Source organism: Ostrinia furnacalis, unplaced genomic scaffold (genome assembly GCF_004193835.3).
Source record: "Ostrinia furnacalis isolate ACB-3 unplaced genomic scaffold, ASM419383v2 OfSCF6932, whole genome shotgun sequence".
NCBI classification, from domain to species: domain Eukaryota; kingdom Metazoa; phylum Arthropoda; class Insecta; order Lepidoptera; family Crambidae; genus Ostrinia; species Ostrinia furnacalis.
Genome location: NW_021137171.1, coordinates 435,489 through 496,436, shown reverse-complemented (window position 1 = coordinate 496,436; position 60,948 = coordinate 435,489). Strand labels below are relative to the sequence as shown.

Below are 60,948 nucleotides of genomic sequence, written 5' to 3'. Positions count from 1 at the left end.
TTGCTCAGCAAGTTATGGACAAAAATAACCACAACTCATTGGCCATACAAGCGAGTAGACAGCATCATCAAACTTACTTTCTTATGTCTCTACTCTATTTTCTTATTAGGTCTATTCTTGCTTTCGCCCTGCAAGCAAGAATGTTGAGGCCACCATTTTTATTATAGACCACTCTAGTAGTATTCATAGAAGTCTTTGTTTTAACCCAATGAAACCATCTTTAGAAATGACAATTTATTACAAATTGTTTATTTGTTTCCTTGCCATTTGTTGCTTAGCCATCTTCCTCGCGTAGTTCACCCTTTTGAGCTTATCCATATAGTAATCCAGATTCGGTAGAACTGCAGAGTACTTCTTGGCTTTCCTTTCCTTGTGGTCCTGGCAGTACTGATACCACCAGGGTAGGACTAAGTAGAGCCGGCCTGGGTCTAGATTCAGTTGGGCACAGAGTTCGCTGTTCGGGATCCTGAATTTGGGGACGTCTCGGGATCTCAAATTGGGGGGGAGGCGAAGATCTGCTAAGTTTCGGCCTTCTCTAGCTGGGGTCAGGGAGCGCCTCATCGAGCCGTAGGTTGGTAAACTCGTCACCAGAACGATAGATAGAACCTGAAATTAATACATTGAGTTAATGGGAATTCTGACATAAATAGGACACAATGAAATAGAGCTTAAATTATTGCAAAATTATACATATTACTATTCCTCAAATCAAAATAATTCTTACGAACAAAAACTTCATATCTTCAAACTGAGAATGCAAAGTAACACTAATAGCTAGTATTTGATAAGAATGTTTAATGTCCCAGAAATATAAAGTGCAAATTAATATTTTTTATGGTTATAACAATTTATAGCTTCTAATAATTGAAACAATACAAATGCTTACACCTATAATTATTATGCATTCGCATTATTTTTGTTTTACATTTTTTCACAGTGGCATTTTATTACTTCTACTACTTTTACGCCAAAATGAGCAAACTGTTTTTTTTTGTTTACAAAATTCTCTTGCTTGACATCGAAATCGAGTTATCTACATTGTAGTTGTACCCATACAGTGCCGGACAATGTAACTGTCATTTAACCAACAATGTAAACAACGATAGCTCTACCAATGTGGCCACTGCATCGCTTACTTTTTACAACCAAATTGCTTTAGTTAAATTAGTCAACTTTCCGGGCCCCAGGCGTTACACTTGGCTTGAAAAAGTGTCGTCCCTTATTTAACATGTCTAGACATTTTTTACTTAAGGAAAGCACTTAGCAGTAATTTCCGTTAAATTAACCTTAATAAGACACGCCTTCGAATGACGGTTTTGAAGCAAATCAAAAAAACCTTGTAAGAACCATTCGCTTAGACATTTTATCCCTCGTTTTTGCATTCTCATTCTAATGCAATTTTTTTGTAATTGAAACATGAAATTATGCGCCATATTCGACGAATAGTAATTCTATTTCAATTCAATATTATCAGTTTACCAATTTTTAGGTACCTAAGTATAAAACATTTTGAGTTATGAGATTTTAAAGAACTTTCTCTACTGAAAAACAGGCACTAAATTCCATTTTCATTAAAAAAAAACAATTCGTTTTCATTCTCTACTGGAAAACGCTTTTGCATTGTAGTTGTAGTGGGTTATTTTTTTGCTCGCAAGTGTTACTATCTAGGCTAGGAAATAACTTACTTGCGGTTCGCTGACGCCCCTTTACCCGACTGCGCATCAATGTGGGTTATGTCTTTTGTTCTCATTAGCATCCATTATTATAATGAGAGACCATTGATACAGCTCTATGACTCACTCTGAATAAATAGTCGCATTGTTGTAAAGCCTAGGAAAGCGTGAAGCACTGGTTGCACGAGATCTGGACTTTTTGTGTCGGATATTGGATTAAAAATATGCAAAATTCCAGAAAACAAAGTTTATCTTATTTAAAAAAAATACCAAAAGTCGATCTAGTGTACGTGCTAGCCCCTGAAAAAGTACCTACTCTACAGATTTTTATTTTTTTATGAAAGGGACTGAAATCTCTTCTACGATCTTAGAAAGAAAGAAATGTTTATTTGGCACCAAATCATGTGATACTCATTTAATATCTCAATAATTTATCTGTGGAATATGATAAGGCTATTACTGTTTTTATTTTTTAACTTCACATGTGCTTTTCTTTCCTTAAAAAAACAACAGATATAACTTACACCTAACTCTAAAACTTAATAATAAAAGCTGTTGGCACCGAATTGGTTTCTACTCAATAAAGGCACAATTTAAGCACAATGTAACTTAAAATAGATCCTTTATTGTCAACCAAAAACATAAACTGGATAGTAATAATAGTACAAAGGATAAATGAGCGGGTATGCGTACACGGGTGGTGGTACACAGCAAGGTTTTTCGGTTTTCTCTTCGCTACTGCTGCTGTCTTTCTTAGTTGTCTTGTCATCATCTGTATCTGACTCACCAAAGGCTTTCCAGCACAATATCATCAATAGCAAACACCGTGTTACATCTGGAAATTACAAAATGTCTATGAAAAGCATACATTTATATTATTAGATTTTTTTGCCACCTATAAACAAAATTCGTAAAATACCACATTATTTAGCTTGATTGGTTATATGCCATTGTCTGCACAATGAACATAATGTTTATAAATAAAAAAAATATTTAGGTATTTACTTTTTAAACCCATTTTCCCCAGATTTTTGATGTATTTAATGTTATTGGACTCAATGCATTATTACAATAAAACACTTAAATAAAATAGCCACGTAAATATCGTCTGTTCAACAGAATAATAACATTACATTTTTACGTTCTTATCAAATTTCTTGGGCGTCCATTAAACAATAAATTACCTGTTGAGTAATGGGCTTTTAACATCAATTCATTACCAATACTAAGCCCCTATTTTCCTAGCGTTAAATGAAAAAGAAATTGATTTTCCGATCAATCTTTGAGTGAAAATACTTAGGTACCTATTTTAATTAAGTCAGTAAATATTTGCATCATCGTACGGGACTATTCCCACCTCTCTTTCCCACCGCTACAACTCCTGTGTTGCCAGTATCTACAGCTTGACCGCCAATAAAAACCCAATCAGTGAAGGTCAAGTTTGTCCCGGGAGAAAGTTAGGCTGTCATTGAACCTGCAACGAAATTCATCAGAAGAACATAGGAGGAGCTGGAAGTTAAGGTTGCATCATGATACTTATAATTTTTTAAATTATATGTATAGAACTCGGCGCAGTGCGAAAATCATGGTTCAATAAAAATAACACTTTCGTGGCACACTGTGCCTTCGCAATAGGTTATTATAGGCACCTACATTGTAGGTACCAAACGTGGAACTATTAGTTAATTAACTTTTAAATGAATTAATTTGTACATTTTGTAATGTATTGTATCAAATAAACCTTTATTCATTTGAAAAGCTGCGTAGGTAGAGTATGACTAGTCTTGCCATTTCTTAACAAAAACCAAGAACCGAACGATGAATGAGTGAATGAAAGTTAAATCCAATTTTAAATTATAACTTTATTTTTTTAGCAATTCATTAAGTAACATGTAAAGTGATATTTATCATAATGGATTAATAAAAATACATTATTATTCATACTAAGATATAGAGCATAATGTTAAATTAAAATTCACACTTGATTATTAAAATTTGCATAGACTCCTTACATCATAACTCAACGACTTACTTTCGGCATCTACTTATCATGGAAAATAATATTCCATGATAGGTAGATGCATACACTTGATTTTTTTCGAAAGAATGTAACATTTGCTGAATAAAAACTACCTTACCACTGACTTCCCTAACAACCGATCTCATAAACAGCTATCAATACGTTCTCCTACGTCACGTCATATTGCTTCATAAATACAGAATCATATGATTTTGTATTAACCCAAAGAATAATCAGAATACCAATCGTCATTCTGCGCATTCATAATGGCAGTCCTATTAAAGAGGTTACAACACATTTGTAATGCATAAACCATGATATTTCCGCGAAATTAATGCATACAGAGCAGAAAATTGCTCACGATCATTGATATTACTCTCGTAAGGCTGTACGGGCGGTCGATCTTTGCTTCGAAAAAAAATACGATCATTGTTGGCACGACGCGCATGCTCCGCGCGCGTCTTCCCGCGCTTTTTGGCGCCATTAAATTAAAAAAGTTTGCGTAACTTTTTAACGATAAAAAGTATCACCAAAAAGTTTCGTAGCTGAATTTTAATTATGACAAAATAAAGTGACGGTTGAGTACTTGGTGGATAAATGGTTTTGCCTAATGATGGGTGACAGTGATAGTGTAAGTGCAGTCAGGAGTCGCAGGACATTGAGCCTGGTTTACGGCGTGTATGCGGGCCTGATTGCGTGTTTTGTGCCATTAGTTATATGTAATCCAGGTAACGACGTTTTTATTACAAAATAGATAAGTTTTGTTTTGTACTTTTTTCTATAGGGAGAATGATCTCTTTTTTCTGCTTGTTATACTGGGTGGCGCAAAAGTAAAGACCCTATTTGGTTCAGCTATAACACTTTTTCTAAATTAGAAAACTNACTGGGTGGCGCAAAAGTAAAGACCCTATTTGGTTCAGCTATAACATTTTTTCTAAATTAGAAAACTAGATTTAGGTTTTTTTAAATGTATATTTGTGCCATTAAATTTCGTACCATTAGGATTTAAAGATGATGTCTTTTAAATGGTGACCTCCAGAGTTGATACACATTTGAGCCCTATTTATGACATTTTGCATAACTTGCCGTAACACTTCCTGCGATATGTTCGTTATTTCTTGACGAATGTTTTCTTTTAGAGCTGCGAGAGTCTGTGGCTTGTTCACATACACCCGAGATTTCAAAAAACCCCAAAGAAAGAAGTCTGGGCTGGTCAGATCGGGTGATCTTGCAGGCCAAGGCAAATCGCCAAAACGAGAGATAACTCGACCTGGAAAAGCGTCCGTAAGAACATTGACACAATTATTCCACGTTCTTGGGGAGTAAAACGGTCCATGTTTATTTTCAGTGTATTTTACATTTGTTCACTACACAATTTTCAACAAAAAAATGACAGAAAATGTCATATAAAAAAAAAAAGTATTTTCTTTAGTGCCAGTACTTTTGCGCCACCCAGTATAATCTACACTAATATTATAAAGAGGAAAACTTTGTTTGTTTGTTTGGTTGTAATGAATAGGCTCAAAAACTACCGGACCGTTTTTAAAAATTCTTTTACCATTCGGAAGCTACATTATCCACGAGTAACATAGGCTAAATTTTATTTTGGAAAAAAATAGGGTTCCGTAAAATATGTAGATAATGTAGTTCACGCGCGAGAAGCCGCGGGTAGAAAGCTAGTGTATAATAATGAAAGTCAAACGACCAGCTAATTTCCCCGATTTGCATTAATTTGTTGAATTTTTAACCGACTTCAAAAAAGGAGGAGGTTCTCAATTCGAGACATTCGAGTGTTAAGTTTTTTGTTACTAACAATGATAATACCTATTTTACCATATAATAGTCCCCATTGTAATATCTAGCTAGTTGCACTAAAAGGTTTACAAGTCTGTTGTACCTTCCGTACCTTCATAAAAAGTTTGTTCTTTCAGTAAGTTTTTTTGCATACGTGCAATATTACCTAGCCATCTCTACATTTTCATTGTGCTCGTTTCTAGTCTACCTAGAAACCAAAATATCTATAATTTTAGTAAGGCGTGGGAAAATTTATCATTGAGACGGAGTGTAAAAGGAATCTGCTTGGGCCCGCAACGGAACGCTGTGCCCAATAATCAGACTATCGAATGCACAATGCATTTCCGAGGCGATCATTCGATTGTCTTTGTTTCTGTTGGCTATGTAACTATTAAGTAATCTCTAATAATGTTACTTTTAGCATTTTTAATTTGAGTAAAGTAAAATTAGAAAAATCGATTACTCACCTCAGCTAGGAGTTGAACTCACTACTCTCATTTGCCTATTTGCCTGAGAGCTCTGTCCACTAAGCTACGAAGAATAAACCTGGTTCTGATCTATTTTTATAAGTAGGCATTCATGAAACTTAATATTATTAACAAACTAAAAAAGTATTATTTTATAATTCCCCTTATCATAGTGGACGGCCTACTATACAGGTCCGTATCCTGAATCCGTATCGTAGTATGAATCCTCGAATTAACAAAACCTTCTGTGAGGTCACCTTCGTAATGAGACCTCATAATAATGTTTGTGAATACGGGCGATAGTTGGCATAATTTGTTCCCTTCCATTACAATATTATTCAATGAAACAAATGTGTAACTTCCTATCAATAAAATAAGACAAATGGGTATCAATAATGACACGTTCTCAACATAGAGAATGCAGAATTTCCATCACTTTATGCAAATGGCCATAAGTGTTATAATAACCCATATATGTATGCACTGCGCATTATTCACGGCCTTATTGACCCTGTTCTATCTCAGTAAGTGGTTCCTGGTCCTATGTTTGCATTTTAAAAACAAGCATAAATACTACTTTATAGTTAATAGTTTTTATGGTCATCAATGTCTTTCTGGTACATGCCATAAAACTAGCTGTGCCCGTGACTTCATTTTCATTAACTTTAACCTTTCCTGAAAAAGTCGCAGGATAAAAATACACCCTTGATTTTAAGCCTAGCCCCCCAGACCACAGACTTTTAATTGGCTGATAGTTGTGCCCGATTCTAATTTGTATGAATATAATGTGTGTAAAGTATGGAGCCTACAAGTTTGCTCGTAGGTATACATTGGCGAAAAGCTACCAGCACTCTCTAAATATGTACATAAATTTTGTCTGCACATTTAAAATACTTACCTTGCAAAAACCGAACTCTGGTAATTTCGGCTGGAGATAAAAAAAAATGTATGAAGAATCGGCCGATACCAAATCGGTGTAAATGTGCGCACTTTCATACTCGTCCAAACTGATTTACAGGCCGACCAAAAGTCTGTGGTCTGCGCTTAGGCTAAGTATGTCTATCAAAAGGTCACATTATTAATAACAATACTCGTCAACTTCATTCATCCAAAAATCCTTTCATTGACGAAATATGTATGGAAGCAACATCGTAATAATGGTCAAAACGTATGTCACCTTTTCATACAATCATTCCACCTCGATGATAAGGTATGGATGTTCTGTTTTTGTCTAGTCAATTTATCCCTTTATCTGATGTTGCGTTAACCCTACAAGGCTCAATTTTTTTTTAGTGCGCGACAAAAATATATTGGTTGTAATTAGTGATGAGAAGATAGGAAAAACTTATAAAAATAAAAATAAAATCATATTTTACTGAAAAATCAACTTTTTATTTTAGTTCCACATACGGTACCCTGAGCCTTAACTATAATTTTTGGTATTAATAATTAAAATTATTATTCTTAATAAAATGAAATAACTATTATCTATTTAACTTTTTTATATATTACAATTTATAATAAACATAATCATATGAATAATATCATAAATTTGTTATTTTTTATTGATGAAAAGATCTAAAACAATAATTAGTTATAATATTTATTTAGGAAAAGTTCTACGTGACATTTGAGATAAGAGCGTTTTACTTTGCAACCGGGATATTTGCATCGTTGTCTTTTTTCACCCCAAATAGGAAATGCTCAAACCAATCACGTCTGACATCACGAGGAGGTAGTATTGATGTACTTGGCTCCATGTCACCCAAAGGGCGATGGACCGTGCTATACTCGGAGTTTCCCTGCGTGATCGAATCAGAAATGAGGAGATCCGTAGGAGAACCAGAGTGACTGACATAGCCCGCAGAATCGCTAAATTCAAGTGGCAGTGCGCGGGGCACATAGCTCGTAGAGCTGATGGCCACTGGGGCAGGAAAGTTCTTGAGTGGCGACCATGAGCCGGTAGACGAAGCGTGGGTAGCCTCCCACTAGGTGGACCGACGATCTGGTGAAATAAATAAATAAATAAATAAATCTTTGGACAATTTCACACAGCGCCAGCTAGCCCCAAAGTAAGCAACTTAATGCTTGTGTTATGGGTGCTAGCTTAACGGATATACTACTTATATACTTTTTTTTTAAATACATAAATATTATACATATTGATGTGAAGGTCGCGGGAGGTACCTGGATACGAGCGGCACAGGACCGGTCTTCGTGGAAATTCTTGGGGGAGGTCTTTGTCCAGTAGTGTAGTCCAGAGTGTAAAAAGTTTTGGATGGACTGATTTTTTTCGATGTCATCATCACTTCCACATCACTCCCAGAATGAATATTTAAGAAACCCTCAATTTCTCAATTACGCAATCTTCTTAGCGACATTATCTGCAATAAAATCAAAATATTCATATGGTAAGTTTTCGTAAGTACGTAAGTAAAAACGGATACTAAAGCTCAACGTACCGTATGTGGAACTACAATAAAAATGTGATTTACTAATACGTTTACTATTGTAATAAAAAATACAACTTACCTCTGCAAAATATACACTTCTTTATAACACAGAGTATTTTTTTTGTAATCAAAACTGTTCAATAACTATTTTTTATTTATTTTTGAATTCAGTCAAACGACTAACTTGTCACTTTCATTCAAATTTCACACTTAGTGCACTACAACCAAAACACGAACGACATCTTTAGGTAAAACTTCGTATTACTACACTGCTAAATGTCATTAGCTTCTAATAAGATGCAAAAGATGTCGCTACTAATAGTTTTATAGCTATAGGAACGATTAAAGTCGGTGTTCCACAAATGGAACTGGGTGCCTTGTAGGGTTAAACCATGTCCCTATTTTGAACTTTATGCAAATGACAGAAAGTTCCATATCTCTAGATTACATTTTGCTATTCAATGCTAAGGTCAAAGGGTATTTTGTTTTTTGGAAAATATTGGTCCTAATTCACTAAAACGATACTTGTTTGCTTACAAGTTGCCAAAATTCCATAATACTTCTGATAGGTCGCTATCGTGGTCCACTACGTGTCAATATAAATGACGTCACTAACCTTGACCCTTGATGTTACTTATGTATGTACAGCACCTTAGACTATACATTTCTGTTGGTACAGGTGCTTTATTCCAAACAAATAAAGCGTCAAAGATTGCTGTCATTTGTAGATACTTCAATAATCACCAATCCACTGAATACTCAGTGCCCACTTATCGAACAGGTGTCTTATTGTTTTCCAAACTAATATTACATACATATAAACAAAAGTAGCTCAGTCTGTCTGTTTATTGAGTTCTAAGTACTGAACTAATTTTGATACGTTTTAGCATAAAGACGAGTCCCGAACATGTTTCAGAAAACTATTTTACCATTGGAGTTAACATAGAAACGTTTAAATCAGTTGAAGTCATAAAAAATTTAATTCTATCCATCATTTCTCATGATAATACAAAAACAAATTAATAGAAATCAAAGTGTAAGATGATGTTCTACGTGACAGGTGATCATTTAAAAAAATTGTGCAAAGCTGCGGTCAAAAGCTAGTTTCAAAAATTCTTGACTCTACAACTCGAGGTACCGGTGTAAAGGTCACGCTATCCATCAACAGTGAATCATCGCCACGAGAATTCTGCCTCTTGTGTTAAAGATCCAGTTTCTTGCCCTTTTCATTACCGATGGGTTTAATCTTGACCCCAATATCGGAAAGCGCAGATTTTGACAGGTTCTGTTAAAGCTGTTTACCTATTCATTAGGCAATAATAAATTAAGGCGCAACTACACTGTTCAAAACTTTTTTAGGTTTAGTACCGAGAGATTTTCAAATGCGTTGGTAAAATAGTTATTGTCATCAGCTTATTATTGTCCTAGGTACAAAATTGTTTTACACGCCTATGAAGAAAATCCCATTTTTTCAGCTCATAAAAAGTACGTAATCGGTGGTATCAAATGCCCTATTGTGTTTTGTTTTTAAAAGGCTAAAGTGTAAACAGATCATGGTTTTTATTAAATCAACGTTTTTCACTTGTTCAACGGCACTTTCACTGGGCACACCAAACTATTCAAATATTATGATCGAGATTGATTCAGGGCTAATGCGCTGTTATTGATAGAAATTGCCGAATCATTGGGCTTCACTTTCTATCGACAGAGTTTGAAATGCGCTAGCGCAAGCAAACGTAGTACTTACAAGTACGTACATACCTAATATCTAAGTATACTGATCTTATAAGAAGGTAAAGCTTCCTTGTCTTGGCTCATATTAATGTAAACATTAACTATAGAACTCGAGAATTTTAACATGTTTTATTATGTCATTTTGATTGCATCAAATAGGACTAGAACCCAAAACTTTGTCGAGAGGCTGCTCTGATCCAAAAACGAATCTTAATAAAAAGTAGGGTGATTTAAAAATAACTCCTATTACGAAAAGGGCTTCAATGAACGATTATCACAGCAGCACGTAACCCACAAAATACTTTCACTGACGCAAGCCGAAACCAAACCCGAAAGGTAAGAGTAAACCGAGGTCAAGTTGACCAGAACACTTCAAAATAACGAACTTAACACTTACTTCGCATTTACAAACTTCCCTAGATCTTCCTGAGCTCATAGTTACTATAATAGTTAGACTTCAAGGACCACCTAGGAGTCTAACATAGCTCTATAGCGGTCGGCAACCTTTTGGCAGGCAATGGCCACAAGGTAGCAAAATAAACTGAAGGCACTTGTGATATTAGTACATAAGAAGCGTGCGTACTTTTTAATTAATTTTTTTATTTGCTCATTCACAGGCCGCAAGTAAGACACCCGCATGCGGGTTTAATTCAAATAAAGAAAAAAAAATCATTTTATTTGCTCAGTATAAACTGCAAAGGAAAGTAGTACGAGATGATCCCCTTAAGCGGGAATCGCTGTAAAATACATATTTTTCAAGGTAAACCAAAAATAAAGACGATTACTACTAGTATATTTATCTATCCAACTTTCCTTATACTCAAAACCAGAAATTAATTAAGGTTTCATTAAAATATTTCATTTTTTGCAAAACCTTACAAAGTGATCATCTTGTACACCCCTGTAGGTAAGATGATCCCCCAGGTAGGGGTAAGATGATCCCTATGATTCTGTTCTATGATCTATTCTTTTCTGGTTATATTCCTTTCGGAGTACCTAATTATGCGAATAAATCGTTAAAAAGTTAGAAAAGAAAAACATTTACGAATTAAATAACGAAAATAACTGATTCTTTCTTAGTACCTGCTAAAAAGTGTTTAAATAATTAAAACGCTTTTTGGCTGGAGCTGTGTTGAATATATCACAAATAAAATCACCTGCTTCATCACCCTCTACCCCAGCACATGCTTTATGGCCCCATTTTCCACATGCATAACATTTTATCCATCCTTCACCCTTGGTATCGCTTGAAAACTTTTCTGTTCAGTACAGCCACTCAGTATCATCTCCTTCAGACTCAGGTGAGTTATATGAAGTTCTCTTTCTTTTATTTCACTTCCCTTTACCTACTCCATTGACTTTTTTGTTTTAATTCCCAGGGATCATCTCGTACATATAGGAAGGGATCATCTTGACCCAAGTCCCACTTTTTGTTAAATATTTGCTAAAATAATCTACAAGTACGCGGCTACGTTTTTATGGCCAAAATATTAAAATTAAACATAATAGAAAGCCTAACGACAACAGTAATTACATTTAACATTGTTTGAATAAAAGTAACATAAGCTCAAAGTCATGCTATTTTAGATCAGAAGTACACAATTTTTCTTTTTTCTCGTCAAATTCGATGTATCGCTCACGCCTCCATTACGATTTGACTGAGGCGGGGATGTGTCCAGAGCTATGTTTTACCAGTGAAAGAAACTAAATGACGTTAGTGGTTTCAGCACAATCGCGAAAGATCATCTTACCCCAGGGGATCAACTCGTACTACTTTCCCCTACATATAAAATAAATAAACAGTATAAAATGCCGCTACCAACCGGGCAACATGGAAAGCATTGGGGGAGGCCTATGTTCAGCAGTGGACGTCCTATGGCTGAGATGATGATGATGATGATGATGATGATGATGATGATGATGATGATGATGAAACTGCAAATAAGTTACTTATTCACACAAAGTTTTACAGTCTCCCGTCTCTGAGTTGAACCTAGGGCGTTTCGATCGAAGAGTATAACTCTCTAACCACTGGACCACTAAGTTTACCTTGCCATTTTAGTCGTTAGGTTCGCTAGTCATTTCAAATAAATGAGACCTTAACCTTTAAGAAGTGGCTATCAACATTTCGAAGTATTGCGAACTTGCGACTATCCAAATCCAATAGTCCATTAGGCATGTTAACATTACATTCTTTTAATTATTTCAAGTAATGAAAAATATATCTAAGAATGTAAAATATACCTACCTTTCCTCAGTGCCTCGTTATGAGTCTGAAGAAAGAGTTGTTTGAAATAATTTTGAATTTTCCGGGAACAAACTTTTGTGGGTTTCAACTTAGAAATAGAAGTACCTTCCTACCTATGTTTGGAATTCATTGTGTAAGTTTTGGCCAACCCCAACAAATTCACACCTTTTTTGTTGTACCAACACCTTTTATTGCACTTTATATGGTTTCTTTTGTTTTACCAAACAACGCGAACAAGGTTTCAAAAAGGTTTTTGTAAGAAGAACCTCTTCATGGTAAACCCGAAAACAATTGCCAGAAACAATTTATAAAACAAAAATAATTGAAGACTACGAGCTATTGGCTCTGTGCACGATTACAGCGCCAACTAGCGTCCACAACTTTGTGGGCTCTGTCACATTGACATTTAGGTCGTATATTTGTGAAAAAATATCGAAATGAAAAAATAACAAATATTTTCGACTAATAAATTGTTGTGATACCACGATTTGGGTGGAAAAAAGGTTTTGAAATCATTTTGGTCATTCAAATCAAATGAGGTAAGTCCAAAAAGTGTGTTTAATTTTGATTGTGTCAGGGTTTGTTTACTTCATTTATAGTTGTAGTTTTACAGTAAAACAAAAAGAAAAAGCTACTTTAACGGTTTCATTATATAACAGTAAATATATTTAAATGTTCCTGTATCGCTAGTAATAAATTAAATATCGTTTTCAGATCGAAATGAGTATTGTTTTGAAGACCTGGTTTGTGAGTGTTACAATATCAAATTCCAACCACAAACCGTATTTAAAGGAAAGTTGTTGGTATTGGCTGGACAAGTCCGAGATGTAGAAGAATTAAGAACAAAACAAGGGCAGAGTTCAATAATTCACGCTCTCATCATAAGGCAAACATCTGTGCACAACAACTACTGTGACTCATTTTTGTACTACCAAGTTGTATAGTCTAGTTATTTCCAAATTGTAAACGGCTATTAAACCAGCCCTATCGAAATACAGTCCACTCTTTTATTTAAGTTCCCAGTAGGACCCTTTTCATGCGATTAATTAATGATATTTTATTTTATTTTATTTTATTTAATAAGTACACATACAGGTTACAGTCATTTACATATCAAAATACATAAACAAAATGAACACTGTCTAGACTCCAACCTACAAGTAGCGTACATTTAAGTTACGATGATTTCATTTACGTTGCACAATTATTAATAAACACATACAAAATGCTCAAATACACAACCCTATAAACTGTGTTAAAAAAGAAAAAAGGAAAAAGTTATCAATTATTTTTTGTATTATTATCAATATTTATATTTAAAACTGTGTCAATGCTTCTGCGAAACGAGTGTAATTTTTGTTGAAATATATCAAATTCCGGATTCTCTAACGCCATGTCATTATAAAGTCTGCGCATCCTAACCAGGGGATTAAAATGTATTATGTAGAATCGCTTTGCCATTGACAGATACATCTGATGACAGAGCTTACATTATTTCTACTTTTGACCACCATGAACGCTGCGATAGATTATGTTACCCCCACCTAGTACTTCGCACCCAGCGAATATGTACAGTTCGCGAGGCCTAAACTGAGCTTGGCATTTGTGCCAGAAAATGTTTGTGTGACTTTTGGTGATCATCACTCACACAATTAATGCAAACCTCGTGACTTGTACATCTAAGGTTTGGTTTTTTCATACCATTTTTTAATAACTTCTAGGCAAAAAAGTAGACTAGTTTAGAATGTAGACTAGGCTGGTTTTTGTAAATCATGGACGTCCTTTGCGAACAAGTTACGAAATACAATCGGCAATTCTGGCCTTAACATGTTGCTCAAAGCTTCGAATGGTAACAATAATAGATTTTGATGGGTCCGTTGCGACAGCTGCAGCCTGGTATTATCATATTGCTGATCATGTGGTCCGGCCCACATGGCTTAAATATGTCGTATTTCTGACATTAGGTTTCTCAATCACTTTACAACACGCAATTGTTAAAGTTAAGTGAGTCAAAAGGCATCGTTGAGACGAAACTTACCACATTTTTGTTCATTTCTTCTGATCTAAGGTGGTCCTCCTCTCTCCTCATATCCTAATTTTATGTACATAATGGATGTAATAAAAAATTGAGTATTGAATATTTCTCATTGCCTGCGCTTTATTTCAAAACTCATCAAAATTCTCATCCTACGACCTATATCGTAAATATTTGATTAATTAACACAAACTTGACCTTGTAACACATCCTAAGCTTTTCGTTAGATCTATTTAACCTGGTGTGGACACAGCACTATACATCAAACATCTTGAATTTGGTGGACTTGCTACCAGCAGAATGTCAAGGTAAAGAGCAATCGGGTTTGGAAACAACATTTTAATATATTTCGCATTATAGTTATGAAATCTGCCGTTGCCAATGACCTCAAGTGATTAAAGATTTTTTACACGTTTTGAATATTTTACAACTCTACCAATATTACCAGATAAGTATCTGCTGCTGATGGTAGAGTTCTTATAAGTATATCTATAGGTACCTAAATCACATTATCTTCTTAACAAAGTGAGAGAGTATTTTTTGTCGGACAATAAAGTGGACCAACACTGAGAACAAGTACAAGAAACTCACGCCCGTATTCACAAACATTACTATGAGGTCTCACAGTGCGCGTGAACGCACAGGGTGACACACGAACCAATCACAGAGCTCTATTCAACGCTGTGCGTTCGATTTGCTGCTCCACTTAAGCAAGCATCGTTTGTGAATGCGGGCGTCAGTCAGAGCATTCACAAACGATGACAATATTTTAATAACCATTAATGCGAGAGTTTGTTATTATGTTGTGTACTTACCTAGTTACAAAAAACTTTTTAATACTGATATCTAAAATATCTCACCTGCATACCAAATACAGTTCCTATTATGCAATTAATACAATAATTTTACAACCAATGTTATTAAAACTCAAACGATTTCTTAACAACCTTATCAAAGATAGGCCATCAAAGAAAGATGTGTAATAGACATTTTACGACGTCTACCAATTACGAGAAATACAATTAAATGTTTTAAAACGGCCTTGTTGAAAGGAATCACACTCAAATTTGGTAATTAATATGGCTATTTCACTATCACTTATTTAGCCTTGGGGAAGACGCAATGATGAAATAAGAGCCCAAATGCCGAGAGAATTGGTAAATCTTGACGAATATTACCGCACATTGTTTATTAAGCTGATAACAATCATTGTAGACACCGCCTTAGCTTCTCGAAATGTAGAGTTGAAGGGGTAATGGACAGACCACATTATTCTCAAAACTGACAAATGTTGGGGAAGAATAAGGCTCTATAGGATCTAGTCAGAGCATACATCCTACTTCCTACTCCTACTATAAATAATAATATTATACGTATATGCGAAAGTTTGGATGTCATGATGTCTGGATGTTTGTTACTCTTTCACGCAAAAACTACGAAATGGATTTTGATGAAACTTTACAGTATTATTGTTTATAACCCAGATTAACATAATATAGGCTATAATTTATGACAATCTGTGACAAACTAAATTTCACGCGGGTGAAGCCGCGGGCAATAGAGTTTTAGAAATGCCACATTTCTGCGACATTTTATGGAGAAAGCTTAAGTCTAGTTTCGTTGCGGCTCCAATGACAGTTAACTTTCCCCCGGGACGAAATTGACCTTCACTGGTTGGGTTTTTATTGGCGGTCAAGTTGTAGATCCTAGCTACACAGGAGTTGCAGCGGTGGGAACGAGAGGTGTGAATAGTCCCGTTTATATGTCTAGTTGTGGACTTCTATCTAATCCACAGTGTTACAGATCACACAGTGTTCTTTATTCTATTTAGGGTACTTTTTTACAAAAACCACAAAGGTAGGTAAGTTTTGTAGTTCACGCCATAAACTTGTCAGTCTTGCAAATGAATGGTATCGAGCTTTATTTGTTTAAAATTGCCAAAAAGTTCTAAAGTGTGTATTGTTAGATTAAAGACATTTCCCATACATAAAACTCCACTCTAGTAACCTTGGTGTGGTTGCTAACAAAATGTGATGTCACGTTTTGTTGTAACTGTATTTCTCACAATTAAAACACAAAATCAGTATTAAGAGGCATTAAAAGCCTTGTAGTCAACACGCAGTTCAACTGATGCAGTTTGTACTGTTTGTCGTAAACACGCAACGTTTATTTGCTATGATGATGTTTTTATTGTATGATATTGTGATAAGTATGTCATTATTACCTAGTTACCGCATCTCGTGAGCTATTGTTGTTAATTGCGCGAATATTAATGTAACAACGAACGTCCACATTTATAATAGGAATGGTCCTAATCACAGGTCCTAACCATCACGCCAAGTACGAGTACTTTAACTCAAGTCCTTACCGGTCACGGCTATCACCGGCAATACTTACACCGATTCAAGATAGTCGCGACTAGAGATGTGCCGCTGAGAAAGTTCTCGTTCCCGGCAATATTCCCAGTGAGAATATTCTCGAGAACCGAGAACGCTCCCGGGAATATTCTCAGTGTTCTCGACAGAATGCATTTAGTTTTAATTTTAATTTTGTTGTTTATATGTGATATTATCTGTAATGAAAATATCGTAAAGCTTCCCAAAGGCTGCCCAGCCGAGCTGGATTCGATGATTGACTTTTTTTTCGAAGTTGGACCTACCTAACTGGACTGTTTGTCCCAGGTATACATTATTGTCAACAACCTCGAGTGTAGAGTCTCCAACTTATAGAGGAGTGGGTGCAACACGGTCTTTAGACATGATTTTTAAATCTTGTCCATGTTCATTTTGAGACCCACTTGTTAAGAGACTGTTGAGGCCATCGAGCATTGTGCCTAGATCTTCCACGATCTCAGCCATGACTACGATATCGTCTGATGCCTGGGTGATGTACTCGCCGTTGATATTTATGCTGAATCCGCTCCAACCGTCTCCCTGTCTCACCCNGCCCATGTGGGTCTCGAAGGGAATGAAGCAGCAGACGAAGCTGCGAAAAGTGCTGCAACTTCTCACCAATCACTCGACTTCGCGAAATTCCCAATCAGCCATGTCAAACGACTCTCACGCGAAGCTAATAGGCTTTGTAGCGAAGAACGTTACACTTCTTCTACTACAGGAGTGCGCACTAGAACTTGGCTTCCAAGCCTGGACAGTGTAACAAAACTATATGCAATAGTGAAACAATCGTTCCACTTAACTCAAGTCCTTACCGGTCACGGCTATCACCGGCAATACTTACACCGGTTCAAAATAGTCGCGACCGATAAGTGCAATTGTGACCCCAATACTGTCCAGGACATTGACCAACTCCTTAAAGTATGCCCAAGATATGCCCGGCAAAGGGAGACACACATAGCCTTGTGTAACCATTTAGATGTGTCTCCATTTGACATACCTGAAATGACAACCAGGGAATTAGCTATTAAGTCTTTCGTGGAATATTGTAAATACATTGTAAATAGTCTGAAGGAATATAATGGTACTTAGTTAATAATAAGTTAATATGAAAGGGAAAAAGAAAAAAAAATTAAAACGGAAAAAAAAATACATATAAAAAAAACAAAAAAAATACATATATAACATTAAAAACAAAAAAAAATATAAACACAAAAATGTATAAAAAAATAAACATTGTATATAACTATCATCATCATCATCATTTTTGTAAATATTATTGACTCACGTTACTTTTACAGTTTGCTCGTACAAAATAGCGAGAAACTATTCCACTCTCTCTCAAAAAAAAAAAACCTATTTAAGAAAGTCAACATCTACATTTATCTCTAATTATCTGGTAATAAACTACCAGACTAAAAAAATAAAAATAAACGGTAGTTATTTGCTATAAATCTAGTAATTAATAAATAAGTTTAATTATCTTTAATACATACGTAAACATTTGTACTCAGCTAGATTCGAACCCGCAACCATTGTCGGCGTTGTGTGGTTAACCTTATATTCTTTTGGTGAAAACCACATGGCAACACTTATAGGTATCACTGATCATTTTCCATTACCTATTCCAAACAAACGCAAAACAGAATGAACGTTGATAGAAAATAGGTAATTTTAATAATAGTGTAGGAACATCCTGTTCTAATAATATAGAATAGTGTTAATAGCTAGGCTAACTTGCTAACCATGTAAAAGCCATTGTGTCCCATACATTTCTCGGTCGGGCGAGCTCATTGTCGACGACATGCAAATATCGTATCATTTGAATGGGCGTGTATGAGCAAAGTGAATGATGTCTATTGAATTAGCTTTGCACGATGTAGTGCGTGAAAGGGTTTTATCAATTAGGACATCTACTCGTATTTAAAGGCTCCTGTGATAGGCATTATTGGAAGACCTTAATTAAAGATACGAATATAAGACAACAAACAAAACTGTCTTTATAATTCATTATAATGAACGAAAATGTTGTCTATTTATTGACATGTTTGTTGAAGACTTTGGTTTGACTCCTGACAAAGTTAGCGAAATATGTTATATTGCAAAACAAATAAAAACTCTCAGAGTGGATGTTAAGTAGGAAAAGGTCCATATTTAAAAAATGTAAGCATATTCTTCCGTTACCGTTATCTCAGGCATGGTCGCAACAGCATTGCAACACCCCCATTGTTTCTGAACCTTATCTTTATTTAAACAAATTCTGTATTAATAATCAATAATCTCAGACAATTTTTGTTCCAGATGGATTCAGACCCTTATCTTACGATACTATATTCAACAATACAAACTATGCTCAACTACAGCATAATTCAAGGCCATATAGCTTACCAGTACCACCAGTTTCCAAAGTAGACCGTAAGAACCACACCTATAGCTTAGAAGAAGACTCTAGAGGGAACGAATTAGAGATCGACTATGATTTTAGCGAAAAAGATGAGGGAGGACCTCTCCTGGTGGGATATGCAAGAGATCCTTTCAGATATTCGATACCGGAGAAGGACTTTTTGAGAGGTGTTAGGTAAGTTTTTAAACTTGTTAATAATACATACTTAGTTTTTAAACTTGTTAATAATACCTACATACTTATTTGCGTTTGATAATCTTATTCTAATATTGTATAGTCAGCACTTTTTAAACAGATACCTAAGATACAGGCAATAAATTTTGCTTAGTTTAGGTATCATTAATTACTTTCGCACACTAACCTTAATTTTATTGAAACCAAACTTGTACGTGTTTAGGCTAAGTTTTTATTTATACAGTAATAAATTTATTCTTATTCTTATAGACTTCTAGGTAGAAGAACACTCGTGACGGATTCAATTTCGTAATTGCTTCTTCTATTTTTGTACAAAATCACTTCGTCACTTGAAGATACCATAAGACATTGAATTTGTCACGAATGTTACTGTGTCCACTACTACATTCACATTTCAAGCCTTATCCTCCCTCAAGCATTAAAGTCCAAATTGTTTGGATAATAAATCTTAAATACCACAATCTTACAAAAGGTCGTTTCATCTACGAAGACGCGCCCCACCAATTTGAGTTTCCAAGCGTCATTATTGTAGGATAATTTAGCGTATACCGATAACACTCCAACATTAGCGGAAGAATGGTGGGGCGCGTCTTCGTGGATAAAACGATCTATGTATACACTACATTTTTATTAAAGTCTTATCCTGAGACCTCAATCATTAAGTCCAAATAGTTTGCTAATAAATCGTAAATACCACAGTCTTACAACCTTAATTATTTTGCAAACAAGTCATTACCACCGATGGTAATAACTATAACCTTGGTTCCTTCACAGATACATGAGTCCCCAAACCATATCCTCGTCCTCTGGCTCCGAGAACAGAGGCAAGCGAGGGGTGCTGGAGCTGTACAACATGATCTACTGCGCCACCGGCTGCGAGCCCCTGGCCTACAAGGGCTACGGCTGCTACTGCGGCTTCCTGGGCTCGGGCCGGCCCACTGATGGGATCGACAGGTAGCTAGAGTCCACCTTCATAGGTACACGAGTCCCCAGACCATATCTATCCTCGTCCTCTAGCTCCGAAACTTTCAAAATGCACTTTTTCAAGTAAAAAAAGTCAATGTAACTGGAGCAGGTATAAAATCTTGTTAAAAGAATAGAGTTTGTTTCAAGCTGCCAGAAACACACGCGGGTCTCTTCAATTAAGAATTTTCAATTCTCCCCGCCGTCACCACACGGCCCATTGTGCATTGACTTGGTTTAATTTCTTCCGGGCCTTTTCAAGGCGAGAACTAATAGGCACTTACAGGGCAGATATGCACCATCCTAGACTGCATCTCACTTAACATCAGGTGCGATTGTGGTCAAATGCCTTGTCATGCAGAAAAAAAATACGTGACTTCATTGAAACATTACTTAATCAGGATTTCTTTTTTACTTCAACAGATGCTGCAAGCAGCACGACCGCTGCTACGAGAACATGTTCTGCCCAGTCTTCTCGGTCTACTTCCAGCCTTACTACTGGAAGTGCTACCACGGGGAACCTCTCTGCGCCTTAGAGAACTATGAGAGCCAGCACGGCTTCATAAACGCGTGCGCAGCGCGACTGTGCGAGTGCGACAGAGAATTTGCTATGTGCGTGCGCCGATACGCTTGTCCAAGGAAGCGGGCGTTGTGTAGATCCTCACCTTTGAGGCTGCTACAGAACCTGCTTATGTTTAGGTGACAGTGTTTAAAGTAGGTAGCAGTTTTTCAAAATCGAAAAAGGAACATGAGGATGCTTGCTATCGATTTGTCGTGTGGCAAAAGTAATAAGAGTCAAATCAAATCCTACTGGTAAATATGCCAATATCATTAGCATATTATTATCTACTAGGACTTTAGCTCTCCACCTTAGTACTTAAGTACTTAATGTGTAAGTATTTGTAAAGTAAAGCAATTCGTTCAAATAGAGTGGAAGTGGTAGGTAACTGCCACTATTTTTAACCAACGTGACGTTACACTGATAAGGTAAGGACACTACTACGGCCGGTTCACACATGTCTCCGTTTTACTGTTCCGTTTTATCGTGTACGTTTTTTTTCGTCGATGGCGTATGTAGTTGTATGAGCGACTTCACACATGACACAGTATTCTGTATACAGTGATAGGTACATACATCGACGAAAAAAAACGTACACGATAAAACGGAACATAGTAATACGGAGACATGTGTGAACCGGCCGTTAATCCTAAATTGATTACGCCTATTTGTCTGTTTTGTCGGGTTAGTCCCAACGGCCCCGGTGGATCTGCCCCGTCAACGGGGTGGATGGGAAAAAGTGTTTCAACGACCCCGGTAGTCATAGTCTTAGCTATACTCTATAGCTATGACTACCGGGGTCGTTGAAACACCTTTTCCCATCCACCCCGTTGACGGGGCAGATCCACCGGGGTCGTTGGGACTAACCCGTTTTGTCTAAATGCCACGCGACAACCGAAAGTTTAGTATAAAAATAAGGGCTCATTAACTACTTGCGCCGGCGCTGACGAACTGTGATATTTAAATTGTTTCGTGAGAAACTTATCAGCTCGGAACAAGTAGGCCTAGTGTAAACTACGTAAATAAATTAGACCCTATTCCCATTCCATAAGGTCTAAAAAGTAAAGGAATTTCCAACTTTTGGGTCTTACGTAACTGACCACGCAATAAGATTTTTACATTAAGTAACCAAAACCAATGTAAATATCATTTAAGTCATTTAAGTTACAAATAAAGTACTTTTATGTGTTACGTATTTTTGTTGTGCGAACCTACATGCGAAGGGAATCAAGCTTTTATATAAACGTACTCGTGCTCTAGCAGGTCACCCTACCTTCAGAACCATAGAGCCTATCTGGCAAATAGTAGTATTGATTATGAAAATCAATACACTTTGAAATTTGTAACTGTCTACCTTCATAAACCTGATGCCTACCACTTTACTTATCAGACTAAACAGCCAAATATCTTCGTATCCCAAAATTCATTTTCTCGATAAGCTTACAAAACCTTCGTATATTGTTTAGTAAGGATTTGGGCCGCCCATTCAGTCAGTTGGACTGGAAAGATGCTTGTCGATGATAGAGATACAAAATTTCGAAACAATGACTATGGCGTAGCATTTAGGTCTTTGTTTCTCGACTGAGATGATGACCAAGAGTGAGTTCGTCTATTTTCAATAAAATACGACGAAATTTTGTTCTTAGGCAGTACTAAAGAGTAAGCAGGCGACAGAGGCCCTAACAGTACGTAGTCCTAACAATAAGAACGCGCGGGGCTAAAATTGGTTGAAAAAGGGAAGAATTGGTCTAAAAATAAGGAAAGAGAGCTTTTGACGCGACTGGAATGGCTGCCGAAGATATATATGATAGACATAATGTTCCGTAAACGAACTAAAGTCGCTGACATAGCCCAACGGATTAGCAAGCTGAAGTGGTAATGGGCAGAGCACATAGTAGGTACGCGGAACTGACGGCCGATGGAGCAGCAAGGTTCTGGAATGGAGGCCGCATACCAGAAAACGCAGCGTGGGACGTCGACCTACAAGGTGGACCGACGACATCGTAAAGGTAGCAGGGAAGCGCTGGCCGCAGGCCGCTACCAATCGATCAACATGGAAAGCATTGGGGGAGGCCTATATTCAGCAGTGGACGTCCTATGGCTGAAATGATGATGATGAATGTTGTGTCGAACTTAACTTATTTACGATTTTAAAACAAAAGTGTATCAACTGATAAAGGGTTACCTATGATCGTTAACCGTTAGGTTATAGTCCAGTCAATAAAGCATTATAGATGGAAAACTGTAGAACACAATTTCTGACTTCAGGACTTTATTTAGCCTAGTTAGGAGGTGAACATAGCAAAAGTCCCCGCCCTTAGCCCTTGAGCCGGCGGGGAGAGGGGGGTTTAAAGGTGCCACTTTTCGGTTTTTCGCTTAATCCTCGGAAACTATGCGTCCTAGTGACATGACTACTTTGAACCAAAAAAAGCATATTCAATTTGCTACAGATGAGATGGACAAGTTTTTCTATAAATTGTATAGTTTTCGCGGCATCTGCTCTAGAAGGTCTGTNAGATGCCGCAAAAACTATACAAGATATAGAAAAACTTGACTGTCTCACCTGTAGCAAATTGAATAAGCTTTTTTTGGTTCATAGTAGTCATGTCACTAGGACGCATAGTTTCCGAGGATTAAGCGAAAAACCGAAAAGTGGTACCTTTAAACCCCCCTCTCCCCGCCGGCTCAAGGGCTAAGGGCGGGGACTTTTGCTACGTTCACCACCTAACTAGGCTAAATAAAGTCCCGAGGTCAGAAATTGTGTTCCACGGATTTCTCTCTACACCGTCGTTAAGGCATTCATTGACTGGACTATTAGGTTAGTTGCCTTTAGGTATATAGGTAGGTACCTAAAGGCAATATCCGCATATTAGGCATTATCTAAACGACGGATTAAGGTTCCTAACTTAAGCCTATTGTTCTTAAACGCACAATACAAGTAAGTTATTAAGTTGCATTCTTAGACGTAAACGACGCACTAGACCGCGTCGCCATTACGGGCTACGGCGCGTGCGCACATGGAGATCAGCTGTTTTATAATGATACCATCTTTATTCTATTTCATCCGCAATATCATAAAATATTCGAAAGTAACTCCATCTGACTGTTTACCGTTTTTCTGTCTTATCTGTTACCTTTTCAGGCTTATACCACTGAATTAATTTAAATGAAAGAAAGGTATAAGAGTTGTGGCCCAAGAAAATATAAAAATACGTTTGCGAAAAGGAAAACCGAGATGCACATAAACCTACACTACACGTTACACATGTTTAATTGTGTTAAAATTAAGATTAGAAATTACTTTAGCACGGTGTAATTTAAACTTAGTTACCTACCTACTTTTAATCATTTTACTCTGAAGAAAATAGGCACTCGCTATCCATCATAACTAGTATTGAAAACAGTAGGTTTCCTACCTCTCCATTTCTGACTCTACGAGTATCATTTAATTGTTATACCAGATGCGTACCATTTCATTCGTTCGTTCGTTTCAGCCGAAAGACGTCCACTGCTGGACAAAGGCCTCCCCCAAGGATTTCCACAAAGACCGGTCCTGCGCCGCTCGCATCCAGGCACCTCCCGTGACCCTCGCCAGATGTACCAGTACTAATAAATAAATGAAATATTTCTTTACATTTTCTAATAATTCAATCCTTCTCACTGTTTTTGGAGTGCATAATATGCCTACTGTCTCTACCTTTTTTATTTTATATCATTACATAAGGTCGATAATTGCTCGCATGACTGGCAGTCGAGGTAAAGTTATCATTTAATCTTCATAACCATTGTTCACACCGTTTTAGATCTTATTGTGCCTGTCGCACGATATGACCTCTAGGTCTAGCAATTAGACAATCTCTTTCATCAAGAGAGTTCACATAGAATAACAAGTGCAAAACAACATAACAGCGTTATTATCATTCATCATCTTTGTTAAATACACACCTCCGCGGTATGAGTAGGTACAATACTCCTACCTAGGTCAAACTCGAGATCGCGAGATCAAGCGAGAAGCTCAAGACCGAACGAGATGGAGGACTGTTGTGGACGCCCTCTGCCCCATCTAGGGGACATAGGACCATAAGTCAATTAAGTCAAGGTCATACTCAGGTTTATAGGGTGGTGGATGGCCTGTCATCTGGATTAGATCACCCAGGTAATCAAAGTGAACTTCAGGCGACACTTTGGTGTCATTGGATGAGACCTATGGATAAGATCACCTAGGTAATCAAAGTGGACTTCTTATCCATGGGTGATCAAAGTGTCGCCTGGAGTCGACTTTGATCACCTGGGTGATCTAATCTAGGTAGGTAATCACAGTGGAATAAGTACGGGAGATACAAGTAAAACTAAAACTCTTCTAAAGAATATTTCGCGCTTTTCTGCAAGTAGTCCGAAACTGTAAGCAGAATTTTTCTCTGTCGCTATTATTTTAAATTACAAACATTTCTATTTTTATTTCTAAGTATTAATACAATAGAAGATCGAAGATTGTTTTCGGGCAGATTACTAGATATCATTTATAATTACACGCATTTTAATTGATTTGTTCGATTGATTGAGACTCATGTAACCATGTAGGTATCATCCGTCAGTCTTGGGTCGCAAGGGGTAGTAGTACCACTTCTAAATTCCAACCCAGAAGCAATATCCATAGTATCAGAGTAAGAACATTGCAATAATTAATTAAACCTTATCATTAATTAATATAGTACTAAGGTCCGTTATTGGATGAATTTCAACGTTAGACCAACAATAGGACAGAATCTTATTGATACCACTAAAAGCCTAGGCGCAGACCATCGACTTTTAATTGACCGATAGTTGGGCCCGATTCTAATTTATATGAAGAATCGGCCGATACCAAATCGGTGTAATGTGCGCACTTTCATACATCTCCATACTGATTAACAGCCCGACTCAACTATCGGCCAACTAAAATCGATGGTCTGCGCCTAGACTTAAGTAGCTAATAACGTTCTTTAAACTGGGAACTCATCTGTAAAACCAATTTCACCAATTCCTGTAGGCCTATTGCGCGCCACGATAAATTGTTACCACGGCAATTTATCGCTTTTGCACGATAAGCCCATACATTTGTCGTTTAAAATAGTCGATAACATTTTATCATGGCGCGCATCCTAGCTCGGCTAATATATGACCTAAAATCTGACATTTAAAAGTAAGGCTAAAAAGTAACTGGTTTCCGGCGAATCCGTTTCTTTCTGTGAAACCGAAAGTTGAAGTCATCTGTCTAGTTCCTTGTAACGCTATCAGGCACTTTTATCAGCAAGTTTTATTTGTTAATCTTTTCAGATGATGTACCGGTACCTGTTTATCTTGCTATTTATCGCATTCCTGTTGAACGAAACCGATGGCAGGTCCAAGGTGAAATGCGGCCGCTCTAGACGATCGGACAAGAAAAATACCATCTGGTGTGCCTGGCCTTACTACTACAATACGACCCACGCCTACCCGTACTACTACCCATATACTTACGCCTACTATCCTTACTATTACTACCCGTATTACTACTCCTACTACCCTTATTACGTTTACGGCTAAATACACACGAGTAGATGGAATGTACAAGGTAATTTTATTGATTAGTTCCAAGAGACTGCTACATTAAATAATAAACCTTACGTGAGTCACAACCATGGAGATATAGAGAGATGCCAACTAATGCGCTGAGTTCGAAACTCGGTGTCGCATTAGAAATTCACACACACAAAGTAATCAAAATATGTGCTCATTATCCATTGCGGTATCAGTACTCAATGTTCGAATAATCTTTAGTACTACGCAAGCAATGTAAGCTGTTTACATTATGACGTCGCTGCGTCTTTCCAATCNTAAGTGTTCTTCTCTGCTGTGGTTTCTGCATAATTAATTTTATAAAAAGTGGTAAATATAAGTGAAGCTCATCAATATGAGATGATGATTTTCAGGACTTAAGATAAAACATGAAAAATGATATACGTGCCTATAAAATTTGAGGGTTGCCCTCGATTTCCCTAGGATCCCATTATCAGACCCTGACTTGGTGACAATGGGACCACCTCAAGAGTATACCCTATCGAACAAAAAAAAATTTTGAAAGTCGGTTCATAATTGACGGAGTTCTGCGGTAACGTAGGTACATACAGAAAAATCGAATTGAAAACCTTTTTTTTAAGTTGGTAAAAAACTACTTACAAGCATGGACCTATAACTTACAAGTGTTAAAAAAATAGTTTCATATTGATTCAGTAAAATAATAATGTGTTACATGAAATACATTTCACTTTAAGGGCTGATTTTTCAATCGTCAGATAAATTTTAACTGAAGAATAAGTTGACACATTGACAGTTTCAGTATGGGAAATATGTCAAAATGACAAGATTATTCTTCAGATAAAAGATATCTGACGATTGAAAAATCAGCCCTAAATAGAATTCCATATTTTAGGTACTACATCAAAATCAAACTAAATTCATAATATTATTTATGTCAAGTGTAAGTAGTGTAGTATAGTTTGGATCGAAGCCGCAAGCATCCACAATGCGAACTATACACAGCCAGTACGCAAAATTCGTGTATAGTTTGTAGGAACAGATTTACAAAGGAGCACTCCAAAATATACACGAGCAGTTTCCTATGGGTGCGTTCTGGCCATGTATAGAACGGAAAGACGCGACGTCGCTGCTGTCATCATTGCTTTCACGAGCAATGTTTTCTGTTTTTGGGCATATTGCTGCGACACCAGCCCCGCCCACTTGTCACATCTCCCTTTAGTTTCTGACATATTTTTTGTATGGATTAGAAGACAATAAAATTCTCAGCTGTTGTTGGTCCGATTGATAAACACACGATACGATGTTAAGAGTATTTTTTTACCAACTTTGACCATGAGTCTTACTTACTCAGTAATTGATATAAATTACGTTTTTCGGCGCTCAGTAAATTAGAAACACATTTTTGAAATCAGTTTGCTCTAGTTAGGACCCATTACATACATGGTGATGTAAACTCCCAAAATGGAGCGCTAAGTGGGATTATTAAGCAATAAGCTAGGGTTGCCTCATAAAAGGTAACATCTTAAATGAATCATCATGGTATGAATAAACCAAGCCCCACTTTTAATAAAAGGTCGGAAAAAATAAACAGCTTGCAATTTTAAGTCCAAGGAAGGAGAATATAATAAGCTAAACAATCAACCCACATATTTTGTGTGCATTGAAATATTAAGTTAAGTTAGTAATAATGATCAATATAAAAATATTTTGTGTGACAAAATATGTGATGTGGCAACCCTGCTCAAGAGATCCAAAAAGGTATGTATTACGGTAAACCCATTACTGTCTTGAACAAAACTAAAGTAACCAGTAACAATAGTTTGTTTTTGGAAACAAATAAGCTACCTACTTAGTTAAAATATTATTATAAATATCCGACGTATTAAATACTAGGAAAAAATAAAAGGCAGTTAAGTATAAAACATAAAATATAATTATGATATACATAACATTATAAAATATACATTCATAACTTTGTGAACCTTCATTTCTCCTTATAAGAACTTCACACCACCAATGATGTTCACAGGTCTCCCCTTGTACTTCTTCGAAATGTCGCGTTCGATCTGAAATAATAAATTACAAAATAGTCACAATAAAAATTTTCAGTCCTAAACCTTTACTAACGACACGAATTGATTAAATTGAGGATTTGGTAAAAGTAAAGCCATGTGGTGACGGCAGAGTAGAATACATTTGTCACCAACCCCTACTCTTCCCACAGGTGTCGTAAGAGGCAACTTAGGGACTACACATCAAACAGAGAACGGGCAGCAGCGCTCTCTGAAAAACATCAATCTTTTAAACTGCGATCTCCAACCCGCCTGCCAAGCGTGGGGATTATGGCAAACCCCTCCACTATAGTGGAGGAGGCTCATAGTCCAGCAGTGGACTGTAAAGGGCTGTTGATGATGATGATGAAAGCAATAGTTCTTGAGTAGCAACCACGGATGACGGGCCTCCACTCAGTGGAATAAAGAGTGGTGAGTGTCCTGGACCTGGATAGTAGCATCACAGGACTGGCCGTTGTGAAAATTCTTGGAGGATCCTTTTATCTGCAAAGGATATCATTTGGCTGAAACTAAGTATGTACATAAGACTCACATTAACCTGCAACTCCTCAGTCCTCTCGATGATGCAAGCCAAAAGTTACTCAATAACTATGTGCATAGGACTCACATTACCACACGCCTCACCGCTCGGTCAGCTTGATGATGCAAGCCCAAAGTTACTCAATATGTATGACTACAAGACTCACATTGGCCTGCAGTTCCTTAGTCCGCTCGATAATCCACCCGCCTCACCGCTCGGTCAGCTTGATGACGCAAGCCAATAGTTACTCAATAACTAAGCACATAAGACTCACATTAGCCTGCAGCTCCTTGGTCCGCTCGATAATAATATAATGGAGTACGTTTGACCAGTAGGTCTAAAAAAACGACGATGANCAGGTACCTTAGTAAACTTAAAGCTTAGTTACAACAGGTTATTGCAAAATTCCCACGGGAACGGGAGTTAGCGGGGAAAAAAAATTGTATGAAAAAATCTGAACCGCGTAAGATAGATGAAGGGGGGGTAAAACGAGATCCACGCGTACGAAGTCGCGGGCGGCCGCTAGTTTTTAATAAATTTCAATATCTACTTACTACGTGTGATATATCATTGGAAAGAAGAGAAGGTAAAGATATTTTGAAGATCATTGGCAATCCATTATCACCATTAGTTTTTTTATAAATCGAATTCGAACTTGAATTTTTTATCGTGGTTTGTACTTTTGTTAAACTTTGGCGGCTCGTAACTAGTTATTCAATCATTATCTGGATCTGAAATTTATTTTATTTGACTAAAGGTTTATTCGATATTAGTATCAAATAAAAAAATTGGTTAAAATCATGCGAGAAAAAAAAATTAAGCAGTTTTTAGGTCAAATTTCGGAAAAAGTATGAAAATTGACATATCTCCTAAACTATGAAACTTTAGTCATAGAAAGTAAGGTTCAATAATTAGCAAATGACTTCCTCTATACGCGTATTAGCTATGGCGGGTTCAGTTCCAGTCATCCTGTATATGAGCTAAAACAGTACGGAAACTTAGCCCTTTCGGCGAGTTAAATACCTACACTTCAACTGACTGAGTGTTAGGGTTGGCACTCTTAATCTTTATAAAACTAATAAGGTTCTTACTTCCTTATTTATTAAAACGTTTATTTAGGTTTTTTAATTATCAAATACCTAATGGAATAAATTAATTGACTAAGTAGTTAACAAAAAAATACAACGTTAATTAGGTTCTATAATGATCGAATACATAATCGAATAAATTGATTAAGTACTATTAGAGGCCGGTAGAAGATCTATTCTCATATTAATAAAATACCGGATACTTACTTTCACATACCTATTGCCTCATTTTAAATACAGTTCATCACTTAGTACAAAAGCGTGTGGAGCAAATTACTTTATCAAATAGAACACATAAATTGTTAAAAAGCGTAATTACGTAATTAAAAAGAACTATTACAAAATCAGATGTAAGCACTTTATTTAAAATGTAATATTTAATATTTTAACTTGACCTTCATTGGTTGGGTTTTTGTGGCGGTCAAGCTGTAGATCCTGGCTACACAGGAGTTGCAGTGGTGGGAACGAGAGGTGGGAATAGTCCCGTAGCCTGCAGCTCCTTGGTCCGCTCGATAATCCACCCGCCTCACCGCTCGGTCAGCTCTAAGATGCAAGCCCAAAGTTACTCAATAACTATGCACATAAGACTCACATTGGCCTGCAGCTCCTTGGTCCGCTCGATAAATCGACTCGCCTCGCCGCTCGGTCAGCTCGATGATGCAAGCCAAAGATTACTCAATAACTAAGCACATAAGACTCACATTGACCTGCAGCTCCTTAGTTCGCTCGATAATCCACTCGCCTCACCGCTCGGTCAGCTTGATGATGGAAGCCAAAAGATACTCAATAACTAAGCACATAAGACTCACATTAGCCTGTAGCTCCTTGATCAGCTCAATGATTAGCTAGCAGCGGGCGCAAGGCGGCGGCGCGGTTAATGCAAGTCTAAAGTTACTCAACACCCGCCTCACCGCTCGGTCAGCTCTAAGATGCAAGCCAAAAGTTACTCAATAACTAAGCACACTAGACTCAGAAATGAGGAGATCCGCAGGAGAACCAAAGTAACCGACATAGCTCGCAGAATTGCTAAAATCAAGTGGCAGTGGGCGGGGCACATAGCTCGTAGACATGATGGCCGTTGGGGCAGGAAAGTTCTCGAGTGGCGACCCCGGGCTGGAAGACGTAGCGTGGGCAGGCCTCCTACTAGGTGGACCGACGATCTGGTAAAGGTCGCGGGAAGAGCCTGGATGCGGGCAGCGCAGGACCGTTCATTGTGGAAAACCTTGGGGGAGGCCTTTGTCCAGCAGTGGACGTCATTTGGCTGAAACGACGACGACGACAAGACTCACATTAGCCTGCAGCTCCTTGGTCCGCTCTATAATGCGGGTTAGCAGCGGACGCAAGGCGGCGGCGCGGGCGACGGCGGCGGCGCCCTGCTCGCCGGCTCGTGCTGACAGCTTGGACAGCTTGTCGCAGAGAGACAGCTTCTGTTTCAGCTGGGCTGTTAGCACGTCCACGTATCTGGGGAATTACCACATGATAATACTCTATGACAAACTCTTCGATAGAAACATGATAGCTGTGAAAACTTTAACCCAAAGGGCATAATATACTGTGCTAAAGCCCGGTCTCCGAACACGTAGAATTTTGTACAATGACCCCAAGCTACCCATCATTATCTGTCGCGCTTGCACACTCACTGCGGGCGCCCGTCGCACAGTCGCGACAGCAATATAATTACGCACGAGCGATAAGGATGGGTAGCTTGGCGTCATTGGACGAAATTCTACGTGCTCGGCGACAATGTAAAGAAATGACCGCGAATCTCAATAAAGTAACACATTTATATTAAAACTCAAACCGTAGGAAAGTATGAAAAAGTTGTAAGAAAAGTCCATAAAATAAAGCCAATGAAACTGACATGATAACATAAATTGCTAGCAATTTGAGTGAATTAATATCAAGAATGCTGAGTCCGTTCAATCTCTGTTTGAGTTCATTTTGATAATATCTATTCACAAAGTTGGCAGTTTCAATAGAAACTATTGTGCAATAGCACACTGGCTCCGCAGGCTGGCAGGCCCCCACTAGGTGGACCGACGATCTGGTGAGATACTTGGATGCCGCTCGCATCCAAGTATCTCACCAGATCGTCGGTCCACCTGGTCTTTGTAGAAATCCTTGGGGGAGGCCTTTGTCCAGCAGTGGACGTCTTTCGGCTGAAACAACAACACTGGCTAATACCTGGGTGAGTGCTTGACATTATGCAAATGATTCATCTCAGGCGCAGTAAGGCGCGCGGCGGCCACTTGCACGGCGTCCAACATGGCCGCTAACGCTGCTGAGCTCTCCGATGGTAACTGCTGCATCAGCGATAAGCCTTGGCTTTCTGAGGTGTTCGTATACTACCATCGACGTGGGTGTGACCACAATCGCTGTGTCAAGAGCGTAACGAGAGAAACAGAGCATGTACTTACCTGCCGCGTTAGCTAAAGCCTGGTCCGTGAGCACGTAGGTGGTGTGAAATGTCCGAGTTTGTATGCGTAAAACTGAAGGGCGCGTCAAAGTAAAAGTGCTTTTTTTAAGCCTACCTATTTACAGAAATAAATGAGTTTTTTAATGAGAGTGTGCGCGTGAGTACGATGGCGGATGGTTTCCAGGCGAGCGGCCAAGCTATATGGCTTGGCGCGACGAGGAAAGGTGCGCGGATGGCAAAACGTCGAGCTATGCGCGTCTAAAGCCTGGTCCGTGAGCACGTAGAATTTTGTCCAATGACCCCAAGCTACCCATCCTTATCGCTCGCGCGTAATTATATTGCTGTCGCGACTGTGCGACGGGCGCCCGCAGTGAGTGTGCGAGCGCGACAGCAACATAATTACGCGCGAGCGATAAAGATGGGTATAGGTGTACCAGAATCTCATGGCAAATAGGGAAAATAAACTTTGTTGAGAGCAATACTGGGGAAATTGGAATAAACGATCTTGATACTATTTAATTTTTTACTTTTATTACTTTAATATTAATGAACATGAAGTACGAATATACATTTTAGGTAGGTATGTGTATGAAGAGTGTTGTTAGACATCAGATTTTTAACATAGGTAAATGTTTTGGAAATTGAATAAATCGTATATTACTTTAAGTAACTAATTTTATTATGCATCATACTTCTAATACGTCGGGCTATGTCAGCGACTTTGGTTCGTTTACGGATCTCCTCATTTCTCATTCGATCTCGCAAAGAAACACCAAGCATAGCCCTCTCCATAGCACGCTGTGCAACTTTGAGCTTCTGTATAAGGCCTATAGTGAGAGGCCACGTTTCCGAGCCATAAGTTATCACTGGTAACACACATTGGTTATACACTCTAGTCTTCAGGCATTGAGGTAATTTGGACGAAAAGATGTTGTGTAGTTTCCCGAACGCTGCCCAGCCGAGTTGGATTCGACGATTGACCTCCTTCTCGAAGTTGGACCTACCTAGCTGAATCGTTTGTCCGAGGTAGACATACTTGTCGACAATCTCGAGAATTGAGCTCCCAACTGAAACTGGGTAGGGCGTAACATGGACATTCGACATAAGCTTCGTTTTGTCCATGTTCATCCTCAGGCCTACCTGTTGGGAAACTCGATTAAGGTCTTCGAGCATTGTGCCAAGATCTTCCAACGATTCTGCCATGACCACAATATCGTCGGCAAACCGAAGGTGAGTGATGTACTCGCCATTAATGTTTATGCCGAATCCTTTCCATTCCAGGAGTTTGAAAGCGTCTTCCAATGCAGCGGTGAACAGTTTCGGAGATGAGTGACCCTAGCTGAAAAATTAAAAACTGCTAGATTTAAAAAAAATAACCTGTCAACAGCACTGGCTGGATCAGGGGTGATTTACTGTTTGTACTCCGAATGACTGTCGTGAATACACCGATCAAAATGGCGTGAATAGTTATGCGCAACTTTAGGGCCCTGTAACTTATTTATTTGTAGAGATATTTTCATGATTATTTTACAATTATTATTAGTTTTACTTATATTTATTTCAAGTTTATTTAAAAGAAAAAAATTGGAAACTTCTTCATTATTCAATCTTGCTTTGATGAAATCTTTTTCAATTTTCTTTACATGGTCATAACATCTGCACCAATTTGTGAGATATACCTGAAAACCCCGATAAAGCAGCTATTAAGTAAGAATAATATAAAAAAACCCAACCCTCCTTCTGACGCAGTTGAGTAATAAACTAAATGTATCAAAACATTTCAGTCCAACTTACTGTCAACTCGACGACGCGCTTTAGAATCAAAGATTGACTTTGAATTATGCCTTATTTTACAATTCACATTGAAAACAATATGCTTTGCTTGAACTTTTTCGACTTTTTCAGAAAAATAACAAATAGTCAAGAAGAGATTACAAAAATTTTGCAGCGGCTGACAGATTTCATAATTTTCTTTGACAGGTGACAGTTAAACCATAGACAATTGCCATATGAAAAACACGCTTTTCCAATATTTTTGTTTGCCATGAGATTCTGGTACACCTATAGCTTGGGGTCATTGGACAAAATTCTACGTGCTCACGGACCAGGCTTTAGACGCGCATAGCTCGACGTTTTGCTTTTCGCGCACCTTTCCTCGTCGCGCCAAGCCATATAGCTTGGCCGCTCGCCTGGAAACCATCCGCCATCGTACTCACGCGCACACTCTCATTAAAAAACTCATTTATTTCTGTAAATAGGCTTAAAAAAAGCACTTTTACTTTGACGCGCCCTTCAGTTTTACGCATACAAACTCGGACATTTCACACCATCGCTGCATCGCCAATTTGTCTTACCTGGGCGAGTGCTTCACGTTGTGTAGATGGTTCATTTCTGGCGCTGTAAGGCGCGCGGCGGCAACTTGCACGGCGTCCAACATGGCCGCCAGCGCTGCTGAGCTCTCCGACGGTAACTGCTGCATCAGCGATAAGCCTTGGCTCTCTGAGGTGTTGGTCTCGTAGAGACGCATCTTGAGGAAGGATTCCAGCTGCAGGATAAAAAAAATGTAGATATGTAGCCCTAGTATGGACGCCATGATAAGCTTTTATCGCGCCATTTTATCGACTTTTCGCGATAGGCTTATACGTTTATCGTCAAAATCATCGATAAAATTTTATCACGGCGCGCATCCTAGCCCGGCTGGTCTTCGTGAGAATCAAAATGATGAATGTCACAATGGAAATTTTATAATCGTATAGCCTAAACGACTAGAAATACACTTGTTTTGTTTCTTTTATACAATTGAGCGAATAGTTTTCGTGTCGTCACACTACAACACGAGCCTCTGCGTGTGTCACTTTAGTGCATTAATTCGCTGCTGTTACTAAAGTATGTCGTGGTTTAATAAAGATGTGCAATAAAAAAAACAGTAAAAAAAGAGAAATTAAGAAATGTTAGTACATTCTCTCTCTCGACCGACTCTCGTAGACAAAAGATCGGTAATACGGCTTTTGGGCCTTGCCCTTGCCCCTCCACCATGATACTCGAATCAACATCATCATCATCATCATCATCTCAGCCATAGGACGTCCACTGCTGAACATGGGCCTCCTCCAATGCTTTCCATGTTGCCCGGTTGGTAGCGGCCGGCGTCCAGACACTAATCATCCTGCTGAGTAAACTATAATGTACAACCATGATTGTCTCACCTCAACCAGCTGGTCGATGAACTGGTTCCTAGTCGACGGGTTGTCCAACAAAGTGAGCGCGTCCCGCCCCCGCGCCGCGCCCCCGCCCACGCCCTGCCCTTCCACTACTATTCCAGACTCGTCCAGAGATATGTCCGATATGTTCACTGACACGTCCTGAGTGAATGAAGAAAGAAAATTGTTTATTAAACACCTAAGGCTGAGGTTTTCGACGCGACGGAGACAAGAGACAGCAGAACAGAGAAAGAGCATTTCGATGATAAGAAACGCGTCACGCATCCAGCGCAGTGTCGCTCAAAGTGCGGCCTCCTGACCTTAAGCGCTACTGCACACAACGCCGCCACCGCGCCGCCCCCGCGCCTTTGCACTGTTTATACGCGCTGCGTGAAGCCCGCTGGCGAAATTATGCTTTGAGGGCGCGGTGGCGGCGCGGCGGCGGCGCGGCGGCGGCGCGGCGGCGGCGCGGTGGCGGCGTTGTGTGCAGGAGCGCTAAAGCTTCAACCACACCAACACGTGCAAATTGCCATCGCCGGCGCGATCATAGGCCAATGGCAGGACGTTGCCTGTACCTGTCATTTGCGGACGAATTGAAAGCAAAGCGAAAACGTAGTAAACATATCGCGAGAGTATTTCGGAAGAGAAAACTATTTAGCAAAGTAATAGAAATAATTGATGGCAGGAGACCTCATATCAAATACTTACAGAATCTACAACAGCAACATTGTCAATGTTGCCCCAGTCAATTTCAGCTGCTGCATCGCCTTCCCCGATGTCAATTTGCGCTGACGTATCTATGGCACCAAAGTCTATGGCGTTGTCGTCACCAAAGTCAATCTAAAACAATAAAAAAAATACATTTTTAGATTTATCCACAGAAGACAATAAATGAAAAGGGATGACTTGGATAATAAGTAACATTGGGATAATATTTTAGGTTTTTTCTGTTTAAATATAATGGTAATTTGGTTTGACTGAAACAAATGATGATGGTAAACTTGAGAACATAAGAGAACACATTTTAACCGTTAAAAATTATAACAATAAATGAAAATTAGTTGAAATCTTACCTGATCACCAGCAGCTTGATCTTCATCGTCAAATTCAATATGAATCGGATCCGGCTCCACACTCAACGGTGGTTCACCGTAACTCCACTCATACACAGTAGTGTTACCGTTCTCAACTACGTACTGCAACAATGGTAGCACTTCCGTAGCTTTGTCCCCAAGTATGTACTTAGTGAATGCTGAATACAGCTGTATCCCTGGCAAGAGAGGTTTCAGGGACTTGCCAATCTGAAACACAGTGGTAAAGTATGTTTTTTTTTCTATAGTTGAAGATTTTTTCTATAAATAGTGTTGATCAATTATGAAACAATTTGTATGGAATGTTTTTTTTTAATTTGAACTTCAGTCCCTTTTGGAAAGTTGTTGCATTTGAGTAGTAGAATCAACCCTTTTCAATGATTGACTATAAAAAAACAACCTGTTTATATAGTAATTGTTTCAATGTGCAATTATAAAGAATAAGTTGTAAATTAAGAAATAGGTAATTAATAAATTGAAGTCACAGGAAGAACCTGGATGCGGGCAGCACAGGATCAGTCATTGTGGAAATCCTTGGGGGAGACCTTTGTCCAGCAGTGGACGTCATTTGGCTGAAAAGAATATTAAATTGAACATTATATTCTGAAATATTATAACAACCTTCTCATAAATCTCGGGCAGTTCCTGCAGTCTGTCCACCAGTTCCCTTTTTATCTTGTCCCCCTGGATGCCCAATTGCTTGCACTGGTTGAGGAACTCCAACTTACTTGACGCTTCATTTTTTTGATAGTCAGACTGCTTCTTATCATACTCCTGGAAGTGAACAACAGGATGTTAAATGTTTACATTCCAAGCATGAAGGTAGGTACCATGAAGACAAATCTGCCTCTTTAATAAATGGAGACTGATATTAAATTTATTTGGAAACTAAGAAACAATCAAAATGTTGAATGAGATTATGAGACTAATAGGAACTAATACCAATAGGAAAATGCTAAATTATTAGGACTTGGGTACACATTATTTTTTATGAAAAACAAGTTAAATAAGTAGTTAGTTTGTCTAAGACTTGGAGTTCTTAGAGACTGCTTCATTACCATTACATCTACAAAAATACAAATTTCATTTTAAATAGGGGTACTAACCTGTTGCATTTGCTCCTCTTTCACAATTTGTTTTTTTAAGCTTGGGATTTCATAGTTGATATTCCTGACCAACATCTGAGCTGCCTCAGCTAAGTACAAGTTTTCTTTCTCATAAGTCCTTACTACATCCTGCCAGTCCTTCATTCTCTGAGACCCATACCTCCCAAAGAGGTTCTTAGTGTCTGCTTCGGTCTCCTTTAAAATTTCTATGATTTTTATACAGTGGAAATAATTAATGTAACTGCCAGATAGAAGTGTAGCTATGTCGTCATGAGCTGGCATATCCTGTATAGCATTGTTTATCTTCTCTCTCACGGCTAAAATATTCTTCTGCCATTCTTTATTTACATGCCGTCTGCTCACAAGCCAGTCTTGAAGCTTTCCTATGTTAATATCGATGGGAATGTTGCTCTCCTGTAAACAGGACATTTGTTTTCAAATAAAACTGTTAAATCAGTAAATACACTCTACGTTTATGTATGATACTTACGTCCATGTTTTTATCTTTTATTACTTAAAGTTTAATATGCGGTTTCTTTGTCTTTTACTTAAAAATCTTGATTTTTACTTCACAACACAACTTCTGTGATGTTGACGATTTGGCAATTTGACAATTTGACATTGACGTTAGTAAATGACGTTGATGTTTGTGAGTGACGTGTAAAGTGAAAGAAACCGAAAGAAAAGTGAAACGAAACGCAATTTAGATCTTTTTTTAATCTACAAAATTGGAGGGTAGATTACTATTATTCACGACTTGTACCTATAATTTTTTTTTAAGATGAGGCTGTTAATGTTTATCTGATCTTTTTAGTATGGGGAATCCCCGTCTGCTCTCAAAAAACCTTTCTGGAGATGAAAAGGGCCCCTTGATCCTTAAATCCCGGGCATTTAAGGGCCGTATTAGGTTTAGGTGAAAGACGTCTCTGCTTAAATCTCTTTAAATAGCGGTAAAATTAAAAAATAGGCCATATTCTGCATATTCCAAATATTTCTGAGTTCCTACTCTGACCCTGATTTACCTAAATATGTACGAGTTGTTATTGTTATCGCATACACAAATAATATGCCGCGGGTGTTTTTAAACGATATTGGTATTCACACATAGACCTAAATTTTCTTATCTTGGCAGTCAATAGTAGACAGCAGATAAAAGTTGGCTTGTGCTACAATAACATCAAGACATTGGTATTTATTGATATCACATGTTCCTCGTGATCTGTCGAGGCTGCCTGCTTATTAATGTGATTTACAAAGGCGTGTTATTTAAAGTTACTTGGAGTTATATGAAATCCTAATGTAAAAAAGGGTTAAATAAATAAGTTTACAAATACAATGGCTGAATCTTCATCTCATAACTTTAGCAAGTAAGTACTTATTTAAAAATTTATTTAATTGCATTAAATTAATTAAACAAAATATAATAAGGCCTACTACAATGTCTACAATTTGCACATTAGCTGAGCCGAATGGAAATGAAAGGAATATTCCTCACTCATTGAACCGGAAAAACCTGCGACCATAGCGCCCCGCCCACAGATATGGAAAATATGAAAACTATTTTTTTTTTCTTTAGTAATGTCAAGCAGGTTATCTCGAAAAAGTCGTAGTCGTAGGTAATTTGTAAACAAACAAAGAAATTAATTAATTGGCTCAATTTATCAATATTGACTTAAAAATCGAAACAAATGACTCTAGTTAATGTTTTAATAATAAGCTGACGTGTGTTGACAAAATATCAGAAAAGAATCAGGTTTGTTTCTTGTTTTTATTTTGGCAGAAATTAAATTGAATAATTAATTCTCAATATTTTTAAGATCAATTTTACTGTCCATAGTTTTCCCAGCACGTCGTCGGGCACAGTTCACGCTGATGAGGGAGTGATTTCTGTAGACGTTTCCAAAGAAGATCTAGTAGATTCCATCGGAGAGATGTGCGACTCTTCGATACCTCCTGATTTGATCATGTAAGTGAACTGTTTAACTACCCTGCTTTTTGCAGGGCGAACTAACCTGTATGCAATGCACATAGGTTACATTTTTATAATGACAAATCTATTGCACTTAGCATTACCAGGTTTGTCTCTTTTTTCATACTTTTGTGCAACTTTTACATAATGTAGGTAGGTTAGGTTAGGTAGGTAACATATTATTTTCCAACTGGAATAGATTATAATTCAAATTAGAAGATTTAAAAACTAATATTAACTAAATCCATTTAATTCCAGGTCTACAGAAGGTGCCATGGACCAAGACGATCCAACAAGACTTACTTTAGCCTATGAAAACTTGTACGAACTGCCTAGAACTATTGTGGAACGATTTGCGGACCATATCAGATATTTGGACATCAGCCACAATAAGATTACGTAAGTTAACGTTATTGTTAGAATTTTTTTTAGGTCTTTAGATCACAATTATTCATTCATGCAAATGAAATTCAAGCATTTCTTTATTGGATTTTCTTTAATATTCTCAAAACAGTACACAGACTGTTTTTTCTAGTAGGTATCTATACTTAATATTATAAATGCGAAAGTAACTCTGTCTGTCTGTCTGTCTTGCTTTCACGCCTAAACCACTGAACCGATTTTGATGAAATTTGTCATAGAGATAGATTCCTGGGAATGGACCTATAGTTTTTATCCCGGTTTTTTAAACAGGGACATGGGCGATAAAGACAAAATTCCACTCGGGCGAAGCCGCGGGCGGAAAGCTAGTAAGTATTAAAGCTTTATAATATTTTTTGTTGACATTTTCAGAAACTTGGATGCGCTGGTGCACTTCAAACATCTGACGTCATTAATTGCCGACAGTAACCCCATCACAGAAAACTGCTTTCTGCCTCCACTGCCCAAATTAGAGCTGTTGTGGTAAGATTCAGTGTTAATTAATGATTTGAATAAACTGAACACTATCAAATTATTTGTTTGTTGCATTAGCATAGCCTAGTTATTAAGTAGATGATTAATTTGTTTTTATTTACTTAATATGACGTCGCCTACGATTGATTACATTATTTAACAGTATAGTAGTACATAATGGAAAATTACATTTTAAAACAGAGAAGTTGCAAGCTTCCTCTCAAACTGTAAAGTTCTAATAGAATTTTCTAATGTTTGCATCTAAGCAAGCAGACTAAACACGTCATGTTCTTTCTTACTATAATATTGTAAACATTTATGTTATTTGCAAATAAATGTTTGAACTTGAACTTAAGAAATATTCTATTTTTAGGCTAAACCACTGCAAAATTGCATCCCTTTACCCATGGGTGGGCAAGCTAAAGGAATCATGCCCCAATCTCCAATATCTGTGTCTGATGGGCAACCCTGCTGCGCCCAGCTACCTCAATGGCGGAACATTCTATGAATATCTACAATACAGGTAAATATTGATCCTCAAGCAACATTCAAAAACTTAAAATTAATTTTTATATTAAAAAGGTATTATTACTCATGATTCATTTGTTTTTCTAACTTTCAGACTTTTCGTCATCTCCCAATTCCCAACTCTCAACCACTTGGACGATCGTAAAGTAACTGAGGACCAACAAATCGAAGCTCAACGTTTATACAAGAGGCCATTCCTGGAGAGACTGGTCAAGCCAGGGTCCGGAGGCTTGAACAAGCTGGTCAACTCCACAGTGTCCTGGGGCAATGTGCAAGGTAAACTCGCTTCCATTTTGGGTAAGGATCGGCAAAATAGAAACTTGCTGATATAGTAGCTACTCTCAGATTTTTAATTCCAGTCATTAAGTTGACATTGGTCATAAAGTTTGTGTCTAATCAAAAAGGCAGCTATTTCTAGTGGTTATGAATAAGTGATGTTGTATTTCTATGACCCAAATGTTAATAATAATGACCTGAATTAAAAACTGAGGTAACATTTTGAACTGTTATTTAACCTCATCTTTATTCGATTTCGAATTCGCTCAATATTAGATTAAAATTATTTTAACCTATGAAATAGTAATACGAATAATAATAATCGTCTACGCTTATATTATACCTAATCTTTAGCATTCTAGATAAGTTGTGATAAATTTTGAGACTACTGAAATTCCATTTATTAGTACACAAAAAGGGTTTAATTTACCCTTTTTATTTATAGCCAATAATAAATAGTCCCAACCATCAAACATAATTTAATAAAAGCTTGTATATTAATAAAGGCCGTGGATATTATCTAGCTAGAAGTACAAATACAGACCCTCAAAAACTAAGTGAGACAGTGAGTTAGTTTTCTGTACTTTGTCATTAGTATGACCTTTTGATATTTATCGTTATCTGAGATTTTATAGGGCTTATAATAATACAGTTACCTATAAGCGTTTTTAACATATTAATAATGGTCTAGTTGTGTATATTTAAACTCTTTGAATACACTCTATTTCAATATCTATCGAAAAAGACTGTTCGACAAATAAATTACTTGTTCCATTCTTTGTATAGACCCAATATACTGAACTGTCCTACCCGTGACATTGACAGGGCGCGCCACCGTCAATGCCAGATCGCTGTTTCCGATTTTTGCCATGTTGGAAACTATATAGTTGAACGATGGTGGCGCCCCCTGTCAATGACTTTGGTGGGACAGTTCAGTGTAGGTCATCTTTAAAATCGAATTTATTACGTATACTTATGTTTAAAAATATTATTAATTAATTTTAGTTAGTTATAAGCGGTTGTGAATGTGTTGTTGATTGGTGAATTTGTGTGTTAAAATATTTAGCCAAACATTAATTCCCTCAGCTTTAAAACAGAACAAAAACAGAAAGCCTAAACTTTTGATTATAATATAAGTTTATCTAAATTTGATACCATATTTACAATTTTTTATTTATTTTATGATACAACAAAATTTTTATAAACAAAAAATTGCTAACTGTTCTTAGTAAGAAGATTATAACTCTTTTCTTATTCAATACAATATCATGTAATAGAAGTTTTTTATATACATATTAAATTAACTATCTTACTTCTAATATTAGTATGTGAAACTTGCTCTCTATACAGGGTGAATTTTTGAAACTGGTAACAAACTACTAGATCCAAAAAAGTGTGAGTGGAGTCGTTACAATACAGGTACCTATATTTTTGGCAGCTAAACGATTAAGATAATACTCCACTGCCATATCTCAAAAATCCACCTTGTAACAACAATATTAGCATTTTAAGCATTTTTAAATAATAGTATACCACATAGCGTAAGAGACGGGTGGGTAAAAATATAAACAGTTCACTGTTCTGCCAACCAACTCACCCTGTATGTTTAAATAATTATTACCTTTTTAAAGTTTATACAAATCAAGTTGTTTATATGAATAAATCATTTTAAAAGTTTTCAAGAGTTATTTTTCACGTCTGACTAAAACATATTAAACTTAATCTGTCTCGCTAATCTAAATGATCTAAAAAAGTAATCACTTTAAAAGACCTGTCGATAAAGTCTATCGAAGAGAAAATAGTTTGTCGAGTAAAACTGCGAAATGAAACTCAGGGAAGGTTTAAGAGTTTATTAAAAAACATAGTTAATTAACAACTTAAATTGGACTTATAACGAAAGAAAAACGAATACGAATCAATGAAAAAATGTCCGCATACAATATGAATATGAATTGAGTCTTAATACTTAGTCAGGAAGTTAGTCTTTAACATAAGAGCAGTAAGTTTCACTATCCAGTGACTTAGTCGAAAAGTGTAGTCTTCCAAGCAGTGAGGTCGACCCGCTGTATGTCTTCGCAGCGGACCTTAGGGTTGTCAGGCGTTTCCAACTCGAAGGCGCGTCTTTGGACATAGAGCACATTCGTGTTGTCGCAGATGATGCGAGCTATGGACGCTTTCTTCAGCTCTTGGAGTTGGTCTGTCGAAAAATCGAAATATTTAGGTCGTTATTTTGAATGAAACTCAAGAATGAATTTCTCTTAACAATAAATTCAAGTCTGAGAATGGTCCAAATATTGAACAAAACATGCGTCAAGTATTGAGCTTCGTTTTATAAACTGAAATCGATTGGCGTGGTCTTGGTTGTCCAAAGCAAATACTTAATATATTAAAATGAGGATGATTATATTGACGCGTAACGTCCAATTTCAGCTAATAGCAATTCAACTAAAGTGAAAGCTTATGATTAATTAATTACCTGGTGAAAAAGAATGAGGCATCTCGCTATTGTCATAAAAATATCTATCGCCGACTCTTGTCCGGTAGAACTGCTCGCCCACTATACACTGGAAAGTATGCCCGAGGATCGAACCCTGGACAGGGCGCTCCATGGCTCCTCCCACGAACAAATCCACGTCATCCACGCACTCGTACATTTGGGAAAGGGCGTATATTCTCTGGAAAGAGTAGCATTCACTTTGTATTAAAAGACCATACTTGGGGATGTAAGAACCATGTAAGATACTTTGATGTAAAGAAAGGGTACTTACATCTTGAGATATTTCCCCACTCAAGTCTTGAAAAGTCCGGGCCCTCCAAAGTGCACATAGCTCTCTGAAGACATACAAAGACACACAGTGAGTTTATCCTAGATAATTACGAGTATAATAAAACTAGAAGAGCGTCTGAAACCTCTTTACATCAAAAAGTAAAGAGTATTAGAAGAAGAAGATTATCAGTACCTGTAATCATTATACGATGCAATGCCATGATCTCTGCCCCTCTGGATATCCATTGCGACCAAATCCAGACCCCAGAGGTTTCTTGATTTGAACAATAAGTTGCTGATTTGCGAAGAACAGAAAGTGTCTGAATCCGCAGCGCTCTGCGCCAAAATACCACGGACCACGTCGTCGAAAGATTCCGTGGAAGATTCCAGAAGACTTGGGTTTTGGTAGTGGTCGCTTAGTCTGGAAATTAAAAAGTAAAGAACAGAAGAGAGACGATAATTTAAATGACTGTTTATTTTTGTAGACAAGAGGTTTGAAACTCCTTTCCTGTTCAAATGTTGAACGCTGAGAGTTCCTAAATAATAGTCCCTGTTTTATTATGAACGTAAATACCTTCTCAACCCCATAAGTAAGAGAACATCAGAAGGCGAAAAGTCCAGAATCCATTAAATTTACCTGTGGGCATAAGCAGCGTAGTAGCTTGACGGGCAAGTCATGATAGTATCAGGAATCGTAGAATGGAGGAACCTAAATGCGCCTGCAGTAAAGCTGTTGATGATTCCAGGGTTGACGTCCTCGTTGTAATCGTAGCTGTAGAGTGTAGATGGCGTTATATGGTAGTACCGGAGGTAAGTTTCACCTGTTGAATGACGGAAGATATTGTTGTAATGCCAATAATGTTGTTTTGAAAATAAAGCATAGAAATTGACAAACTCGTATTATCGATATTTACCAAAATTTGAGGGGAGCCACTCCTGATAGGTGATGTGCTGGATCTCCGCGATGACGATCCTCCTTGCCTCTTGGTACAGCTTTTCGTCCGTCCATAGAGGATTCAGGGTGCTGAGAATATCTGCCACTCGGTTGTGCTCCCGCAGGAAAAGCGTATGTAGCATCGCCAACGTTGGAGTTTGGTTTATTCTACCGTCACCTTGAATATAAAGCTTGTGGTAGGTATTGTTTGGAACAAAAGATTTCATACATTGTTAAAGGAATTTCATATTACCAGCCAAATAGCAGGGCTCAGAGATATTTCGCAAATCGCACATAGCCGTCTTGTCATCCGCAGTCGGCAGGAACCCTCGCTTGTTGTAGTCCTTGTATCCTTCCTTCAAACGGCCGCCTCTCTTGCTCCTCAGTTTTGAAGCCAACTTCTTATCCGAGCCGTAAATGTTGGAACCATCTAAAAAGCTGGTTACTGTGTTCATCTGAAGAAATTTAAAATGTTTGCTCCATCTTTTTAAACTACATGAACACAAGAAACACCTTAATCCATCGAGATTGCTATCTCTCTCTTACTTTTTGTGACATCAGTCATATTTACCTGCTCTGCATATCCCAAGCTACAGTCGTCTCTAGGAGTAGTTATACTCCTGACAAAATTCAGGCACTTGACACCGTAGTATCTGTAGAATGCATCGTTTTCTGGCACCGTGATAGGAATGCATTTGTCGTTCATCCACTCTGGTGGCAATACGTCTACGCCGTCGCCTATGCAGCAATGGATGCCTCCATTGTCTGGAATATTCAAATATAATTCTTCATCATTTTTGAGAACTGTTTTTGGAGCAGCCATGTAAATGGGCCATTCTTATTCTTACGCATTTTTGTGTGAGATGTAAGAATAGCATATGTTTTTCAAGAAAATCAGTGCACTGTATATTAATTTACTTAGTAAAATACCTCTATTAACTAGGCCCAATATCATTTTTATCATAAAACTATTAGAAGAATATTTAAAAAAAGTTACAAGTCCAAAATGTCACGGACCGTGTAGTGTGAGATTCCCGGATTTGGACATACAATATTTTTTTCTGAAAAGATTTTATGTTATTTTGATAAATATTACAGTAATTATGCAAGATTAATACATGTTATATAAGACTGTTAAAAATTTATATCAATAATAATTACCATTTTTGATTTTGAACACCAAACATTGTGTGAGCAGTTTTTGTGTCACAACCACGTGCGCCACTTTAAATATGCGTAACTCGGTAAAAAACTATCTTTGATATTGACATCCCTTGCTAAGTTTTTTTAGAACAGTAACATTGTCATCTTATTAGATTTGCAAATGGCTGAACGTAGTGAGTGAGCCGCAAAAAATTATTTCCTATTTATTTGAAAAAAGGGACAACCATAACACGTCCATCCCGTGTACGGTTTTTAAAGGTAGGTATCAATGTCACGCTATTGTATAAAACATAATTATGTACCTCATGCAGTATAGTTTCAGATAATTGCACAAGATCTGCTAATTCACAGATAGTTTTTTGGATATATCGGACACGTTCCAAATTGTCACGGCCATGGTATTAAAAATGTGTCACTACCGCAAACTATTTAAGTACATGGTCGTGACATTACAACGCGTGGTTGTGACATTCTATTTTTATTATTTTAATAGTTTTTGTTGTTCTGCTAAATTATTTTGTGTATTGTGCAATTTTTAGGAGTAGCCTTTTAGTAAGTGTACTTATTTTTCGCTAGTATGATTTTCTAGATGCCACGAAGGAAAAATTATTGCACTTTCTCATTTCTGCAGTAATATCAAATTTTACTGAGACAGCTCCCGGTAAAGGCCCTGCAGAGGTGGTCGGAGTTGTTTTAAAAGGAATTGCTATTAACCATATTTTTAGTGGTACGGTGACTATGAAACATGTTTAAGTTGTCAAAACCAACTGTTATGTGAATCCTACAGAAATCTCATTTGATACTCAATTAGGTACCTACTGTGTTTAAGATTTACTAATTTGTTAAGCATATTATCATATCGAAACCATGTAGGTAGCATATCGGAAGCATGATCAGATAGTGCCAATAATAAAAAGTCTATTTTTTTATTATCTAGTAGATATATTAACTACCTGACGGTATTTTTGATATCAATTTTAATTAAATTTTTGGATGTTCAGAAAAAAGTACATATTACCAAATAACACCTTTGTTGATGAAACGAATTTAGTGTATTTTATTGTTAATCAATTTAAACTATTATGATATAAATTTAACAACATAAATATTATTATTTACAGTAAAAATGTAAAACTGTCACATCCGTGTCATGCAGTGTCACAGCCGTGTTTACGTAGGCTATTTTGTTTCCTTTCCGAGGGCTTTAAGGTTGTCCATATACATCAAAAGTATGCTTTTGGTTTATACTTTCGATACATATCGCAAAAAGTTTAAAAAAAAAAACTTTAATTTTAAAAAAAAAATTGGCACAAATTTAAGAATGGCCCAAATAACTGAAACGCAAATTTTCTGCAAAAGTAGACCTTTACAAGCAACTTCATATTCTGTCAATTTCTGTTACAGAAACAGATTTTGAAAGGTCATACCACCTTACGATAAGTTTGTCAAGTTTGCCCTGCCACAAAAACTTACCAGTGACCTCCATAATCTGCAAGGATATGTCATGCGTGATGAACTGCCCCCACTGCATGCTCAGATAGTTGTGCACGCGGCTTGGTATCGCCGCGTCTGCGAACAGGCGACTGGACAGGACCCTCGGGTTGGGTAGAGCTCTCTCACTCTTAGCTACCGGCATAGCGTGTATTCCTGTAAAAAGCACTTCATGGCATGCGTACGCGCGTTTTGCCTTACATACTCAGCCATGGAACGAAATTGAATAATTTCTGTTATACGGTATTGCGTTTTAGAAGTTAAAATTAATTAAATTTTGTTCATTTGTTAGTAAATCCTATTATAAGTCACATGTCCCTTTAAAGTTCCCTTATCCCGGTAACTTTCCGCCCCGTCCCATTTCATTGAACGACCACTTTCCTCCAGATTGTGTCAAAACCCCGCCTGTTTACCTACGGTCATTAAAACAAGTGCACGAATCGATTGCTCACCAATACTTACGACGCCATAACATCGACACAAGCGGCCATTAAATGGGTCAAGGCTGTTTTGTTTTGCACACTAGGAAGGTAGGAAACTATGCGCGCCTCGAATATAATGGTCGATCGCTTTATGGTGGGAAGATTTACAACTTGACTGCAGCTGACGCTTCCCACGGGTTGCATGCTTGGAGCACATGAATAATGTGTTCTTAGAAAAAGCGTCGACGTTCGTCATAAGCTCTGACGCACCTGCACCATTAAGAAATTAACTGAAGTAATGAAGTTGTTATTTCTGTTACCAATTAATGGTTGCAAAACAATTATCCAAAAGTTCAGCATTTGCTGATTGAAAGAAAACGATAATCTTTAAAGGAAAAAGTCACAAAAGGACATCCATCGTGTCCTGTTGGCGAGCGCATCTTCAAGTAGACTTCATCCCACAGTAGAGTCGTTAGACAGACTCTGCTCTGATTATGTCATACAGAATTTATGTCGTGATTAAAGTAGGTAAAATAAAATAAATGGAATTAAATGTACAGTAGACGGTTGGAGGTTCTCCACAGACATAGCTTATCTCTAAAGTAGACGCACCGTCCGCGTACCGTGGTGTAGCAATCCTGATGAAAGGGGCTCCTCGTCTGCCCCAAGCTGGTCGAGCCACGTTGTTGCAGGTCCCATCGATGGTGCGGTACCGGCTCTTGCCGCAGCGAACGCTGACGGGCTTACAAGAGATGCCGTCGTGTCTGATCACCTGGTGCTCGAGGAACGACATAAATGTGTTCGGAGTTACTGTAGAACTGACAAAAGTTATTTGTTAGACTATTGCAGGCAAGATTCAAAGCGTTGATGAATGCAGCTAGCTAACAACATTGCAGCTAAAGCCTGGTCTGTGAGCACGTAGAATTTTGTCTAATGACTCCAAGCTACCCATCCTTATCGCTCGCGCGTAATTATGTTGCTGTCGCGCTCGCACACTCACTGCGGGCGCCCGTCGCACAGTCGCGACACCAATATAATTACGCGCGAGCGATAAGGATGGGTAGCTTGGGGTCATTGGACCAAATTCTATGTGCTCACAGACCAGGCTTTATTTTGTATGCTATTTCCATGCCTAGACTTTAGAAACAGGTAATCACAGTTTTTACGGCAGCAACGATTGACTAGGTAGGTAGGTCAAAAGTAGACAGGTTTAGGATAGCAGAATTACCTTGAACACAGCTTGATCTGCAACATCTTAGTGGTCATCAAGATCTCCTGAGACGCCTCGGATGCCTTCTTCACATCAGCAGGAATGTTTGCGGAGAAGAAGTGGTGTATCGCCGGAGTGCAGTGGTCAAGGCAGACGCCATTTTTGACCAGCTGGTTTCCACGCAGAATGGTGGATTTGGACAGGTCTCGACCACACTTCACGCATTCTGTTACTAGTTCTTTGGTTATTGGACCGTCTTCTTCTGTGAACATAAAATTCTAATTCTGAACGGGAAATTAACATAGGAACTTGATTTGATGTAGGTTTATGGACTTTGGGTGTCTAGAAGTCAGTCTCTAGAAGTCCATTGCTGGATATAAATCTCTTGACCTCACAATATCGATGCGGACTTCCCAAGAGTCTTCTAATAGTGATCGAGAACCTTTATTCCCTCATCAGTGGTTAGTTCTATCGATAGAAATTATTAGTTACAAGTACAAGCATCTAAAGGCTGTTTCATTATCGTGTCCACATTGTTTAGTTGTTTTACTTTATAGTTACAAAACTAGCGGCGACACAGACGACCCACGTGTATTTCCCAATTTTTTACGTGTGTACGATGCAATGTTATTGGTAATGTAATGCGTAAGTTACCTATTAATTACGTAGAGATCGAAGAACATGATGAATTGTCGAAAATAAGTAGTTTTAGTGAATGTACATTGTACACGTACAGTCGCCAGCACATCATTGTATCAAATTTTGTATCTATTAAAACTACATGGTACTATAATCTTACTGCTCTTACTGCTACTATAATCTTCATGTGCTTCTACTTTTTTGTACAGTAAATAAATAAATAAATGTATTTATTGCCTTCGAACCATCATAACTACATAAAGTTACGCGCATTTTAGTATTCTCTCTTTTATGTAGGTTAGAGGATTAAAATGTAAGAGACGTTATCTATGTATTTTTCTGCATGAATTAATGTTATGATTCATTGATTAAAATAATCGGTGGCTTGCATTAAATTATGTAATGTAAGTAGCTATATTCTGATAAGTAAAGGGTTGCCTAGTAACATTTGTTTTTGAGCCTTTGTTACACCATTGGGAAAGAATTCGAGGCTACATACTCACTTTTGGGCTCCGTAGTAAACAAGTCCTTAATGAAAGACGTCGTACCACTTAAAATTGGACTTAGTGCAGGAAACAATTCTTCGGTTAAAAAGTCCCAGCCCAGACAACCACTTGTACCACTAATGGCCAAACTAAAAACAACTGTTATGAACACTGCACTGTGATTGTCATTGAAAAAGTTTGAAACCCACATGTTGCACTAAGGTCATACTCCTCAAAACTTAAAATTCCACTGATTTCACTTTTCCACCAAAAATAATTAGTTACAACTCTATTTCTGTTTTTTTCTCACCATAAGTCAAGAAAAGGGTTAGCGAATTTACTGGCAGGATTAATTTCGAAAAGACCGCGAATGACAAGAACTTTTTTTAAAGATGACGCTGTTCTCATTCGTACTTTTTTTTGTTATGCACTAATTAGGGTTTTTCGGCCAGCATTCAAAAAGGAAAAAAAATATCACCGTGCTCGATTAAAATTAAAACTTAACTGAATAAAAAAAAACAAATTGTGTAGTTGGTGCTGGCTTATCGTGTCACGTTCGTTGCATTAGATTCGAAGTAGAAGAAATTCAAATAAAATTGGTTAGGACATGCTTTACCATAATATGCAATAGTGACTCTATCTATTGGATAAGTGCATAATATTAACATTCCTCTGTAACTTGTTTCATTAACAAATTAATTTTATAATGTAGGCAAGTTATCAGTAAAAACGTAGCTTTATTATTGTACCAAGGTTATTAGTATATTACTTCCACGTACCTACGATCCTATTTTTCAATGACACAAGAAACGCTGCTGGTTAACTAAACAGTTTTAGCCTGTAAATGTTTTGTGATAAAAAGTTTAAAAAATAACAATCTAATTACAAAAAAACAGTTTATTCCAAAGCGACAAACTTAAGTATGTACATTTTGTGACAACAAATACAATATCAAAAATATTTTTAATCTAGAACTTATGTCGGACTAGACGTGTTCGATGGCTAGTGGTTATAAAATACAATATTTCATACTTCTTAGGGTAACAAACAGAATGAGGTAGATAAGCACAGCGCTGCATCTGCGTTACATAGTCCCTTAATAATACAGTAGTTATTATTAGATTTCTGTAGTCAAAGTGTTAAGTTAGAGACGTAGCGATTTCGACATCGAATAGGTTCTTTTATACATAGATTCGACGTCACAATCGCTTTCCATTACGAAATACACATTTAAAGCCCGTTTTCCACCGCTAAGAGGAATGAACTAGGAATGTCTAGCAGATTCTTCGTGTACATAAAATATCTTTTCCACCAAGAAAGAGTTGATTTGATAAGCGAGCATTTCCACTATTTTTGCCCTCTTTGTCATTTTCGCTCTCGACTCTATTGGTAGGAACAGATTTATGCATTTTTTATTGCGAGTTAAACGGAGTCTTTAATAATTATAATGGACTCGCTTCGCTCGCGGTAGAAAACCCGCTTTAGGCCTTGTCCAGGAGGGCGAATTCGTCGCGAATGTCTTCGCGCGAACACGAGCGTAAATGTATGGCGCGATATACGCGCGAATTTTCAACTCGCCCGTGTCTTATGGACGCTGTGACGTGACGTGTCTAATGGCTGCTAGTATCTCGCCAACGTGCGTATGATTCTACGCGCGTAAGATTCGCGGCGAATTCGCCCTCCTTGAGCCTTGAGCTTCCCAGAAGGCCTTGAGCTCTACAATCGTCATTTGTTACATAGCAACGTCTTGTTATCACCGTACATCGCACCTAAATAAGTAATTTATGTGTTAGAATGTCAGTTGATCCAATTGATTCTAATAAGTATCGCTTCCGGGCTTTTAATTGAATGTTTTGCTCTCCTAACTCAAGGTCTAGAAGATCTGCTGCTTATCATTCCCCTTTGAAAACCAAAGAATTATGACTATTGAATATTAAAATTACTAAGAATAAATACTTCATTTAATGTAATATTAAGATACATTTGTGCTTGATCACAGTCGTGGTAATTCATTGGTCTTTGGTAAAGCCTACATACCCATATTATAGATACTATTTGATTTGATATGAATACCTAATCTAGAACTAATCTTTCACATTTATCTTAAAGTTAATTACCTAAATAATATTCGTAATAATAATTCAACAGTATACTTAAAATTAGTACAAACATGTTATAACTCCAAAATTAAGTCCTTTCATGATGGTTAATAGCTTCATAAAAAGATCATTATAGACATTTATTAATTTTTTTTGACTCTACAAACAACATTAATTAGTTGTTTGGTGAAAAATACTTTGTCTTTATGAAACTTTAAGTTACTAACTACAAGTACTTAATTCAAATTTTTAACTCGTATAGAAGTCTCGTTCATTGATCTCATTTTAACTTAACCAATCACAATATTAAGGCCACAAATACAAAATAAAATACTAAATACGGTTTTGGTTAGAATAGATGATACGGTCAAATAATATCACCCACCATAACAATACTTAATTGGTCAACAGCCCATGAATGAATTTACCAAAAAGATAATATAAGACAATAACTCAATTTAAAACCTATAACAAAGTTCGTTCGTTTCAGCCGAAAGACGTCGACTGCTGAACAAAGGCCTCCCCCAAGGATTTCCACTATAACAAAGTACCTATACTTAGACTAGTGCCCGATTTTAAATTGTATTAAGAATCGGCCAAATCGAATCGGCGTAATGTGCGCACTTCCATACATGCCCATACTGATCAACTGCCCGACCCGACGTAAACTATCGGCCGACAAAAATCAACGATCTGCGCCTAGGCTTAAAGTTAAAAATCCATTCAGAAATTCGTCAGGCTCTATAGGTGACTGTGATTGATTTGCCTATTTAACTGTAAACGATAAATAAACTTAACAATTGTTTTTGAAATACAAAATATTTTTTGTCTTTTTTATCAATTTGTATCACATATGGCTTAAGGCAATTAGGGCTCCGTAGATAATGATAAGTTAACGATAAAACAGTCTATATAAATTACCCGTTTCCAATTTTTTATCATTCTTTTTACTACTATGTTTATTAGTTGTAATTTTTCGATAAAATAACAACTGTCTTTATCGTATGCTAAGGTTCCTTGGGTAAGTAGTCTACTACGGAACCCTATTTACCGATAAGTGTCAAGGCCCTTATTTTTAAGTAATCTACTATTTACAAATCTACCATTGTAAACTAAAACCCAGTTTCTTGACTTTCACGTAGGTTTGGAATACGAGGTCCCATACTTTGCTTGTGATCCCAAATGCTGGAACAAAACAACATGTACATAAATTACCTAACTAATATTCGACTTTTAAAAGATCCTAAAACAGATTTTTGGGCTGGACATTAATTCTCAATTAACATTCGAGAAAAGTAGTAAGTAAATATAGGCACATTTATTATAACTCATCTGTTGGGCACCGGGTGTGCCCGTTACTATACCTATATAATATATTGAATTGATTTGGAGATGTTCACTTTTTACTATATTGAAACACGTCTTTGACTAATGGTGTTTAATGAACAACTGAAGTAAAAAAGTAAAAAAACAAAGCGTCAAAATATAAAAAACATTCCAAAAGAAAAAATACAAAAAACGCATATAAAAAAGGTCTGTCGCCAACATGATCGCTAAATGCTTTCTTTAACGATGAGTGAGACTCTAGCAGATTGGAGCAAAAAAAAAGAGATATCGCGTCGTAAAGAAATAAATTCAACTAGAACCTAACCATAACTAGGAACTTTATGAATAATATGTAATTATACCAACCTTTGTCATGGTTTACGAAGTGGTGGTTGGAATGGTACCGCTTCATCACGTACAGGTAGGACCCGTCTCGCGGCGAGCCGTGGTGCACGTAGTAATGGATCATGTCGTAGGTCAGGTAGCCTGCACAGAACAAATAAATATAAAATAGGTATGTTGGAAGACTGTCCACAATAATAACCTCCTCCTTTTTTGAAGTCAGTTAAAAGGAAAACAACCTCTGTAGACTCTAGCAGAGCCTGTGCGCTTTGCCAAAATTCGATTCATATTATGCTAGCACAAAATAACGCTTGAGCAATTGACACAATTTTCGTATTTGATCAGCTGTTACCTTCATCTGCAAGGCAGCTAGAATCTTGACTGAGTATGTGATATACTCGTATGTCTTCTAACGTGTTTAAATCACTCGCTCTAGATAAATGTCAAGAACTTCTATCCCTACATCCAAGTTTTTAAGGAGTGCCCGCCTGCAAGGAACGATACTCCGTCGTCCCACCGTGTTCTTCTTTGTGTTCGATAAATGCACTCAACAAATTGTTGGGAAAGCAGATTTTTTAAACCCTCCTATGTCCTAACCAGACTAACAACTAAGGAATTTAACCTATTGCCTCTTCAGTCTTGATTGAGACTAAACAACTTTTCAATCAAAAGACCATAGAGGCAATTATCAAATAATATGAATAAGTATGACGCGACATCATTGCTGTTATGAGATGTTACCTATTTTAATTTAAAAAGGATAATGATGTTCTCAGTGTTCACATATTATTAGCAAGTACTTAACACCTTCCTGTTCATTAATGAATTAACATCTTCACCCGATAGTCAATAAGGTTATTGGTGTGACATTGAAAGACTTTGTTTTCTTAAATTCTTATTTAACTTAAGGTTGCAGACAGTACATTGTCAATTTCATGTTTTCTCTCAACATAATATTTGTTTTCTATTCTTACTGTTTTTGACAAATAAACGTGTGAACTTGAACTTGAAGTAGGTACATACAATATAGATATTATCTTGATTTTAATTTGGCATTCTACGAAGAGATGTGTTAAAACAAATTATTTTATTGTACAGTCGACATCAGAGATTACAAAATTTTATTGCAAATTAGCTGGTTCTGGAATGGAGGCCGCGTACCGGAAAACGCAGCGTGGGACGTCGACCCACAAGGTGAATGCAGGCCGCTACCAATCGAACAACATGGGTAGCATTGGGGGAGGCCTATGGTCAGCAGTAGACGTCCTATGGCTGAAATGATGATGATGATGTTGCAAAATAGCACCTACTGCAAGTAACCAAATATTAGCTTGAGGTGGATGGCGTCGTTCTACTGACAGAACATTACTCCACAGTCCACACTTGCAATCAAATCAAATAATTTATTTGCAGAACAATTATATGACACGATACAGGCATTTAGTTTCAATAATGTTCTACCAGGGAAGAAAATAACAACAAGAAAGTAAGATAGCGCCCTGTCGGACCAATTACCAATAATAACAGTTAAGTGTTAGTTTTTCTGACTAATCTTATTCTTATTTACCTAACATTTTGTAACCTAATAAGTATATTTATCGGTAACCGTTCAGCTTATCACCTCAAACCGTGCGTATACTGATAAAATACGAGGTAATATGTATTTGTAATTTTACGTAAGATATCGTTAAAGGGAAAAAGATTATTTGCTCTATGCGATAGGTAACCTAACATTGTGTAGTTTATTAATCATCGTTTGTTGGAAAGAGGCCTTTCCGAGTACCTACTACTTATAACGTTAAATGGATTCCCTTAGAAAGTCTTATCAAAATACAAATATAAAATATAAAATATGTATAAAAAAGTGTTGAAAGGCGGTGAAGGAAATGCGATAAATACAAACTAATAAAGGGATTCTAATCATCATCATCATCATTTCAGCCATAGGACGTCCACTGCTGAACATAGCATAGGTAATATAAATAAATAACCGGTTGGTAGTGGCCTGCATCCAGCACCTTCCTGCTACCTGTGTAAGGTCGTCGATCCACCCTGTGGGTGGTGAAGGGATTCTAATACTTATTTGATTTAACGGGGAAATCTTTGACAAAGATTTTCTAGAATATCTTTATCTCTATGATATGTTGTTGACAGATTTGGTTGATCGACAATACCAGCATAAATTGAGAGACAATTCGTTCGTTCGTTCATTTCAGCCGAATGACGTCTACTGCTGGATAAAGGCCTCCTCCAAGGTTTTCCACAATGAACGGTCCTGCGCTGCCCGCATCCAGGCTCTTCCCGCGACCTTCACCAGATCGTCGGTCCACCTAGTAGGAGGCCTGCCCACGCTACGTCTTCCAGCCCGTGGTCGCCACTCAAGAACTTTTCTGCCCCAACGGCCATTGTCTCTACGAGCTATGTGCCCCGCCCACTGCTACTTGATTTTAGCAATTCTGCGAACTATGTCGGTCACTTTGGTTCTCCTGCGAGACAATAGTGATAGTCGATAAAGACGAGGTAATAATCTATGCTAATCTACTACAACATTACTTATGAGTACTTACAAGTTGTAGATGTTTTATTCACAAAAATATAAAATTTAGCAAACAGTGGCGATAGTCACAAACGGAATATCAGTTAGTTTTCAGGGTTTTGTAAAGTTAAAAGATAGTTTCACAGTTAAGTGTCCATTAACTAAAATTTAACCATAGTTACATGTTAACCGACCTATAGAATGTACAAAAATGATAATGTTTTTGTAACTTTTACAGATACCTAATTTAACATGGATTTGCGGGGACAGTTATCTTTGTCATGATAACGTATTATCATTCCTCGATAAACAAGGGTTACGTGAAAAAATATAAAGCATGGTATTTAACTAAACATACATACTGGCCGACTCGTCATCCAAGGAACGCGGGTTCGAACCCCACTGACGCTCGACTATTGTGGTGAGCAAACTCGTGACACAAGCATATTTAGCTTAGTACGAGGGCCTAACGGGACACTTAGGAATTTGTGCAAAGGCAAATTAATATAATATAATATGTAATGTGTAGGTATGAATAACGGATCTCTTGAAGATCCGCTTTTGTTACTCTTTCACGCAAAAACTACTTAACGGATTTTGATGAAACTTTACAGTAATATTGTTTATAACCCAGGCTATAATTTATGCCGATCTGTGACAAATTAAATTTCACGCGGGTGAAGCCGCAGGCAAAAGCTAGTGTATGTCATAATATTAAACCACGCTCGTGTGACTCTATAAATTATATTTGTCTATGGAAAACCAATATTAGGCTTGAATTAATTTGATTTCGTACTTACAGTAGGTACGACACGATAGGCATTAATTTTCCAAATGAAATGAAAAATGGTTACACGAGTATGAAAATAAACATGACCCATATTTTTATTATTTCGACAGGTGCTATCAAACACCTATGCCTATAATAACTGTGACCCCTTAATGTTGGAGTAATGTACACATTATGTAATAATATGAAACGGACATTTTATCTATGGTAGAGTCTACTTTTTAGGTGAATTAAACATTAAAACGTTCATCGTCGAATACTAATGCCTGTTTTTTACCATCAATCCCTAATTTTTAAGTGACCCAGGAAACATAATTCCTTTTATGTGTTACCCCCTAAGGTAAAACATAACAGGAATTTTGTTTTCATAGGGGTCACTTAAAAATTAGGGACTGATGTTGAAAACGGGCATAATTCACTTAGCAATCAGGTTAATCCATTTCAGATAACGTTTCGCTGTTTATCTTTTCCGGTAAATCAACACGGTCGATAGCTCCAAAACATACTATTAGTCGAACCCACGGGACTCTACCGGGTCCGTATTCTCAGGTATCTGTCACTGTCTCTCATTCTAACTTTTTGTTTGGAGTGAGGAAGATGGACATAAGAATTGAGTAATCTCTCGCTAGGGCAATACAACAATAAAACAAATGAATTGTTACGTGTGTTTTCTCTATGAGGTAATCATATCGTTCGATGATTACCATCCCAGCGGAAAATGTGCAGGCAGTATGTAGTTTGCTGACACTGGCACTTTTTTGGGATTTTCATGTGCCAGTCAAATCTAGGTTTATAGTTCATCGTTAGACATCTAACGTGCTAATAAGGAATCGCCGCAGCTCACGACTTCATAACTTTTTAGTATAAACGCACGCCTTTTTTTGTAAATGAACTCAATCGACCTCTAAATGTTCAGTGGGAAACATTTCACCAAGTCGAGGAGGCGCTGCCTATACAATTAATGGCGATGCCGCGATGGCGAGTGGCGTCATCGGAGTGACGTCTGACCTTGTAATGTAGTAGTAGAAATGAAAAACGTCTGGCATTCCTCAAACATTCAGTTCACTTTCTTGTGTGTTAAGAATTTTTGTAGCATGGTTGTTTAAGACATCTTGCAACTTAGGCCCAGAACAGACGTTGAAACGCAACTGCAACGAAACTGCAACTGCTAGTTACTTTTGAGTTGCATCTAAGTTTCTGCCATAGCGTCCGTTAAGTGACCACACATGACGCGACCAGTTTGAAACTTTCGGTTTCAGTTTCATTCATCAGAATCATCAGAAAGGTGCAGTTGCGTTTCACCGTCTGTTCTGGGCCTTAGGTGTGCTTAACGTGTGCGATATGAGTTTTGTAACAGACGACAAAAAATGTAAAGTAGGTTTGCTGAGTATAAAATTTGCATGCTTGCACTAATGATACCTTTTTCGAGCAGGGGGGAGTCGTATTAACGAATGAAGTTCATACGAATAAAGAATCCAATTCGAAAACATCGACTTCCATGAAAATTTCACAATTAGATAAGATATTTATCTAGTATCTTTAGTTTTATCCTACATCACATAAACCGAATAACGTAAATTATGATGCATTGAGGAAAATAAAAGTTCTATTTAAAGAGGTAGGTCACATTAAATAACTGCAACATTCGATGAAAAATCATTATTTAACGTTATTTTGTCTAAACTTGTGACCAATACCCAAACTAGCTACTTAAAATCAACATCAAAAATATTTATTCAGTTTAGACCACTAGTGGCACTTATGAACGTCAAAATATAGTAAATAATAAAAAAAGAAAAGGTAGCCCTTATGGGGCACTTTACATGTCTGCTTCCTTATCTTTTGTGCCTTACGCAGCGCTTCGATACAAACATTTATGGCAAGTGCTGAGAAGAAACGCCGGAACAAACTCAGTCACCACTAAATCCGTTCGGTCTACATTTTGGGACAATAAGGAGCTACCAAGACCATCGTAGTCGTTCTTATTATAATTGTGGGAGTAGGCCATTTGCCGTCTTCAATCCACACCATTGTTTTATCTGTAAAATACGATAATTGCTTACGTCTGGAGATATTCGTGGCCTTGCTACGTTCCCGGCGCTATATTGATACAATATTATTAATTGGGACTCGTGAATTTTTGACGTGAAGGTTAATGGACGCCTTGAGTCGGCTCTACGTGCTTTCACTGTCTATTAACTATTATTTATATCAATAGTTATGGGCCGAAACAGAAATAATAACTGAATAGTACGTTGTGCCAAGAACTGTCTCTTCCTGCACTGATAGATAAATCTCTAAAAATGACACGGGTCTTAACTCGACATATTTTAATCGAAATGGAACGCGAAAGTTTAATCTTAGATAAATCTCTCTGCAGGAAGACAAATAAAATATCTTTAATTTTCCAGAGACAAAAAGAAGGTTTGGCTTACGCTACTTAGTAGATTAGGATTTTTTGTAACTGAAGTCAATTTTTTTTAAATGAGGGTTTTCGCGAATGAAAGATCCGCTAGATGGCGGGACGTGGATGTGGGGTCTGACTGCTGCGTGATTGGTGGATTTTGACATATCTGTCAATGTCATGTCAAAAATAACCAGTCATGCAGCATTTGGACCTCGCGTCTACGTATTGCCATCTGGCGGATTTTTCATTCGCGAAAACCCTCATTATTTTATTTACCTATCTTGTTTACCTTTTCTCAATTCAATCCTACCATTATTTTCTTGATAGATACAAAATTATTCTATGGGCAACTGTTACGAGTAGGTATAGCTTAATTACTTCCTTAATGTCTAAGTCTAATAATCTTCACCCCGCATTAAATAGGATTTTTAATCAGCAGCTTTTGACGATATTATCATCGTATTTTGACAACATATCACAAAATACTTATCATGTTTTATCACTACTCGTATATTTATGCAATGAATCATAGTAAATGTCTATAGTTTATCTTCTCTGTGATGATATTTTTGGTTAAAACACAAGTTTTCTAACTAACTAGGAAAGCTTAGCAAGCTCTAGATATTTAACACTATCTTTGAGGAAATTAAAATTAAGTGAATAACAATACCACGGACAA

General features: G+C 37.3%; 6 protein-coding genes across 7 annotated transcripts in view; 2 read left to right on the top strand and 4 right to left on the bottom strand.

Annotated features, from left to right (window-relative positions):
- Positions 1-237: 237 nt before the first annotated feature.
- Positions 238-739, bottom strand: LOC114362931 (uncharacterized). The gene is made up of 2 exons (XM_028318517.1): positions 725-739; positions 238-606 (listed from the first exon to the last, which is right to left on the bottom strand). The coding sequence occupies exons 1-2, from the start codon at positions 737-739 to the stop codon at positions 238-240; spliced, it is 384 nt and encodes a 127-aa protein (XP_028174318.1).
- Positions 740-4,090: 3,351 nt separating this feature from the next.
- LOC114362987 (uncharacterized) lies at positions 4,091-21,385 on the top strand. Its single transcript, XM_028318574.1, has 4 exons — positions 4,091-4,421; positions 19,119-19,395; positions 20,191-20,370; positions 20,803-21,385. Exons 1-4 carry the CDS (start codon positions 4,304-4,306, stop codon positions 21,080-21,082), a joined length of 855 nt encoding a protein of 284 aa, XP_028174375.1. The 5' UTR covers positions 4,091-4,303; the 3' UTR covers positions 21,083-21,385.
- A 7,027-nt stretch (positions 21,386-28,412) lies between these two features.
- LOC114362968 (CDK5 regulatory subunit-associated protein 3) lies at positions 28,413-38,616 on the bottom strand. Its single transcript, XM_028318558.1, has 9 exons — positions 38,481-38,616; positions 37,991-38,404; positions 37,506-37,658; positions 36,867-37,094; positions 36,502-36,633; positions 35,800-35,955; positions 34,948-35,138; positions 31,467-31,638; positions 28,413-28,563 (listed from the first exon to the last, which is right to left on the bottom strand). Exons 1-9 carry the CDS (start codon positions 38,484-38,486, stop codon positions 28,492-28,494), a joined length of 1,524 nt encoding a protein of 507 aa, XP_028174359.1. The 5' UTR covers positions 38,487-38,616; the 3' UTR covers positions 28,413-28,491.
- Positions 38,617-39,102: 486 nt separating this feature from the next.
- Positions 39,103-42,098, top strand: LOC114362961 (leucine-rich melanocyte differentiation-associated protein). Of its 2 annotated transcripts, none has more exons than XM_028318553.1 (6): positions 39,103-39,357; positions 39,828-39,956; positions 40,218-40,358; positions 40,752-40,862; positions 41,227-41,376; positions 41,476-42,098. In XM_028318553.1, exons 1-6 carry the CDS (start codon positions 39,326-39,328, stop codon positions 41,711-41,713), a joined length of 801 nt encoding a protein of 266 aa, XP_028174354.1. In that variant the 5' UTR covers positions 39,103-39,325; the 3' UTR covers positions 41,714-42,098. The 2 variants fall into 2 exon arrangements, with proteins under 2 accessions (XP_028174354.1, XP_028174355.1); XM_028318554.1 differs by lacking the exon at positions 39,103-39,357 and adding an exon at positions 39,600-39,743.
- A 1,398-nt stretch (positions 42,099-43,496) lies between these two features.
- On the bottom strand, positions 43,497-49,917 carry LOC114362930 (peroxidase). The gene is made up of 11 exons (XM_028318516.1): positions 49,664-49,917; positions 49,048-49,253; positions 47,996-48,169; positions 45,930-46,123; positions 45,612-45,813; positions 45,339-45,536; positions 45,062-45,245; positions 44,618-44,845; positions 44,426-44,489; positions 44,134-44,332; positions 43,497-43,854 (listed from the first exon to the last, which is right to left on the bottom strand). Exons 1-11 carry the CDS (start codon positions 49,915-49,917, stop codon positions 43,679-43,681), a joined length of 2,079 nt encoding a protein of 692 aa, XP_028174317.1. The 3' UTR covers positions 43,497-43,678.
- Positions 49,918-51,656: 1,739 nt separating this feature from the next.
- Positions 51,657-60,948, bottom strand: part of Fa2h (Fatty acid 2-hydroxylase) — a 21,568-nt gene continuing 12,276 nt past the window's right edge. The window contains exons 5-6 of the mRNA XM_028318550.1: positions 54,561-54,680; positions 51,657-54,053 (exon numbers count right to left, since the gene is read on the bottom strand). Coding sequence (XP_028174351.1) covers positions 53,968-54,053; positions 54,561-54,680 — 206 coding nt within the window. The 3' untranslated portion in view covers positions 51,657-53,967. The remainder of the gene's footprint in view (positions 54,054-54,560; positions 54,681-60,948) is intronic.

Coding starts and splice junctions, on each gene's coding strand:
- LOC114362961 (XM_028318553.1), top strand. CDS start 39,326: ATGGCTGAATCTTCATCTCATAACTTTAGCAA. Junction 39,358..39,827: donor TCATCTCATAACTTTAGCAA/GTAAGTACTTAT, acceptor TACTGTCCATAG/TTTTCCCAGCACGTCGTCGG. Junction 41,377..41,475: donor TATGAATATCTACAATACAG/GTAAATATTGAT, acceptor TCTAACTTTCAG/ACTTTTCGTCATCTCCCAAT.
- LOC114362968 (XM_028318558.1), bottom strand. Junction 31,639..34,947: donor AACGTGAAGCACTCGCCCAG/GTAAGACAAATT, acceptor GTAATTCCCCAG/ATACGTGGACGTGCTAACAG. Junction 28,564..31,466: donor CCAAGGAGCTGCAGGCTAAT/GTGAGTCTTGTC, acceptor TTATTATTTCAG/ATCGAACGCGACATTTCGAA.
- LOC114362987 (XM_028318574.1), top strand. CDS start 4,304: ATGATGGGTGACAGTGATAGTGTAAGTGCAGTCAGGAGTCGCAGGACA. Junction 4,422..19,118: donor ATTAGTTATATGTAATCCAG/GTAACGACGTTT, acceptor TTTTTGTTCCAG/ATGGATTCAGACCCTTATCT. Junction 19,396..20,190: donor GACTTTTTGAGAGGTGTTAG/GTAAGTTTTTAA, acceptor GTTCCTTCACAG/ATACATGAGTCCCCAAACCA.
- LOC114362930 (XM_028318516.1), bottom strand. CDS start 49,917: ATGTTCACAGAAGAAGACGGTCCAATAACCAAAGAACTAGTAACAGAA. Junction 48,170..49,047: donor TACACCACGGTACGCGGACG/GTGCGTCTACTT, acceptor TGCTTTTTACAG/GAATACACGCTATGCCGGTA. Junction 45,246..45,338: donor GTGGCTCCCCTCAAATTTTG/GTAAATATCGAT, acceptor GTCATTCAACAG/GTGAAACTTACCTCCGGTAC.